Source organism: Vigna unguiculata, chromosome 10, assembly GCF_004118075.2.
Source record: "Vigna unguiculata cultivar IT97K-499-35 chromosome 10, ASM411807v1, whole genome shotgun sequence".
NCBI classification, from domain to species: Eukaryota; Viridiplantae; Streptophyta; class Magnoliopsida; order Fabales; family Fabaceae; genus Vigna; species Vigna unguiculata.
Genome location: NC_040288.1, coordinates 10369537 through 10441625, shown reverse-complemented (window position 1 = coordinate 10441625; position 72089 = coordinate 10369537). Strand labels below are relative to the sequence as shown.

At 39.5% G+C, this 72089-nt stretch overlaps 2 protein-coding genes across 2 annotated transcripts; one reads left to right on the top strand and one right to left on the bottom strand.

Annotated features, from left to right (window-relative positions):
* Positions 1–5311: 5311 nt before the first annotated feature.
* Positions 5312–7707, top strand: LOC114165712 (cytochrome P450 81E8-like). Its single transcript, XM_028050284.1, has 3 exons — positions 5312–5876; positions 6137–6503; positions 6883–7707. The coding sequence occupies exons 1-3, from the start codon at positions 5362–5364 to the stop codon at positions 7474–7476; spliced, it is 1476 nt and encodes a 491-aa protein (XP_027906085.1). The 5' UTR covers positions 5312–5361; the 3' UTR covers positions 7477–7707.
* Positions 7708–30073: 22366 nt separating this feature from the next.
* Positions 30074–39709, bottom strand: LOC114165216. Its single transcript, XM_028049875.1, has 5 exons — positions 39496–39709; positions 38170–39426; positions 35885–38037; positions 35383–35698; positions 30074–30618 (listed from the first exon to the last, which is right to left on the bottom strand). The coding sequence occupies exons 1-5, from the start codon at positions 39707–39709 to the stop codon at positions 30074–30076; spliced, it is 4485 nt and encodes a 1494-aa protein (XP_027905676.1).
* Between the last annotated feature and the right edge of the window lie 32380 nt (positions 39710–72089).

Genomic DNA, 72089 nt, shown 5'->3' with positions numbered 1-72089 from the left:
AATGTCTATCGTTTTTTCATATTTTTGAACTCATGGTAATTGAATCATAATTAAATTTTTCAGTTAACTTTTTTCGATGTAAATAACCAAATTATCTACAAAATATTCATCTTTCATTTTATTAACGTGCATTTGATTCAAAAGGTCTTCACAAACTTTCATTTCACTGTTGTGCAATGAGCAACCATATTATCATGTTTTCATCTTCATCTGCACTTTCTCTATCAATTTTAAAAAATAAATTTATTCTTTTATTTTTCATTAATATACCTATTTAAGAAATAAGTTTAAGAATAAAAAATAATTTATCATAATCTAATAAAAAATTAAGAGACATAATTACTCAAAAATTATGATAATCAAGTTACAATTAAAAATTGACTATGAAAAATCACATAATATATTGCTTCTTCTCCTATATTAATAAAAAATGAGATAAAAAATAGTGTTAAATGTTAAACAAATATTTCACTAGAGACAAGAGAAAATTACCATTTTTATTTATTTAAGAATGGAATAGAAGATATAAAAAAATATGACAGAAATAACGAGTTTCTATCTAACTTTTTTAAGTAACAAAAGAAAATAAATAAGCATGAAAGATTAATAAAACATAAAAAACTCAAAAGACAATGGGAGAGAAAATAAAAAAAAAATCTTAATAATTTTTTTCTTTATATATTTTATTATTTATTGTTGTACATTATAAAATAAATAAAAATACTTAATTTAATTTTTATTAATTTTTAATATAATATTAAATTAATTTAAAAAGATACATACAATTTAAAAAAATTTAAAAATTTATACAATTTTAAAAATTTTAAAATATAAATAATACAAAAAGTTTTAAAAAATTGAGAAAGGGTCGTGGTCCCCGTTTTAACATCCGTCTCTCAATTAACATATTTGTTGGATTGGATACGTAAAGTATTAAATGTGCTTACAAATATTTAACATTTAAAAGATCAAATTGAATTTGAACTCTTCTTTTATGATAGATTTGTTCTCTCTCTACTCTATATATCACCGATGTATATTCGTTTAATATTGTTTGAAGGGTTAACGTAGTATACAAATTAATTGAAAAATTAATTAAATAATGAATTTATAATGATACATTAGGTATATCTTGACATTTTAATTTATTTATAATTTTCAGTGACTTTTTACTATTGTGATTCTTAAGGATATATTTATATCAACTTAAGATTGATTAGTCTTTTTAGAATATCATTAACTGTAGTAATATATGTATAATTGATACTCTTCCTTATAGTTGGTGGGTTGGTTGATAAGTTAATAAGATTAACAGATTTCTTTATTTCAATATTTAACGAGCTTATTTAATGTGATTTTTTAAATTTATTTTCTATTTTCTTTTAAAAAAATTAATGTCCATTTTTTTCTAAATTAATATTGATAAATCTTAAGAAATAACATGTCAAATACATTAGAAAAATCCAAATTTAGTACTACATATTCATTTTCTAAATAACATCAACATCAATTTAATACATAGAACATATTAATCACAAAATAAACCACATTAACTTTTTTAAAATAAAATAAATATTGAATTGAAAATAAAAATAAAAATTACATTAAATAAATGTCACCCATATTAAAAATGTCATACGAATTTTATAATAAAAAGATATAAAATACTCTGCTCAAATGATACAGAGTGTCTAGAAGTAGATCCTCACATTTACCACGTGAAGGAGAGCCCCTGTCTTTGCGGAGCTGCGGGCCCTATGATTTATACCTCCACGTAAATGGTATTGTACCCTAATAAATATTCATCTTTCTTTCTTTAATTGATATTTTAATAAATATTTATAATATTTTTATTTTAATATTATATGTATTATTAAGATTAAATATAAATTAATATAATTATTTTAATTTAATTATATTAATTTTTTTATATATTAAATATAGAATTATATTTAACTTATTTACATCATATATTTTAATTTAAATATAAATTTAAAATGTTATTTAAAAAATTAATATTATTAAGATAAAAGAAACTATATTTATTATTTTTAAGTTTGGAAACCACAATTTATATAATTTCAGAGATAAATAAATAATATTATTATTATTATTTATTATAAGAATGACATACCTTATTTTATTTCTAAAGATGACATATTGAGATATTCTGACGAGATATTTAATTTCTTAATTAATTACTAATTTTTACTAAAAGTAATTAAGTAATTAGCTTATGCAAAATCAAATTATTAATAAAAGGTTACGTAATTATTTAAAAATATAATGATATTTTAATCTATTTTTGTTACTTATTTTTAATTTATTACTTCGATTACTTTTATATTATTACATCATACTATTAACAAAAATTAAAATAAATAATTAAAAATAATTAAAATTATAAATTAAAAGTTGATAAAAAAATTGTCATAATATTATTGTCGATTTAAAATTGTACTGTCCATAGATGAAATTTTAGTGAATTGACAGATTTCAACTTTAGAGATATATGGATACGGTGTTTATATATGAATTAAAATTTATATTTAACTAAGAAACCTTATTACAGAAAAAGCTAAACTTTAAATAGCTTGTAACATTAAATTTTTATATGTAATTTTTCTAAAACAAAAGTTGTTTAAGAATTGATGAACCCAAAATTCATATCTATACAAGATTGATCACATATAACAAATGTATAATACAATACAAATTAAATTAAATATAAGGCATTGATAGGTGACATTAGATTTACATGTGGTATTGTACTGACTTGTGACGTTGTTAGTATTACATGACAAGATACTATCTTGACACATGAATATTTTTTAAATTAAATAAAAAATAAAAAAGAATTGCAAACTGATATGTAATCTACATTGTTCACCTTCTATTAATTATTTAAATAATGTTAGCAAAAATAATAAAATTGAACAAAATTGACAAAAATTGATATCAAAATAAAATATTAGGACTCAATCAGAAAACTCAACGAAAATAAAAATCAAATTAATATTTAAGTATTTTATATAATGTAAATAAAACAATTGGTTCTCTTAAAAGAGAAACTTTTGAAGAATATAATACATATAAATAGATATATTAGGTTGTTTCAAAACATTTAATTATTTATAAAATATATCTACGATATATAAAATAATGTTAATTAATTCTATTACTTTTATATCTTTTAAAAAGAAAATCAAAATCAAAATTATTAAAATCCATTCTATCCGTTCACATTCTAAATAATTTCATTCATGTTAGATATTATTTCATTATATGAAAATTTTATTAAAATAAAAATATAAAAAGATATATAAATCCATACTAAAATTACATTCCATAATCTACGTCATGTTAATTAACAATAATTATTTTTTACCTAATTATACTATAAAAACAAATATTATCGTAAATTGCACTAATAATTGCCCAACCACATGAAGTCGACATATGGAGCTGGTAGTTGCACCTTTATGCATGACCCCTGGCCGTGATAGCTACTCTTTCTATTCTAACCTAAAAACCAATAATAATAATAATACATATTGCTGTTTTTCTTGTCCAACACTTACCAAAAATAATACATATTGCTGTTTTTCTTGTCCAACTAGCTATTTGAACAAAACAATATCGACAATAGTAATAACAAAGCTACTTTTATTATCCAACAGTTTATTGCACCCAAATAATAATAATAATAATAATAATAATAATAATAATAATAATAATAATAATAAATAATCATTGCTCGTTTATTTTTAACACTCTTGTTTTGAAAGTGTGCCTTAATCCATAAAAAAAAAAATATTATAGTCATAGTATTATGTAAGCTAAAATGGGATCCGTTGCTACTCTTAATTGGAATAACATTTATTTGGACCAATAGTTGCAAATTATTGTATTTATTATTTGCTTTAAAGTTTGAACATGTATTTAAATTAATTTAGTTTTTACTTTTAAGTAGTATGACCAGTAGGTGTACATAAATAAGTTCTGAATTAAGGTATAAGGAAAATATATATATAGAAAAAAATTTCATCTTTTAGGAAAAAAGAGTTTTTAATTGGAATTTCATTTTCATAGTATTAATTTTTTAACATCAAATTTATGAAATAATGTCTATATCTAAAATATTATTCGAAGTTCGAAATTATGTCATAATTTTTTTAAAATGTTTCGGAGAATGGAAAGAAGATTATATATTTAAATTATTTTTCTTAGATGAAAAACAACCCAACTCCAAATTTCACATTGAGATTGATTTTTTTTAGTTTTAAAATATAGAGTGAAATATAATTTTAGTTCTTGACGAAAAATTAAAATTAATCTTTGTCTCAAACCTTGATATGATTTGGTCTCCGAACATTAAAAATAAGGGTATAATCCTTCAAACCTAATTGAATTATAACTTTTTGATATATTAAATGATATTTCAAGTTGACGTTTGAGTTATTTACACAATTTAACACGTAAATAAAATTTAATTACGTTGTGGTTTCAAATAACTACATCTATTTATTTTAAAAGGTTGAGACTAATTGTTAGGAATCCAAGCGTGAGTCTAAGTCCACGTTGACTAGAAATGAGAAAATAGAGCACTATATAAAGATAAAGACTCATAAACTCATTGCCTTAAAGTTTTGGATTGAAAGTGGTGTCAATGCCTTATATAGTTGGACTCAGGTCTCATTGGTGTTTGTATCTCTCCAGTAATACCCCCTCCTTGTAAACCTAACAAACATAGAAATGAGAAAGTAGAGTTCTGGATTAAGAGTGGTGTCAGTGCCTTATATCAAAGTTTGGGACATGTCTAAGTTAGGAACTACAAACATATTAACCATAGACTATAAAATATAAAGTTAAAATTTATTATTGTAATACTATTTTTTAGTAATTTAAAGTTAGAATATAATATTATTATTGAATTCCTATTAGTTTTTTGTATTTTTTTTGTCACTGTTGATTATATTGCTATGTTTTATTTTATTTACTTTATATTTGTTCGAAGAATGTATTATTAATATACAAATTTATATTTTATATTATAAATATGAATACACATTTCCATTATTATTTTAAAATTGTATATGATATTCTAAATTTTAAAATTCAGGGTCTTAATATTGATTAATAATGTGAGAGCATAAAATAAAATCAATTAATTAAAATCGTATTTACGAAAAAGCCCTAATTCAATTTGGAGTTGTTTTTGCCAGCTACTTTGAACAACCATCAGCTCCGCCATTTTTTCTTGACTTATTTTTTTGTCCATCTTACGATTATAAATTGACATGCATGGGAATGAGAAATGACAACCAAGAATCAATCAGTAGCAGAAGGAAAGCTTGAAGCATGGCTATGTTGTATTTGGCTTTGCTCATTCTGCTCTTTCTGTTTTCCCTGAAGCTCTTGTTCCAAACAAGAAGATTCAGAAACCTTCCTCCAGGACCAATGTCTTACCCTATAATCGGAAACCTCTTACAACTGAAACAGCCTTACCACCGCACATTCGCTCAAATGTCACAAAAATACGGCCAAGTCTTCTCTCTCTGGTTCGGTTCCCGACTCGTTGTCGTCGTTTGTTCACAATCCGCGGTGCAAGAATGCTTCACCAAAAACGACATCGTCTTGGCCAACCGACCTCACTTTCTCTTTGGCAAATACATCAGCTACGATAACAGCACCATCCTTCACTCTTCCTACGGCGACCACTGGCGCCACCTCCGTCGCATCTTGTCGCTCGAGGTTGTCTCAAACAACCGTTTGACCTCCTTCTACGAAGTCCGAAGAGACGAGATCATGAGGCTGGTGCAAAAGCTCGCTAACCTCTCACGCAACCAATTTACCAAAGTGGATCTTAAAAACATGTGAGTTTTTGTCATTTCAAAACATACGTCCATATCATGTTTCTAAACTATTAAAGGGTGCTCCATAAAAACACAATCAAAGACTAAGCCTAAAAATGGACTAAATAAGAGATAATTATTTACGTCTCCTCAAGGTTGGGAAGTAACAAATAAAATATGCTCTATCTTTTATAATTAGCAAAACTAGTTTATTCAATTACACATTTCTCTTACTTCTATTATTATATTAACATTTATCTAATTAACATTTCTAAATTAAGGTTTATGGAAACGTCATTTAACACTATGACGAGAATCGTAGCCGGTAAAAGACTCTTTGGTGACGACTGTGATGTGAACGATGTGGAGAAAGCAAAAGAATTCAAAATTATCATTAAAGAGTTGGTGATACTAGCAGGAATTAATAATCGTGGAGACTTCTTGCCTTTCGTGAGATGGTTTGATTTTGATAATTTGGAGAAGAAGCTAAAAGGATTTGGTAAAAGAACAGACGCATTCTTACAAGAACTCATCGAAGAGCGTCGTAATGGAAATAGCAATGGAAATACTATGATAGATCATCTCCTTGCTCAACAACGATCACAACCTGAGCAATACACCGATCAAATCATCAAAGGACTTTCTCTGGTAATTAACTTTTCTTTAAACATGGATTTTCTCATTTTTATGTCTAGATCACTATATTTTTGAAAGTGATAAAAATTATCATGATAGTCATAGTTATCCAAATAATTAATAGAAATATGTAAGTTGGAATATATATGTCAATCTTCATAACTTAATCTAAAGTGTAATTTAAATTATAGCTTTAAAACTAATATGAATATTAAAACAACAATAAGTATATTTATTTACGTAACAAATTTTTGTCCATTTTGTTTAGATTCAAAACAAAAAGAATAACATTTTTGGGAGAGTCATTATCTAGTAATTAATTGCAAAGAAACTAAGAAGGATTTTTTCGCTTTCTGTCATGTATTGACACTTCTTTTTATGGATTTTATAGAGCTTGCTACTTGCCGGAACAGATACATCAGCTCTGACTTTGGAATGGACAATGGCTAATTTATTGAACCATCCAGAAGTTATAAAGAAAGCAACAAATGAAATAAACACTCATGTAGGATCAAATCGTCTCGTAGAGGAATCTGACATGTCAAAACTTCCTTATATTCAATCCATAGTTTACGAGACACTTCGATTGCATCCTGCTGCTCCAATTTGGTCACCACATTTGTCTTCAGAAGATTGCACCGTAGGAAAATATAATCTCCCGAAAGACACAATTGTGTTGGTGAATGCTTGGGCTGCTCATATGGATCCAAAAATGTGGAGTGAGCCAACACAATTTAAGCCTGAAAGGTTTGAAAATGAGAGTGAAGTAAACAGATTACTTTCATTCGGGTTAGGAAGGAGGGCTTGTCCTGGATCAAACTTGGCGCAACGTACCGTTAGCTTATCCATAGCCTTATTACTTCAATGTTTTGAGTGGAAACGAATTGGTAAGGAAGAAATTGATATGTCTGAAGGAAATGGAATTACCATATCAAGAACAAATTCATTGGAAGCTATGTGCCAACTCCGATCATCAATGGTGTAGAATATCTACCGATGGTATTATTTAAGGAGTAATCATAATTGATTGTGGTATTATTTAAGGAATAAACATAATGTATTGTGTGGAGCATAGATATATTATGCTGTTATTTAAAGAAGAAATAATGTAATGCATGGAGAGTGAATGTATCTTAAATTAAGATTATGTGGTGATTATGAATGGGTTGATAATAAATATGCTTTTGCATTTAATGTGATAAGTTATAAGTTCTTATTTTATTTATATTATTTGATGTCATAGTTATTTTTATAAATATGTGATTATAACGTGGTGTATTGATACTTCTTTTTATGGATTTTGCAAATTAAAAATATATTATTCATATAATAAAAATATTATAACGTAGTTCAATAATATCACCGCACTTTGATCCAAATAATCCATGTGGCAATGAATCAAGTTATTCAATTCGCAATTCCAAAATATTTTTCAGGTTCATACAGGGGTGCATCCCGTAACCAACATCATTCATTCAATACCAATTGCAAACTTGGTTCATAACATACAATCACATCATAAAGCAAAAAAACATTGTGTACTGTACCTAACCAAACACGATCAATTAAATAGTACACATGTCAAAACTACATACTACTTAATATTCGGATGCCATCAACATAAGCCATCTAGACAAATAGTCGGTCTAGGCCGACTACCTGTCGACAAGGTTGGTCAACATCGATACCCCCTACTCCTCTAAGACCTGTTTTAGGGCCAGACCCACTCGTGGCCCAAACAGGGCCCAAGCTAGAGCCCAAGTCAAGGCCCGGCCCATGAAATGGTCAAACGTCATTAATGCTCTATAAATACGCGTGGACCCCATCATTTAAAGGTACGCATTCATTAATTGCTGATTTGACTTCTTGAGAGCTTTGACTCACTTGAGCTTCGGAGATTCTTCTGCAGGTAACCCCTCCTGGGTTCAAGCCGACATGTACCAACTGGGAAGAGGCCAACTGAGGAGATAGCGGACTACATGGTAAGGTGACTCTTGTGTCTGACTTTATGTTTGTTCTCTGCAGGAACAATTGGCGCCCACCGTGGGGCACGAGACGAACACCCTTTGTACCCGCTTTTCTCTGAAGATGGTTTCTACCCGTAGCAAGGCTGGAGTTAGCAAGCAAGTAGACGCTGGTCCCTCTGGACCCTCTGGCGTCACCCCTGACTTGGCCGCCATCCTAGACGGCCAGATGAAGATGCAACAGGAAATCGCAGACCTGAAGAAGCGCAACGCTGAAGAGATGGAAGCGCTCAAACAAGAAAACTCTCGCCTCAGGAGGAAAATTGAGGCAGATGCAGATCTCAAGGGAAAAGCCAAAGAAACATCTGAAGCCGTGAAGTCTCCGGCTTTTCAACCTACAGAAGAAGAGAGTGAATACAACCCCACCCCCCACACCTTCACCTCCACCCAACAAACCCCTCTCACGACCACACACCCTCAACACCTCCCACCCAGTCACCCAGGGCTTACAGCCCCCTCAACAACCCACATTCCTCAGAACCTACCCACTACCCTCCACACCGCATACGTCCCACCCTACAACCCCCCATATTTTCCAGCAACCCACATCCCTCCTCATAACGTGACCTCCACCTTCCCTACCATGATCAACCACCCACCACCTCACCTTCCCCATCCACACCAGCCCAGACGCCGCCACCCGTTCACAGACTTCATCTCCAACACCCCTCTCCCAACCCAGTGGGAACCATTCAACCTTGATCGCTACACTGGCGAAACGGACCCCGATGAACACCTCAAAGTTTACATCACACACGTCGCCCTATACACGTCCCAGGACGCAGTCTTCTGCAAAGCTTTTCCCACAACACTCAAAGGTCCAGCCTTAGAGTGGTTCACCACCCTTCCACCCTACTCCATTGATAATTTCGACACCCTTTCCCACATGTTCTCCACACATTTCGCCGGCAGCCGGCCTCACCAAACTACCACCATGTCCCTACTGGGCATCAGACAAGAACCCAACGAACCACTTAGAACATTCATCGATCGCTTCAGCAAAGCAGCCCTCCGCACACCACACCTTAACCAGGAGATGATACTCCAATGCATGACCCTCACCCTGCAACCCGGACCTTTCGCTAACAACGTCTACCTCCACCCGCCCACCACCATGCACGAACTCAAGCTGCGTGCTGCCGACTATGTGCGCATGGAAGAAATGCAAACTCTTCACACCCAATTCTGCAACGACTATGCCGCCAACACCTCCCAAACCAATCCCAACCCCGCACCCAATCCCAACTCCGCACCCAATCCCACCCCGCGGCCTCACCCGCGCCCCGATGCCCGTCCACGTGAACACCGCCAACCACGTTTCACTAGGTACGCCCCACTAACAGTAGCCCGCTCCCGCATACTTGATGAAGCCCTCCAGGCTGATCTCCTCCCCCCACCACGCAAAACAACTACCCCTCCTAACGCTGATATGACCAAATATTGTCGATACCACCGCAATCATGGTCATACTACAGAAGAGTGCAGAGCGCTACAGGATAAGATTGAAGAACTGGTACGCGCCGGCCACTTTCGTCGCTTCATCCGCAGAGATGACCACACCTCCTCCCGAACCCACCACCCCCCACGCCACGACCACAGACGACAACCAAACACCACCAACCACAATGACCAAACCACTCAACCCAATGACCAACACTCACAACCAGCCCACACCAACATCACTCCTGCCGACCCCCCCTTGCGAGGTACTATTAACACCATCTCTGGTGGCTTCGCAAGCGGAGGCTCCACCTCATCAGCCAGAAAGAGACACCTTCGCCAAATACAATCCATTAACCACATCACCCAATCCCATCACAGACGCCGTATGCCCCCTATCGTGTTCACCGACGACGACTTTCACGGCCTCGACCACCAACAAGATGACCCCATGGTCATTACAGTCGAAATCGAGAACTACGCCGTTAAAAAAGTACTGGTAGACCAAGGCAGCTCAGTCGACATCCTCTACTGGGCCACTTACCAAAAATTACAACTCCCGGACACCGCTATGATCCCATACGACGAACCCATATACGGTTTTTCCGGTGAACAAGTCTCAACCCGTGGCTACATAGACCTCCATACCGTCTTTCGGGAGGGAACCCAAACAAAAACAATCCCAATCCGCTTCCTGATAGTTGACGCACCCACATCTTATAATATACTCTTGGGTCGTCCTTCCCTCAACACCCTCGGAGCAGTCGTCTCCACCCCGCATTTAGCCATGAAATTCCCAGCACCATCCGGTGATATCCTAACCATCCACTGCGACCAACGTTTGGCGCGCGAATGCTATATGGCAAGCTTAAGACCCCAGCTCCCAATCCAACAGACAAACCACATCGAACGCCCATCTAACTCACGCATAGCCTTATCCGGTGAAGACCTTGATCCCAGAATAGGCCGAGATGCCCGCCTCGAACCAGTCGAGGACACAACCCCCCTAGAACTCCCAAACGGCCAGTCCATCAAATTGGGCACTGGTTTAAGTCTTGATGAGCGTGCCCCAATTACACCCATCCTTATAAACAACTCGGATCTCTTCGCTTGGTCAGCCGCCGACCTCCCAGGGGTAGACCCTAGTGTCGCCTCCCACAAGCTCTCGGTATATAAAGAAGCCCGCTATGTATCTCAGAAAAAACGCAAGCTTGGTGAAGAACGCAGGCAAGCAGCCAAAACAGAAGCTGAGAAGTTGTTGAGCGCGGGATTCATAGAAGAAGCGCACTATACCACCTGGCTCTCTAATGTTGTCTTGGTGAAGAAGGCCAACGGTAAATGGCGAATGTGCGTGGACTACACAGATCTAAACAAGGCATGCCCTCGCGACGCCTACCCCCTACCCAACATCGATCGCCTTGTAGACGGCGCAGCAGGAAATAAAGTACTTAGCTTTCTGGACGCATACTCAGGTTACAACCAGATACCCATGGCCACAACTGATATGCACAAGACCGCCTTCATCACAGACGACGCCAATTACTTCTATAGAGTCATGCCCTTTGGCCTCAAGAACGCTGGGGCAACCTACCAGCGTCTAATGGACAAAGTCTTCAGCCACCTCACAGGACAATGTGTCGAGGTCTACGTCGATGACATGGTTGTCAAATCCCCAAGCCATCATCAACACGCCATAGACCTGGAGGCGGTTTTCTCCGCATTACGCCGTTACAACCTCCGCCTAAACCTTGAGAAATGCGTATTCGGGGTGGACCGGGGTAAATTCCTCGGATTCATGTTAACTCAACGCGGCATAGAGGTTAACCCCGAAAAGTGCAAGGCCATCATCGAGATGCGCAGCCCTACCACCATCAAAGAAGTGCAACGACTAATCGGCCGCCTCACAGCTATATCCCGCTTCCTACCTAAACTAGCAGAGCAAACCCAGCCCATCATCCAGCTCCTAAAGAAATCCGCCCGGTTCACGTGGACAGAAGATTGTGAACAAATTTTCCTTAAGCTCAAATCATCCCTAACCTCACCCCCCATCCTCCGCAAACCTGACACTAGCCAACCCCTGCTAGTATACATCACGGCCACCGATCACACCGTCAGTGCTGCCCTCGTCCAAGAAGCAGAAGGCACCCAACACCCCGTTTACTTTGTAAGCAGAACGCTCCAAGACCCTGAAACCAGATACCAAATGGTAGAAAAACTAGCCCTATCCCTGGTTCACGCCGCACGTCGCTTGCGTCCATATTTCCAAAACCACACCATAATCGTCAAGACCGATTACCCAATTCAGAAAATATTGCAAAAGCCGGACTTGGCCGGGCGCATGTCGTCATGGGCCGTGGAGCTTTCCGAATTCAACATCCGTTATGAACCACACGGCCCCATCAAAGCCCAATGTCTTTTGGACTTCGTCAACGACCTACAACAGACACCCATCGAGGACCAGTGGACGCTTCATGTAGATGGTTCCTCGAATCCAAGGGGTGCAGGTGCTGGCATCGTACTAGAAGGCCCCAACGATATCCTCATTGAGAAATCCCTTCACTTCGCTTTCAAAACGTCGAATAATCAAGCCGAGTACGAAGCTATACTGGCTGGTCTCTCCCTAGCCCGTGAAGTAGGCGTCAAGCAGTTGATATGTAAAACCGACTCCAAACTTACAGTAGGTCATTTGAACGACGAATTCCAGATTAAAGACCCCATCCTCCAACAATACTACCACTTGGTCCGCGCAATCATCCATTCCGCCTTCGACTCAGTTCGCATCGAACACATACCCAGAACCGATAACATTAGAGCCGATATCCTTTCCAAATTAGCAAGCACCAAGCTCAAAAACCGCAACCGATCCTTGCTACAACAAACACTATCCACACCCTCTGTCACACACACTTGCCAAACGTTAACCCATACCCCATCTGACAATATCATCCCTAACCAAAACCCAAACTGGACCACCCCCTACATTCAATACCTCAAAACTGGCAACCCCCCGCCCGACGCGGACAAGTCCTGGATGGCCAAAGCCGCCAGGTATACTATGATAGGCGACGATCTCTACAAACGCGGATACGGCCAGCCCTTGCTCAAATGTGTCATGCCAGAACAAGCCCACTACATTATCAAAGAACTACACGAAGGAATCTGCGGATATCATTCAGGCGCCCGCACCATGGCCACGAGGGTCCTCAGAGCCGGATACTTCTGGCCCACTATAGAAGCGGACTGCCAAGATTACGTCAAAAAGTGCAAGCAATGCCAGAAGCATGGCAACCTTATACACCAAAAGCAGGAACAACTACATCACATATTATCCCCCTGGCCTTTCGCCAAGTGGGGAATGGACATCCTAGGCCCATTCACGCCTGGCAAAGGACAGGTTAAGTTCCTAATCGTAGCCGTCGACTACTTCACCAAGTGGATTGAAGCCAAACCATTAACCACTATCACAGCCCAGCAAGTCCAGCAGTTCGTGTGGAAGGACATCATATGCAGATATGGTATACCACATACCATCATAACAGATAACGGCCGACAATTCATTGACAAAGAGCTAGCAAAATTCTATACCGGCTTGGGCATCAAACATATCACCAGTTCAGTAGAACACCCGCAAACTAATGGGCAGGCAGAGGCGGCAAACAAGGTCATCCTCGTGGAACTACGTAAAAGATTGGATACCGCGAAGGGCCGGTGGCCGGAAGAGTTAATTGAAGTACTTTGGGCCTATAGATGCACCCCGCAATCGTCAACCAACGAATCCCCCTTCAGCCTAGTCTACGGCGCAGACGCCATGATACCGGTAGAAATTGACGAACCATCCCTGCGCCGAGAACTATACGACCCAGCTAACAACCAGCAAAACATGGCTTTGCACCTCGACCTCCTCCCCGAACTCAGAGAAAAAGCTCAAATACGCAACCTCGCCGCCAAACAACGAGCTGCCAGGAAATATAACGCAAACCTGCAACCGCGTTCATTTGTCATAGGAGACTTAGTATGGAGAATGGCCAGCAGTGCTAGAAAGAAGGATGGCAAGTTCTCCGCCAATTGGGACGGCCCGTACCGCATACGAGAAGACACAGGTGGTGGGGCTTATCGACTCGAGCAACTATCTGGGGAAGAAATCCCCAACACATGGAATGTCTCCCACCTCAAGTTTTATTTCAGTTGAACATGTATCATAAGCAAACCCATGCTTGTAACCACGGGTGTACTCTTTTTCCTCACTTGGTCTTTTTTCCCTAAGGAGGGTTTTGGCCAAGGAGGTTTTAACGAGGCACCCCCATTTGAATAAATAAAATGAGTGGTTCCCTACTTTATGACTCTACACTACTTTACTTGTGTTTGATTCGTTTAAGTTCCCCACCCTTACCACAAGTAAGCGGCCTGGGTCGAACACCCTTTACTTATGTTTGATTCGTTTAGGTTCCCCACCCTTACCACAAGTAAGCGGCCTGGGTCGAACACCCTTTACTTGTGTTTGATTCGTTTAAGTTCCCCACCCTTACCACAAGTAAGCGGCCTGGGTCGAACACCCTTTACTTATGTTTGATTCGTTTAAGTTCCCCACCCTTACCACAAGTAAGCGGCCTGGGTCGAACACCCTTTACTTGTGTTTGATTCGTTTAAGTTCCCCACCCTTACCACAAGTAAGCGGCCTGGGTCGAACACCCTTTACTTATGTTTGATTCGTTTAGGTTCCCCACCCTTACCACAAGTAAGCGGCCTGGGTCGAACACCCTTTACTTGTGTTTAAATAGCAAACGCTAAACCACACATACAACACGACATATCTCATATTCCTATCACATGCTATCATCAACAACCACAAAACATATACATATCCACAAGATGCATCATATTAAGAACAAATCAAAATATTGTACGAGTTATTACAAACTTAGGATTCATTGACAAATAAAATCATACGAACACTACATCCTAAGCTTTTTGGGTGCCATCGCCCTCCACGGTCACATCCGCTTCCTTGTCTGCTTCGAGCGCCTCACCCCCAACCCCCTCCTCACCCTCTTCATCATCCCCCACTAGCTTCCCACCAACTACATCTTTGTCCACATCAAACCTTGCATCCAATGCATCCACATCCTTATAAAAGAAGGCCGCCTGCCGCAACCCTTTCTCAAACCCGTTTATATGTTCCTGAATTACGCTGTTCTTCAGGTCGTCCAACTCACCGACAGCTCCGTCATATTTATCCTTCAGCTCCTCATAGTCCTCCTCCATCTCCCCTATCCGCTTATTTAACTTTTTTTCAGAGTCTAGACAACGAACCTTCCATGATACCAGCCTTTTTCTCTCAGCTTCCCATCCTTCTTTCTCCTTCTCCAATGCCGCCTTCTCCTCCGCCAACTTATCTAATTTACCCTGAAGCTCCCCCACCTCCTTCACTTCCCTTCTGTAAAGGGATCCCACACGTCTACCCATCACCAGGGCCTTACTCCCAAATTCAACCATGGTCCTCACCATATGATCAACTTCCATATTGTCAATAGAGTTCACAACAGTATCGGGCAAGTTTATCGAGATATCCTTCCTCACGGATATCTCGGGCAACTCAATCAGCCCAGCCTCCGGCATCTTCTCGCCGCTGCCCGACCCCGCTCCATCACCTGACCCAAGAATAACTGCCCTTGCTCTCTTCACATCCTTACCCTTCCCGGGTCGAGCCGGGAGCTCAGCCCTCCTCTTCGTGCCGCCATGCACGTGTACTTCTACCACAGACTCCTGCAAGTTAGGAACATCAGTCTTCCCAGCCTCTTTGGCCTTGGCGGCCATTTCCTTCCTCAGCGCTTGGAAGAGTGCCAAGTTCTTCTTCCCGGATTGTGCCATATGCCCTGCAATAACATATCACATTTCGAATCAAAACAACTTAGCTTCAATAACACAGATTAAGTAACAAACAGATACCTTCAATATCTATAATCGGATGCACCGAATTATAAACTCTAACTAAGCCCTTAGTGGGCAACTTATCCACAAATCTTAATAACACTCCGACCACCTCCCTGTCTCCCGACGACAACTCCTCCATCCCCATATCCTTGTACCGCGAAGGGCTATTGGTCCAACTAAAAGGGAATTTCGTACTCCCATCCGCATTCAAAAAATACTTCTCGCCTCCCTCCTTCACCACAACCTTGAAGTATCCATCCTTAAAATGCTTGAAAGATTGGGAGAAGGCGTCCAATCTGCTAATACTCGGACGGCTGATCAATGATAGCCATGTAGTCGGCCTCCGGGGTCTGGTATCATAAAAATATAGGAACGCGTATGGGGAAGGCTCTAAGTACAGCGACTTGCATAAGATGCGAAAAGCCTGTAAGTACGCCCAACTGTTAGGGTGCAACTGAGTAGGCGCCACGTTCAGAGCCCGCAGCACACCCATAGTAAAGTCATCTAGTGGTAGCCGTATGTGAAGTTGAGAAAAGTGGCACATGTACATGTAGAAGAACTTCTCAGCAGCCCCTTCTTGCCCGTGACATACCCGATCTACGGCGCTCACTCTTTCTAATGAGACGATATCTCCACTAACCCCTTTAGAGATAACGGGCGTACAATTCAGCCAGGAATTCAGCAGACGAGACCACCTGAACAGAGATGACTGCTCACGAACATCAGAGGCCACCCACGCATAACCCCCCTAGCCGGCCAGTTGCTTTCCTCCAGTTCTTCAGGGGGGTCTTCTCGGATCTCCCTCACTACCTCCATTGGCACCCCGCTTGTGCCAAGTCCAGCATTCTCACCCTCTCCACGGGACCGATCACCTCTACTCCTATCTGACTCTGTACTTTGACTACTACTAGATGTAGATAACGATGAACTATCGCTACTAGACATACCTGTTTGATTTTTTACGGAAAGATGTCGGCGGAAATTGGGAACTAGTCGGACAAAAGAATGCGCACAAGATCTCTGTTTTCAAAACTCACAAATGAACCAAGTAAACCATCAGCTGCATTCAAACCCATATTTATACTCCACGATCCCAAACGACTCAAGCTCTTCCCGCCAAAATAAACACCCAGGCCAAGCGACACCATCATTGTGAAATATATGACACAAAAAACGGCGGCGCCAAAAGCAAAACGATGTGACCACCTGACGCCTTTTCACCTACCTTCTGACACTTCCAAGCCTTAACACTGTTCACCACACTTAAAGGCTGGGGGACTGGTGTATCACACCTAGCCGGTTTTGCTAGTTTACCTGCACATGTCATCCTTGACCGACAACCCATATCGGACAAGGCTGGGGGACTGGTGTACTGTACCTAACCAAACTCGATCAATTAAATAGTACACATGTCAAAACTACATACTACTTAATATTCGGATGCCATCAACATAAGCCATCTAGACAAATAGTCGGTCTAGGCCGACTACCTGTCGACAAGGTTGGTCAACATCGATACCCCCCTACTCCTCTAAGACCTGTTTTAGGGCCAGACCCACTCGTGGCCCAAACAGGGCCCAAGCTAGAGCCCAAGTCAAGGCCCGGCCCATGAAATGGTCAAACGTCATTAATGCTCTATAAATACGCGTGGACCCCATCATTTAAAGGTACGCATTCATTAATTGCTGATTTGACTTCTTGAGAGCTTTGACTCACTTGAGCTTCGGAGATTCTTCTGCAGGTAACCCCTCCTGGGTTCAAGCCGACATGTACCAACTGGGAAGAGGCCAACTGAGGAGATAGCGGACTACATGGTAAGGTGACTCTTGTGTCTGACTTTATGTTTGTTCTCTGCAGGAACACATTGCATCAGAAAAAAATGGAAAATTTTTTCCAAATGGCAAATTCAACGTAACAGGATTTAAGTTTATTATGTTATTCAATTTTCAAATATACATAAAGGCATTGGCTTTCAAAGACACGTCCTGATTATACATTCACCCAACGCGAGATCATTTTTAATTCATAACAAAACATTCAATACCAATTAATATTAAAGCACAATGGGATGCAATTTTGCAATGGCAGCTGAATTATACGCAAATTCATAAGGGTAATGGTTTGAACATAAAAATAAACCATTCCATTAATAATTAGGGTTCCTAAAAGAAAATTTGGGATAAACTTAACTTCTGATTTAAAATTTTAGAAAATTCCTAAATTTATAATTAGGATTTATCTTATTAGGGAAATATCATAAAGGAATAATCATCATATAATAAGAGAATCAGAAATTCTACCATGTAAAATAATTGAAGATTTTTAAGATTTAAGATTCACACATGATAAAGCATACAAAGCACTAACATTGATTCACAAGAAATCTTTTGAGCACGCGTTCTTCAATTTGTTTGTTCTCCAATCACCATTTCCCATCTATGTCTTTGTTTTTATTTCGGTACACCCAATAAGTCCTATATCGCTTAGGAGTCGAGGCAGTGGCGGAACTTGACCAAAAATTTTAAGGGGGCCAAATTATATTTGTTATATATAAATTATTATTTTTAATTAAAAAAAGTAATTTCTTACATCATTTTTTATTCAAAATATTCATTAACTTTTCAATCTTGTTGTAGTGCAATTTGATTTTGAAAATAATAAAGAAATGATGGTGAAAATTGAGATAGAAATAAAATGAGAGAAAGAGATGGAAACATGGAAGAAAAAAACCAAATAAAAAAGTATAAAAATTATAATAGAGAAAAAAAATATGATTTTTAAATTTAAAAAAAAATCCAAACTAAATTAGTATAAATAAGATAATAATATACAAATAAAGTAATAATATATAAATAAAATAACAATATATAAGTATATTTTTTTAAAATATATAAAATAAAGTAAAATAAAAATCAATTAATGTAAATAAAATAATAATATATAAATATTATTTTTTAAATAACTAAAAAAAGCAAAAATAGAAATGGTTGGGGGAGCCCTGGCTCCCCTATGTCACAACCTTGTTCCGCCTCTGAGTCGAGGTCAAGCGAAATTTAAATACTCATACCACCCTCTGAAGTGCCTTTTAAGGACAAAACCGCGACGAAGCTCAAATGCTCCAAAGTGAACAATACCTCCGGAACGCGGTGGTTGTTCCTAAAGATGACTGCCGGACCAACTTGGATCGGAATCGGAACATTTTTTTTTCTCCTCTCACACTCATACGTCTTTGTTCTTGATAGGTTAATGTGAAAGAATCTTATAACCAAAGACATAACTCAATCTTTTTTATAAACCAACGTTCATCAAATTAGTTTTTATTGTATCTTTATTTTATTATTAGTTCTCATGATAATCAAGTTTTCATATTTTATTAAATCACAATTGTGCTTATCGTAATATTTCAAATTAATTAGATAGTAGAATTAATTCATAAAATAATTCTAAAAGTTCTTACCAAAAATAATTTCGTATGAATGATAAATTTTTCAAATCTCGATACTTAATACTTTTTAGTTTATCGGATATTCTTGTATTTATTTGTTGGTATCGTTCCAAAGAATTAACTTCTAATATATTATCTATAATATGAAAAAAATTCCAAAATTTTAGGGAAGGTCATGTCTCTACGAGTCTACACGATGCTCCGTCACTGATTCATAGCTAAAACCATATTTGCATTCTGAAAAAATATTCTCGCTCTATTTCCAATTGAAAATAAATTTCATGACTATTACAAATTATTAATTAACAATTTTATAAAATATTATATTGAAAACCATACTCAAATAATTATAAAGTAGGTGGAAGACGGGTCGTTCTCACGCATTTAGAACCTGACATCTCCACCTTCTATTCATAAAAAAAAAAAAAAAACTCCTTCTTTACGTATAACTTTTTTGTTTCAGTCCCAACCTCAAAACACTGAAGTCACTTCGTACCCCAACCAGAATTTCATTATAATCATAGTTAAGAAAGTTCGAACACAATTCAATCCCAAATTGCTTTGGGATTTTTATCTTTGCCTTTTCTTGTTGTAAAATATAAAATTTAAAACTAAAATTAATTTCTTTATAAACTAAAATTTTATTTATATTTAATTTAATTTAAAAAACGCTCCACCATTTTTTTTAAATTTACTTTTAACTGCTACCTAGAAGTGACAAAATTAATTAGTGTATTTTATTTTAATTGAGTAACTTCTTAATCACTAAAAATAGTAATTCAGCTCATACAAATTGAGTTAAAAGTGAATTAGTTAAATTCAACCTATTTTTTATGAGTTATAAATTTTATAACTTGATTTCAGCTAATGATCGGTGGATTAAGTAGATTGATTTACTTAAGCTGAAGATTGTTTTATTTGTTTTATATTTTCGATTTATTTTATAAATTTATTATTGTTGTTTAGTTGAAGTGAATTTATTTGACTTATTCATTCATAGCTATACAATTAAAGAATTTATCTATCTTATAAAACATTGTTATAAATATGACAATAAAAATAAAGTATCATCTATATAATTAGAAAAACAAATAAATTAAACACATAAATTATTAAAAAGATATTGAACTAACATTATATTATTTAAAAATGTCAAAGTGCGAACTTTCAAAGTTAAAAATAGTAAATAATAATAATAGAAGTTATAGAAAAGAAAAATAAAATAAAACATTATTGCTGGGTAGATTGAAAATCAACTCACTTTAATCTTTTAAACTCTTTATTAGTTGGTTCAGATTTAACTTGACTCATTTTAAAAAGGAATTTCAAACCAATTTAGTTCAAACATATATATATATATATATATATATATATATATATATATATATATATATATATATATAAACATGCTTTATTGCTTCGCTGGTCTTTGTCGCATGAGTGTTTCTGGTTTCCAGATCATTCGTCTTTTTTGCATATATCCTTTTAGAGTACATGTAATGCAATATATCATTTTTGAAATTTTAAATCAATTTTTTGTCCCATTGTGAACAACAAAAAATCTTACCTAATTTTTGCTAAGCAGTATACCTTATACAGGTTTTAAATAAACACCAATACAGTAAGGACTTTTAACACCGGTTGTTTTAGATATTCTTTCCCGATTTTAGAATCGAGGCATATTGGGATGAGGCCAAAAGATAATTTGATCTTTATTGTATTTTCTTCGGGATCTAAAAAATTATTTTTCTTACGATTTTGAGGGTTCTTTTACATTCACCAGTGCAGGAAGGGCCTTTGGCAGCGGTTGTTTTTAATATTCTGCACCGGTTTGAGAACCGAAGCATATCGGGGCGAGGCCAAAAGGTCATAGCTTTTGGCCTCGGTTAAGAACCGAAGCCATAGAGGGCGCTTTTGCCTCGGTTTCCACTGTACCCGAGGCCATATGGGCCTTTTTTTTTTTTTTTAAAATTCGATAACCCTTTTTGGCCTCGGTTTTTGCTGCACCCGAGGCCATATGGTGTTTTTTTTTTTTTTTTTAAATTCGAAACCCTTTTGGCCTCGGTTTTGGCTGCACCCGAGGCCATATGGGCTGTTTTTGGCCTCGGTTTTTGTTGCACCCGAGGCCATATGGTGTTTTTTTTTTTTTTTTTTTAAATTCGAAACCCTTTTGGCCTCGGTTTTGGCTGCACCCGAAGCCAAAAGCACACTTTTTGCTTCGTTTCTGGTATGAACCGAGGCCTAATGCTCTGTTTTTTTTTTTAAATGCAGTTTCTGTTTTGGTGTTATTCCCACATTTAAACCTGCAAATTTTGTTCAGCACCCAGCACAGACCAGAATAGACCAGAACAAAATATTTTAAAACACATCCACAATTCAAATTCATTCAAAAGACAATTACAAATCATTTACAATCAAGATACATGTTCTAATCAATAGTATTGTACATTTCAATTATATATTTGGCACATGCTATCCTACCAAACTTGATGGACTTTGCGGGAATTGCTGCAGGACTCTTGAATGTCTACAAAATAATAGATTAAGTTAAGTTAGTATATAAAAAGGAAATATTGCAAAGTATTCATTTTAATTCAAATATATATTACCGTTTCCCAATTTGTTGTAATACGAGCACGCACAGTGGTTGTCATCCATTGCATTATATAGTAACCGCACTCATATGAGCCGGTTTGTCTATTACACTACATTATATTAACAACGTTACAATTAATTAATGAAGAAAATCAAGCAAACAATCATGAAGATATGGATAGAAATATCAAACCTGGAGAGAACACCATACAAGACCTTTCGCCTTAGCTGTTGATCTCCCTAACAACATGTTATGTGCAGCAATTGAACTATGATATAGGGAATAAGTTAGGACACTAAACTCTGAATATTTGAAGAGTATCCTTGAGGTACCTTGACACTCTTTAAACATAAGCAAAAACTTATCTTCTCTTGTCTGGACATAGTGTAACATGCAGGGGGCAAATAAGTGCGCCTACCAACCTCCCTTGGTGCCAAGTCTTCTCGGATCTTCATTTCAACCAAATCCAAACGAGCATTTACTCCATCTTTTGTCTTTCCCTGAATGTTGAGTAGTGTACCAATCAAGCTATCACACACATTCTTCTCTACATGCATGACATCTATGCAATGCCTAACTTCTAACTTCGACCAATATGGAAGGTCAAAGAATATTGATTTTTTCTTCCAAGGGCTCGATGCAGATGACTTCTTGGACGTTTTACCAAATACATGATGTACTTTATTAACTTTTTCATGAATTTCAATGCCAGTTAATGGAGTTGGTGCTTTGTCATTCTCTTGATGTCCATTGAATGCTTTCTTTAACCTTCGATAAGGATGATTAGCTTGTAAAAACCTCCGATGGCGCAGATACACGGTCTTCCTTCCATTTTTCAATTGATGAGATGCAGTGTTTTCTTCACATATAGGACATGCTTTATGACCCTTGACACTGTACCCTGACAAATTACCATAAGCTGGAAAGTCATTAATGGTGCAAAATAACATTGCATGCATCATGAAAGTTTCAGAAGCAACAGCATCAAATACTTCAACACCATCAACCCACAACACCTTCAAGTCTTCAACTAGAGGATTGAGATATATATCTATGTCATTTCCAGGCTGCTTTGGACCAGATATCATCATAGACAACATCATGTATTTTCTCTTCATGCAGAGTCCAGGAGATAAGTTGTAAATGAATAATATAACAGGCCAACAACTGTGATTTGTACTTAAATTACCAAATGGATTCATTCCATCGGTAGCTAAGCCAAAACGAATATTTCTACATTCTTCACCGAACTTGGGAAATTCCTGATCAATATTTTTCCATTGCATTGAATCAGCTGGATGACGAAGGAGTCCGTCACATCTTCTCTCAGTTGCATGCCATCTAAGGTTTTTAGCGTCTTTAGGATTTGCAAACAAACGCTTAAGTCTAGGCACGATTGGAAGGTACCAGACTACTTTCAAAGCAGATCCTTCCTTCTCTATTTGACCATTATCTTCACTGTTTCTTTTCTGCTTGTACCGTGATGACCCACACTTTGGACATTTTTTCAAATCTTCAAATTCTTTTCTGTATAATATGCAATCATTAGGACATGCGTGTATCCTTTTATACTCCATACCCATCGGACAAAGAATTTTCTTGGCATCATAGTTTCGAGTGGGTAGAGTATTTCCTTCGGGAAGAATTTCATTCAAGAGCACGAGCAATTCTGTGAAGCTTTTATCTGTCCAACCATTGGTCGCTTTCAAATTCATAAGTCTTAAAACCGCTGATAATCGCGTGAACTTAGTTGAACCAACATACAACGGAGTTTCCGCATCAGCAGACATCGTCTCATACACATGCGCTTGTGCAAAAGCTTCTGCGCCAACATCTCGTATCATGTCCTCTATATTGTCTTCTTCTACTCGCTCTTCACATCGCTCTTCACATCGCTCTTCCCGTCGCTCTTCTCGTCGCTCTTTCATGGAGGAATTGGCAAGATATTCAGATCGAGAAATAGTTGGAATGTGTATTAATTCGCCGTGCCATGTCCATATTGTATAACTTTTAAGGAAACCATCACAAATAAGATGTTCCCTAACTTGAGTTGCATTCAATTTTCTTCCATTCAAACAGTTGACACACGGACATCTGAACTTCACTTCATCATCACTTCTCCCCTCATAACGTTGCGCAAATTTTATAAATTCTTCTACTCCATTCTCATACTCAGCGCTAATACGTGGTAAACTAATCCAATCTCGATCCATACTGAAATTGCGTGAACAATTTCAGTAATCTTTGAATCAATGCTCACGTCGTAATCAAGGTGTGACCCTATCCCATTTAAGAAGATTCACTTTCCTTATTTTATTGGTACATATTACTTTTAAAATACATATCTTAAATTTCACGAAATTTTGCCAACATTTCGCATTGGCCTTCAGGATACACGAAATGAAAGTGATTATAAACCACAATCAAATATGCACCCGAAGATCAATACAAAACACAATTGACAAATATTCATGAATTTTAAGATATGTATTTTAAATATATATGCACTAATAAATTACTAGAAAGTGATTAATCTTCTTAAACTGTCCAATCGGACAATTCAAGATTCAATACATTTAAATTATTAGTATTGTATCCCCTTATATCTAATTTTAAAAAAAGGTAATTTTTTCAAAATGAAAACTCGGGGACAATACATAATTTACGTATTGAATCTCAAACGGGAAACTAAGGCTAACTCACATATAAGAAAAAACAAACAACATGTTTTAACAAATAATTAATAAAATATATAAAGCAAACAACAGATTGGCATAATAGGAAAATATTAGAATTAGGAACCTGGGAGCGCGTAAAAAGAGCAGATGACACTGGAAGATGATGCAATTCAACGCGTTCGAAAGCTACAAGAGATAACAAAAAACACAAGAGAAAGTCATAAGTAACAAATAAAAGCAAAAACAACAATTTCCTTAACATCATATATTACCTTAACATCATATATTACCTATTTACAATTCTCTTAAATTAAATTCAGACTTAATGCTCTATGTCTGAAGACACAATGCTCTTAAATTGAGACTCAATCTATTCACAAAATTAATCAAAACACTCCAAACAATTTCTATCTCAATCCAAATTAACACTCACAATAACTAAAATTTAAAATTAACATACACAAAAACAGAAAATCAAACATACACAAAAACAGAAAATCAAACAAAAACGCGTTGAAAATTTACCTTAAAAAAAACCGCGGCGCGACAATTGCGGCAAAAGAACCAAAATGTTCGCGTGGTGGTGGAGGGACGCCGGAACACTTGCAGAGAGACAGAGAGAGGGACCACTGTCGCAGCAGCGTGGCCGGAGGCGAGACGACACGGCGGCAGGGGGCTGGAGACAGCGGCGGAACTCGCGGAGAGAGCGCGAGACAGCGGCGACTGGCGTGGATTTCTCGCCAGAAGTCGCGGAGAGAGAACGCGACGTGCTCGCGTGGTTTTCTCGACGGGGTGGCAGTGGTGGAGGAGCGAAATGGAGGAGGAGCAGCGCGAGATGGTGGCCGGCCGGAAATGCAGAGAGAAATGGAGAGAAATTACAGAGAGAGCTGCGCGCGCGAGGAAGAAAGGGGCTGCTGTTTTGAGCCCTAATTAAACCTTTTGGCCTCGGTTCAATTTAGAACCGAAGCATATAAGTCAAAAACTACTTTTGGCACCGGTTATTGGCTCAACCGAGGCCTATCAGTCAAAACGAGAATGGCATTTTTGAAATTCTGGGCATCCTTTTTGGCTTCGGGCCTTCTTAACCGAGGCCTAATAGGGCTTTTGGCTTCGGGTTTTTTACAACCGAGGCCTATAACAGGTTTTGGCAGCGGGTGGTGGGTGAACTGAGGCATAAAAGTTGCCTATAATTGCAAAATTGCCACCGCGCCATTATAGGCTTCGGTTCCTGGCCAACCGAGGCCTATAAGGCGAGGTAGAAATCCAATTCTGCACTAGTGATTGTCTCGTTTAAGAATTTTTTTTATGTTACTGTTTAGTGTCTCATCCAAAGATTTTATATATATTAATGTTTAAGTAATTTGGTGTCTCATTTGAGGGTTTTTTTTGATACAATCTAGATAATTTGGTATTTTGTTTGAGGATTTTTTTTATGTATTTGATGTTTCATATAAGGGCTTTACTTATGTTATTGTTTAAGTAATTCGTTGTCTTGTTTGAGAGTTTTCGTTTATGTTACCATCTAAATAACTCGGTGCCTAACTTGAGGGTTTTTCTTATGTCACTTTCTAAGTAATTCAGTGTCTCATTTGAGAGCTTTCGTTTATGTTACCATCTAGATAACTCTAGTGCCTCGTTTGAGGGATTTTCTTATGTTACTATCTAAGTAACTTGGTGCTTCGTCTAAGGGTTTGCTTATGTTACTGCTTAAGTAACTCGATGACTCGTTTAAGGGCTTTGCTTATGGTATCGTCAAGAGAACTCAGTATTGTTAGTTTTGAAATGGTTGAAATGCCAAGAAGGGGGTGGGGGTGGGGGGGGGGGGTTGAATTGGCTAGTTAAAAATATAGGCTATCTTTGAAAGCTAAAAACCACCTTTGATTGAATCAAAATAGATCACCAAGTTAGGATGCAAAAGGTGCTGGATAGTATACTTTCAGTCGATCAAAAATAGAGTTAACAAATTGATTTTACTAAACAGATTCTGTTATGGTATAATGAATTGAAATAGAAAAACAGTTGACTGAAATACTGGGAAAATACATAAATGTAGATTTTAGTTTTAAACCAGGAACAATGCACAAGAATGATCAAGACAGGTTCTAAATGATTATGTAAACATGCTCAATGCTGCAGATGTCATGAAAACATGCAGGAACATGAAAAAGATGATTAAAGCACAAGTTCTTTAAACTTTAAAATAAATATGCAAGAGAGAAAGGTTAAAGAAGAGAGGAGACCACATGATTTTTATATTGGTTCACTCAAACCTGAGCTACATCTAGTTTGTCAAGAAAACCTGAACTTGACTTTGCACTATTTCAAAAGATTTACAAAGTATCCACCCTTACACTTTCAAAATATGCAAAAACCACACAAAAGACTCTTGAATCGCATAAGAATCACACCAGCACATTAAGAACCCTCTTGCAGACCTAGAAAACCACCAAGCACACACACAAAGCTTGAGAAAGATCAAACCTTAGTGGTAGCATAACCCAGCCTACCACAAACCACTTTCTCCAAGCTTCAAACCAAGCCAAAAGCTCCAAGAATTTCGTGCTATATGATCACAAAGGAGAGAGTTTTCCACAAGTTTCCAGAACAATTTTGCGCTAAAAAATGATCAACAGACCCCTCTTTCGAAAATCACAGCTTTTATAGTCAAACTGTTACGAAATTCAACAGGTTGATTTCACTTGACTTAAGTGAAATCAGTCGATTAAAAAATAAATCAATTGATTGAATTTGTTGTAGTTTAAGACTACTGCAGCTAACCTTTTAACCTGTTGAAAAACCATTCAACAAACTGAAAGAGACATTTTAACTTGTTGAAAAACCATTCAACAGATTAAAAGACACACCTAAGACCAAATACATCTAATTAATGCTACAAGGTCTACAATATTAATTACAAACTTCAAATACACTTTCTTAATGATGTAACTATATGGAGAACACACGTTCCAACTTTGATCAACATGTACACCATCAAATCTCCTTTCCTTTATCAATGTAGGCTTCATTCCAATGATAATGACTTCAAGATAGTTCAAAAGGGCTTCATTAAATCTTCATCCAATCTTCAAGAAGCATACCACCTTGGCTTCACATGTCAACAAGTGTCTTGTTTGAGGGCTTTCATTTATCTTAGCATCTAGGTAACTTAGTGCCTCATTTGAGGTATTTTCTGATGTTGCCATCTAGATAACTTAGTGCATCGTTTGAGGTCTTTTATATATGTTTCCAGCTAAGTAAATTGGTGCCTTGTCTGAGGGATTTTCTTATGCCACTATTTAAGTAATTCAATGCCTCCTTTGAAGGCTTTGCTTATGTTACTGTCTAAGTAACTCGGTGCCTCGTTTGAGGGCTTATGGTGCCACATTTATGGGCTTTATGTTACCGTCTAGGTAACTCGGATGTTGCCTTTACATGCTTAACTTGTGCCACCTCTTAATGTTTTCTTTTGAGAGTTTGGTGTTGGTCAAGTAAATGTTAGTTTTGAAATGGTGATTTTAGCCAAGAAGGGGTGGAGGTGGGGGCGGGGGGGGGGGGGGGGGGGGGGTTAATTGGCTTTATAAAACTTTTTCAAAACCTTAAACCTTTTTTCAATTGAATCTAATAGACTGGAAAGTTTGGATGTAAATGTTGGAGACCAGTATACTTTCATTCGATTAACATATAAAACAACAAACTAATTTGTTCTTGAAGCTATAAAACAGTCGATTAAAAAGACAAATTAGTCGGCTAAAATACTGGAGATTTATGCTGAATGCAGAATTCACAAATTCAACTCAAACAACAATCTTTTACATATAAGACTTGTTCCAGTCAATGTTTTTAACAAGTATATAACCTCAGATTACACAAGAATGCATTAAATCACACCAAAGATCAAATTGCTTGGTTTTATTGAGTTTTTAAAGAGCTTCAAAGCGAGTGAGATGAGGGAAAGAGAAATGCACAACTATTTTTATACTGGTTCACCCAATCACAGAGCTACATTCAGTTTACTAGGACAACCTAAGCCTAGTTTCCACTATATTCAAAAGTTTTACAAATCACACACCAAGATTACACTTTTGAACAACAAAACTCACAAGATTTTTGACTCACACAAAAATCTAGACACATACCCTGCAAGAATCACACTTACAGACCTGAAATCACATCATGCAAACAAACCTGATGGTGGTTATCCCTAGCCAACCATACATGTGTTCTTCAAGCTACTCACAGCCAAAATGCCTCAAAGATCAACGAAGATCTTCAAAACACGAGTTTCAGTTGTGTATTGCAGAGAGAAGAATAACAAAGTTTCATGCACAAAAACTCAGATTCGCACCTCTGCTCGCGAAAACACAACTTATATAGTCTGATTTAAGTGAAAACAATCGATTGAATTTTTCGTACAATCAGTTAATTTCACTTAACTTAAGTGAAATCAGTCGATTGAAAAATAATTCAACCGACTGAATGCATTCGTACCAGAAACTATATACAACAAGTCTTTTAACCTGTTAAAACTCATTTTAACAGATTAAGAGAGACACACTAAGGCATACAAGACATCTAACCTATGTCATATAGCCTACTAACAAGATATAACACTAACACATTACATTTAACATGTTATTTTCATATTTAATACAGTAAAACATAATCTTCAAATGGATCTTCATCAATCTTCTTTAAACACCTATGATCTTCATGCACATGACTTTATCAATTCTTTGCTTCAAGCTTGCTTGTGCCAACAATCTCCCCCTGAATTGATGAAGCCAACACCCTCGAGTTGAATTGAAGAGCTAAGATCCATAGAGAAACCTGAAAAAGTTTTTGCATACAAGATACCAATATTCCAAACATACAACCAAGCAAAAGCACAGAAGTATACATACATATCATATATTCATATGCTCCCCCTATCACTAATAATATGATTTAACCTCAGGTTTTAGATTAAGTTTGTAGTATTATATGATTCTAGTAGATTTATTTTAGGTTTTCCAATTTTAACACAATTTTACTCATTTATCTCATTTTAACTCATTTTCTCCCCCTTTGGATTCATCAAATGAAAGTAAATGCATAAATCATTTTAGAAAGATGAAATTTTCATTAAAGCATTAACATAGGGGTGTATCAGGGCACCTGATACGTATACAAGCACACCAGAACAGAAACAACAATAATAAATACATCATGAAGCTGAGAACTAATATAATCAGTCCATTGAAATGAGAAAATAGCCGATTAAAAAACTGGAACAGATAGACAAACACACAAAATGCAGCACAAAAATGCAATGCATGAGTGAACCATCCCTTTCACTCATTCCTAGGGTTGTCTCTGTTGTAGACATTGGAGAGGAGGTCATGAACATTGTGGAGTTGGTCATCCAAGTCTTGGAACCTTGTTGTGCAGTATACATGATGTGCATTTTGTGCCATGTTGAGATCTTGAAGCTAGTTGAGAACCATTCTCTCAAATTGGGAGTATGCAGGTCCAATATTCTCAGGAGGGTTATAAACCTCAATTGCTATAGGCTGTAGTTCATCTTCCCCTTGGTTTCCTCCACTAGTTCCCACTTCATGGTCATTGGCTCCAACCTCAATATTAGCACCTTGATCTCCTTCAACCAGCCAAGTATTGCCTATCTTGGTGAATCCCATCTTGTGCATATTTAGTGTTGAAACATGATTTAGAAGTCCAGTAGACTCCTCAAGCTCTCCTTCCACATCCACACCAAAATGCTCAATGAACTTGGAGATAAGCACCACATATGGAAGCTTGAAATCCGTGAGCCTCTTTGCCTTCATCATGTGGTCACGAATAGTGTATGTCCAGTCCACCATCATACCATTTTGATTGCAGTACATCACCACAAGATCACCTTCATTCAAGGTTGAATGATTGCTCCCCCAGGCATGATGATCTTGGTTACCACCATGGCTAACAACCTTTCCTCTACACAAAGCCTTCCCACATGTGAAATTTCTAGTTTGCTCACCTTGATTTCGCACACATTAGTTGAAGTATTGCACCTTGTTGAATTCATCCACTGTGTAACATCTCGCCCTGATATTACGGATTTCAAATAATAAAATAAAAATGAAATAATAATACTCCATTTATTATAAATCATTTTCCCAAAACTGTGGGAATTTAAAACTTTATTACACCAATAAAATCAACTTAAATCCAATTTTTATAAACACAATACATTATCAAAATCAGTCTCATTATAACGTCAAGTTCTATAATTCTAATGATTACAAGAAATCCTTAAAACTCAAAAAAAGATGAAACGATGCCACAAAGTTTCCCAACTAGCCCACGCTCCGGATCTACGCTCCACCAGAACCACCTGCAACGTCATCTGCTCCCATGTACCGTGTACATGATCATCGCCAAACACACGCAGATAGGGTGAGCTAAAGGAATATAAACATATGCAACAATTTATATAACAAAACACACACATTAAAGGAACTCCATCCTTTGGTCTCATCACACATGACCACCACCATGTAATCCATGTTCTATGTCTTTGGTTGATAATCTCAAGCTATCGTTGTTGTCTAACCTACAAGCCAACACTTGTAGAACACATGCGAGAACACTCGCTATTCCGAGCCACAACTCAAAGAATGCTCGTATTACTCCATCCTGAGCCACAACTCTAGGAATACTCCAACATCTGACCCTTGAGATATCGTCCAAAGCCTCGTAGACCATGCACATCCAAAGCAAGCAGAACACAATGTCTGCTTCATCAAAAATCACCTGGCATAGCGCGAAAGCTTCTAGACTGCCTGGCGGGGGACACGTGCCGCTAGGCGCCAAGCGCCTTTGATGCTATTGTTTCTACAAGTATCGCCTGGCGGGAAAATCCTTATCGCCCCGCTACACGCTTCAATTCATTACTAGTTTTGTAGCTATCGCTTGGCGGTCAAACACCGTCACTAGGCGCTACACCAGTACTTGCACAGTACTAGTTTTTAAGCACCCAGAACAAAGTAAAATCAATCCATTCACATTTCATATATATATATATATATGTATATATATATATATATATATGTATATATATATATATATATATATGTATATGTATATATATATATGTATATATGTATATATATATATATATATGTATATATATATATGTATATATATATATACATATATATATATATACATATACATATATACATATATATATATACATATACATATATATATATATACATATATATATATATATATATACATATATATATATATATATATATAAATGTATATATATATATATATATATATATATATATATATATATGTATATATATATATATATATACATATATATATATATATATACATATATATATATATGTATATATATATATATATATATTCCCCCTTTAAGTCCATGCTAGCATTCAATTCTAACTTATAAATAACACATGCTCAAACAAAATATAAGCAACAACACTCTAACAATTTAAGCACATGATCCTATGCACCAATACAAACTAATATTGACACACATGCCTTTACAAATAACCAATTCTCCACATGTGACTAACCCAAAGGAACATTAAATTGATAGAGACTTACCACATAACCCAATCATGCTTCATTGGAAGTTACTTGAAATTATCAAGAGCTTATTCATGTATTTTAAAGACTCCAAAATCAACAATATTGAGTAATGTATATCTATAGCTACTGACCTCCAAATCAAATCTCCAGCTTTCAAAGTGAAGAACCACATGTTATGGACCACTTGTCAAAATTTCACCTAAATCGAACGGTTAACGAACCGGGAAATACAGTTTTATGAAAACTGCACAAACCAGAAACTCATAACCAATTCATAAAATGTTACAAGTTCCCAAAATTTGCATTTAAAACATAAATTACAATTTAGTAAAACCCTAGCACTACTCCCATGCTAGCCCTCACTCCGCCATCTGAGCGTCCTCAGCACCACCTGTATCAACATCTGCTCCCGTGTAACGAATTACACGATCATCGCCACACACAAACAGAAAGGGTGAGCTGAGAAAATAAAATAACAAGCATGCATACACAAGATAGATCATTTACCCATCTTATTCATTATCTACAAATCTTGGCCAAGACCCTAACCCCAAGACTTAACAGTCTTCAAGTCATACAATTGGTTAGCCTTGGACTCGGGAATCTGATGCTCACACGAACCTGCCCGCTCGTGGTCCTGCCTCTACGAACCTTCCCGCTCGTAATCCTGCTCTACGGACCTACCCGCCCGTAGTCCAACACATGTGATCCACCAGCCCCCGTACCTCCCCGCACGTGGCATCTCTCAACGTGAGCACGGAACATACGAACCTCCCCGCTCGTATCCCCACGTGAGAGTAACTTGATATGAACCTCCCCGCTCATATCATCACATGTCACACCATCCATGAACCTACCCGCTCATGGCACAGCATCTCCCGATCCAAGCAAAGCATCATTGTCAGTCAAAAACAACACACCAAGTAAAGAACAACAGTGTTTCCGCCTGGCCCGGCCCACACGCCACCAGGCGAAACTGTTCCAGACCGCCTGGCGGTATTCACCTCCCGCCAGGCTCCAGCGTCCTCCCAGACCCCACTGTTTTCTCGTCACCGCCTGGCGGAGCACACCGTGCCGCCAGGCGCCAAGCGATACAGGGACCCCTGACGCTAGTCTCATCGCCTGACGCACCTACCCGTGCCGCCAGGCGCCGTATCAGTAGCAGAACCCCTCTGGTTTTTTTTCTACTATGGTTAGTCTCACAACTATCCGAAGTATCAAGCACCTAATCTTTACCATGGCCAAACCTGCAATTCAAGTTTTCACAGTGACTGGACATTAACATATTAAAGCAACTTCTTTCATATCTACGAACACAGTCCAAAGCTCAACACCTTCTTTCACACTACCATGTACCCTACCCTGAAATAGCCAAAGCTTTACTCTCAGCATCATTAGAATACTTCCCCCATAATTCCTCATGCATAATCATTCCCTATCACATTTTTCTCTAGTGCCTATAACTCTAATTGCATGAGATTTATAACCTGACCAATGGTCATCCCCTAGTACATATATCCTCAATTGTTACCTAAACATCAATAAGTCATATTCAGTATCTATCCGATTACACATAAACGAACACTATGCTTCCAAAACAGAATCTCTTAACTAAAATTTTCCCTTTTCCCTTTCTTCCTTAGATAATCCATCTAACATCATAAGCTACCATCCTCACGATTATTCATCATGGTATTTCGTCCCTTTCCACATTACCAAATTATCGTAAACCTCACACACTCCAAATTCCCTTCAGTTTCTATTTCCAAAATCCCGCAAAACAGCCCCTGCCCGCGCTATCGCCTGGCGGCGCCTTGTTGGCCGCCAGGCGGATCATCAGTACCTGCATAAACTAGGCTTATTCATACCTACGACAGAGTCCATCCTCTTTCTAGTACTCATTCCCATTACTTATATTTTCCAAACTATAACAACACATATATAATTGACTAATTTCCTGCCCTTAACTCAATCCATATAGGCCGCTCGATCTTTAACCTCGGGAATAACCTAATTCAATTCATGCACGAGTATACCTAGGACTTTACCATTCCCCAAATTTCAACTGATTTCAAATCAACAAGGTATCCAATGAAAGCTATATGAATCAATTTCAGAACCCATAATGGTTCTCATACATACAGTATCACAAATCACGAAGATAGAACGCGAACAGTGTCGCGTCGCCTGGCAGAAATTCATCGCCGCCAGGCGGATCATGCCAAAACAAGAACAACACAACAAACCTGATGAGCCGCCTGGCGGTACGGGATGAACCGCCAGGCAGTTTCTGGAAAAATCCAGAAACCTCAATACAACAGTGCAGAATTGACGCAGTGATCATACAATGAGCAAAGACATCGCGCAGTTATTCAATTACAATTAAAAGGACAAGAAAAACAACTCCCCTAACCTGGAATTTGCTTCAATTTGCGAATCAATGTGTGCGTACTCCAATCGAAATCTCCTTGCCCTTGCTCACACTCCCACGTTAGTTCCTCTCCTTACTTTCCCTCTGTTTTCAATCCTAAACCCACCAAAACTTCTGTCCAAAGTTCTCCCACGTACCACCGCACCTCTCTTTTCACTAATTCCCTCTCTCTCTTGGCTTATGGGTAACCTATTCACTCATTTACTTTCCCCAAAACGAAAATTATTTAAAAAGGGTCTAATAACCATTGGGTGGATCATCCAATCTGATTTTTCAGTCCCTTAAACGAATAGGTTAAGCTGCCCCTTTCAAATTCCATGCAAAAATAAAATTTGGCAAAAAGAAATTATTTAGTCCTCACAAAGGTTTGAACCCACTCTCATGCACATACCAAACCAAGGCCACACCACTCAACCAACACATGTTTCATGATCAATCCCACAATTTTAAGGATCTATCATCATTCATACGCATTCAATATATAAACACACAAAAATGCATAATTTAAATAACACCCAAGTGGCACACATAGGACTTGAACCCAAGTCCTCACACACAATAAGGTACTCTCAACCACTTGAGCTAGTACTTTTCCACGTCATAGTTCTCCACATTTATTACTTTGAATATTCTCATTACCCGTCCTAATTAAATAATTAATTAAATAACTATTTAATTTTCCCGGGTCTTACGTTACACCCACCTTTTAATATTTTCGTCCTCGAAAATAAGACTTACCAGGAAATAGGTGCGGATAGGTTTGCTTCATGCGATCCTCCATCTCCCAGGTCATCTCCTGGGTAGTCTCATCCCACAGCACTTTCACAGTCTTAATTTCCTTCCCCCGCAGCTGCTTCACCTGTGAATCCAGAATTCGCACTGGCCCAGTGCTCACCGTCAAATCCTCCCGAATCTGAATATCATCGGACTCCAGTACGTGTGACGGGTCTGCAACATATTTCCTCAACTGGGAAACGTGGAACACGTTATGCAGATTCGTCAGATGTGGTGGTAAGGCGATCTCATACGCTGCAACTCCAATTCTCCTCAGAATCTGATAAGGCCCAACAAATCTCGGGGTTAGCTTCCTTGATTTGATGGCCCTTCCAATACCAGCCGTTGGTGTCACCCTAAGGAATACATGATCCCCAGCCTCGAACTCTAGAGGTCGCCTCCTTTTGTCTGCATAGGACTTTTGTCTGCTCTATGTAGCCCTCATTCTCTCCTGGATTGCCCTAACCTTCTCAGAGGTTTGTTGTAAAAACTCAGGACCCAACACCAATGATTCCCCATCCTGGTTCCAACACAGTGGCGTCCTACACCGCCGCCCATACAACGCCTTATATGGAGCCATACCGATGCTGGTGTGATAACTGTTGTTGTATGTGAACTCCACTAAGGGAAGCATCTCACTCCAACTACCCATGTGATCCAATACACAAGCCCTCAACAGATCTTCCAAGGACTGAATGGTACGCTCCGACTGCCCATCAGTCTGAGGGTGGTATGCAGAACTCATCCTCAACTGGGTCCCCAACGCTGCCTGTAATGACTGCCAAAAACGAGAAGTGAATCTCGGATCTCTATCTGACACTATACTGGCCGGCACACCATGCAACCTGACCACTTCTCTCACGTACAACTCAGCCAATCTGTCCATAGACCACTTTTGATTAATAGCAAGGAAGTGAGCACACTTTGTCAATCTGTCCACTATTACCCAGATTGAGTCGTGCCCCTTCACAGACTTCGGCAAGTGTGTGACGAAATCCATAGCTACACTGTCCCATTTCCATTGAGGAATATCCAATGACTCCAGTGTACCCCCCGGTCGCTGATGTTCAATCTTGGCCTTCTGACATACCAAGCACGATGCCACAAAGTCTGCAATGTCAGTCTTCATCCCGTTCCACCAGAAAGACTGTTTCAAGTTGTGATACATCTTAGTCATACCTGGATGTATGCTAAGACGACTTTTATGGCCCTCCTCTAGAATCTGTTTCCTCAACCTCCAATCTCCAGGCACACAGACCCGATCTCTGAACCTCAGGATACCATCTGTCCCAATCCGGTAGTCTTTCCCCTTCTCAGTCCCTATCCAGCTCGCAAATTGCTGTAACTCAGCATCATCCTTCTGTCGATCTCGGATAGCCCCCAATACATCACTAGTCAGTGTAAGCACTCCACATTTGATGCAATCCTCACTCAGCTGCATACCCAGATTCATATCCCGGAGCTTCTCAATTAACTCCAACTCCTTCACCATCATAGCTGAGATGTGCATCCGTTTCCGACTCAAGGCATCCGCAACCACATTAGCTTTACCAGGGTGGTAAAGCAACTCGAAATCGTAATCCTTGAGATATTCCATCCAGCGCCGTTGTCTCATATTTAGCTCCTTCTTATCGAACAGATATTTCAGGCTTTTGTGATCACTAAATACCTGAAATTGGGAGCCATACAAATAGTGTCTCCATGTTTTAAGAGCGAACACTACAGCAGCCAACTCTAGATCGTGGGTAGGGTAGTTTTTCTCGTGCACCTTCAACTGTCTAGAGGCATAAGCTACTGGCCTCTTCTCCTGCATTAGTACACAACCCAAACCCTGGTAGGATGCATCGCAGTATACCTCAAACATCTTGCTGGTATCTGGAATAATCAAAATCGGAGCGGTAGTCAACCTCCTTTTCATCTCTTCAAAGCATTCGTCGCATTTATCAGTCCATGAGAAGGGTTGATCCTTCCTAGTGAGTTGAGTTAATGGACTCACCATCTTAGAAAACCCTTCCACAAACCTCCTGTAATATCCAGCCAATCCCAAGAAACTTCTGACTTCTGTTACAGTTTGAGGTCTCTCCCATTTCAACACCGTCTCAATCTTACTCGGGTCCACTGATATACCACGTGAAGAAATTACGTGTCCCAAAAACTGCACCTCGTCCAACCAAAATTCACATTTGGACAGTTTACCGTACAGCTGATGTTCCCTCAATACCTCCAGCACAATTCTCAGATGATCAGCATGCTCCTCTCTAGTCTGTGAGTAGATGAGAATATCATCTATAAACGCTACCACAAATCTGTCCAGATACGGTCTGAAGATGCGGTTCATATAATCCATGAAGACAGCTGGGGCGTTTGTCACTCCAAAGGGCATCACGACATATTCGTAATGTCCATATCTCGATCTAAAGGCTGTCTTCTGGACATCCTCCGGCTTGACTAAGATCTGATGATAGCCAGACCTCAAATCAATCTTAGAGAATACTCCTGCCCCTCTGAGCTGATCAAGCAAATCATCGATTCTAGGCAGTGGGTACTTGTTCTTTATCGTCAATTTGTTCAACTGCCGATAATCGACACATAGTCGCGAACTACCGTCTTTCTTCTTCACTAATAACACCGGTGCTCCCCACGGTGAAGCGCTGGGTCAGATGAATTTCTTCTCTAGTAGGTCTTCTATCTGATTCTTCAATTCTGCTAATTCAGCCGGTGCCATTCTGTATGGCGCTGCCGACACTGGACCCGCTCCAGGGATTAGATCAATTGAGAAATCTATATCCCGGCTGGGTGGTAACTCGGGTATCTCGTCTGGAAATACATCAGCATATTCATCCACCACCGGTATCTTACTGATCTGCTCTTCTGCACTCATTTTCTTCTCTTGGGCCACTATCACAAAACACGTCGACCCTCTCTTCATCTCTTTCACTGCCTCTCCAGACGTTACCAACTCTATCCCTTCTGCTTCTGGGAACACAATTCTGCGCCGTCCACAATCAAGCACCACATGGTTGATAGACAGCCAGTCCATTCCCAGTATGACCTCCAATCCCTCCAAAGGAAAACAGACTAGATTCACCTTGAAGCGTCTGCCCTCCACCTCCATCAAGCATCCAACACAGGCTACGTTTGTTGAAACCTGTCCAGATGCGGGTGTCGAGACTATCAACTCGCATCCGAGGTCACGAGTGGACAACCCCAATTTCTTCACACAATCATGGGATATGAAGGAGTGCGAAGCTCCTGAATCAAATAACACTAACACACTGTTACCATAAAGTAAACAATGGTCCAGAATCAGATTACCTGACCGGGTGGCCTCTGTGCTGGTCATGGCAAAAACCCGGCCTGCGGCTCTCGGCCTGTCGGAAGAGGATGGCTGAGGTCGTGATGCTGGTGCAGTCTTCCTATTAGGACACCTATCGGCAAAGTGTCTTGGCTGATCACAGGCATAGCACTTACGAGTGCCCATGCCACTGCCTCCGCTGCGGGCGGGTATAGTACAATTTCGCTGCAGATGTTCACCCCCACAGTTATAGCACCTCGGTTTCCATGAAGACGCAACTGGTCTGCTATAGGGCTTCTTCTGAAGTCTGCCCTCAGCACTATTCCTCGGTGTACGGTTAACTAGGCTGGGTCCCCTCTCCAGCTGCTCCACACTCTTGGCCTGCTCCACCAAGATAGGAAACTCTCGCACCCTCAGTGGCACTATGAAACGCCTCAGTTCATGCTTGAGGCCGCCCTCAAACTTCCTACAGCGCCATTCCTCCGTCACCGTCTGGGAGTAGAATCTCGAGAGGTACTCAAACCTCTCCACATAGTCTTGCACGGATAGACTCCCTTGCTGTAGAGTGAGAAATTCTGCCTCGCGCTCATGTTTAGCGCTATCTGGGAAATATTTCTCCAGGAACCTCGTCCTGAAGTTAGCCCAAGTCACATCTTCAGCTCTATTTATCATCTGTTGCTGCATACTCATCCACCAATACTCGGCTTCAGTCACTAACAGGAAAGTGGCAAAATTCAGCTTCTACGCCTCTGTGCACTCTATCACTCTGAATATTTTCTCACATTCCCGCAGCCATGCGTCAGCCTCATCTGGGGTGGCTTTCCCAGTGAATTTAGCCGGCTTGTGACGCATAAAGTCTTCCATCGTCACTGGCCTGACGGGTGGAATCATAGCCCGCGGTGGTGCTGCCACAGGCTGCATAGCATCCACCATCCTGTGGATTGCGTTAGCAATCTCATCAGCGCCAGCGGTATTTCTACGTCTCCTGTTTGCCATTGCCTGTGCACGCCACATATTCAACTGTTAAAATCAAACAGCTAAAGATTAAATTATATTCTATCATGTTTAATATCTAGCACACATCAATCAATTTCACACAACAAACGTCAGCTCACTCCCCAGTTTGCCCCAAACGCATCAAAACATTTGCTCTGATACCAAATGTAACATCCCCAGGGATTATTACTTAAAAAAAATAAATATTTAAATAAATAGTTGCATTGATAATCATCTCGATAAAAATCCCAACGCGGGAAAATTTCAATTTATCAAGATAGCGCGCCAAAACTCATAACCAATTCATAAAATGTTACAAGTTCCCAAAATTTGCATTTAAAACATAAATTACAATTTAGTAAAACCCTAGCACTACTCCCATGCTAGCCCTCACTCCGCCATCTGAGCGTCCTCAGCACCACCTGTATCAACATCTGCTCCCGTGTAACGAATTACACGATCATCGCCACACACAAACAGAAAGGGTGAGCTGAGAAAATAAAATAACAAGCATGCATACACAAGATAGATCATTTACCCATCTTATTCATTATCTACAAATCTTGGCCAAGACCCTAACCCCAAGACTTAACAGTCTTCAAGTCATACAATTGGTTAGCCTTGGACTCGGGAATCTGATGCTCACACGAACCTGCCCGCTCGTGGTCCTGCCTCTACGAACCTCCCCGCTCGTAATCCTGCTCTACGGACCTACCCGCCCGTAGTCCAACACATGTGATCCACCAGCCCCCGTACCTCCCCGCACGTGGCATCTCTCAACGTGAGCACGGAACATACGAACCTCCCTGCTCGTATCCCCACGTGAGAGTAACTTGATATGAACCTCCACGCTCATATCATCACATGTCACACCATCCATGAACCTACCCGCTCATGGCACAGCATCTCCCGATCCAAGCAAAGCATCATTGTCAGTCAAAAACAACACACCAAGTAAAGAACAACAGTGTTTCCGCCTGGCCCGGCCCACACGCCACCAGGCGAAACTGTTCCAGACCGCCTGGCGGTATTCACCTCCCGCCAGGCTCCAGCGTCCTCCCAGACCCCACTGTTTTCTCGTCACCGCCTGGCAGAGCACACCGTGCCGCCAGGCGCCAAGCGATACAGGGACCCCTGACGCTAGTCTCATCGCCTGACGCACCTACCCGTGCCGCCAGGCGCCGTATCAGTAGCAGAACCCCTCTGGTTTTTTTTCTACTATGGTTAGTCTCACAACTATCCGAAGTATCAAGCACCTAATCTTTACCATGGCCAAACCTGCAATTCAAGTTTTCACAGTGACTGGACATTAACATATTAAAGCAACTTCTTTCATATCTACGAACACAGTCCAAAGCTCAACACCTTCTTTCACACTACCATGTACCCTACCCTGAAATAGCCAAAGCTTTACTCTCAGCATCATTAGAATACTTCCCCCATAATTCCTCATGCATAATCATTCCCTATCACATTTTTCTCTAGTGCCTATAACTCTAATTGCATGAGATTTATAACCTGACCAATGGTCATCCCCTAGTACATATATCCTCAATTGTTACCTAAACATCAATAAGTCATATTCAGTATCTATCCGATTACACATAAACGAACACTATGCTTCCAAAACAGAATCTCTTAACTAAAATTTTCCCTTTTCCCTTTCTTCCTTAGATAATCCATCTAACATCATAAGCTACCATCCTCACGATTATTCATCATGGTATTTCGTCCCTTTCCACATTACCAAATTATCGTAAACCTCACACACTCCAAATTCCCTTCAGTTTCTATTTCCAAAATCCCGCAAAACAGCCCCTGCCCGCGCTATCGCCTGGCGGCGCCTTGTTGGCCGCCAGGCGGATCATCAGTACCTGCATAAACTAGGCTTATTCATACCTACGACAGAGTCCATCCTCTTTCCAGTACTCATTCCCATTACTTATATTTTCCAAACTATAACAACACATATATAATTGACTAATTTCCTGCCCTTAACTCAATCCATATAGGCCGCTCGATCTTTAACCTCGGGAATAACCTAATTCAATTCATGCACGAGTATACCTAGGACTTTACCATTCCCCAAATTTCAACTGATTTCAAATCAACAAGGTATCCAATGAAAGCTATATGAATCAATTTCAGAACCCATAATGGTTCTCATACATACAGTATCACAAATCACGAAGATAGAACGCGAACAGTGTCGCGCCGCCTGGCAGAAATTCATCGCCGCCAGGCGGATCATGCCAAAACAAGAACAACACAACAAACCTGATGAGCCGCCTGGCGGTACGGGATGAACCGCCAGGCGGTTTCTGGAAAAATCCAGAAACCTCAATACAACAGTGCAGAATTGACGCAGTGATCATACAATGAGCAAAGACATCGCGTAGTTATTCAATTACAATTAAAAGGACAAGAAAAACAACTCCCCTAACCTGGAATTTGCTTCAATTTGCGAATCAATGTGTGCGTACTCCAATCGAAATCTCCTTGCCCTTGCTCACACTCCCACGTTAGTTCCTCTCCTTACTTTCCCTCTGTTTTCAATCCTAAACCCACCAAAACTTCTGTCCAAAGTTCTCCCACGTACCACCGCACCTCTCTTTTCACTAATTCCCTCTCTCTCTTGGCTTATGGGTAACCTATTCACTCATTTACTTTCCCCAAAACGAAAATTATTTAAAAAGGGTCTAATAACCATTGGGTGGATCATCCAATCTGATTTTTCAGTCCCTTAAACGAATAGGTTAAGCTGCCCCTTTCAAATTCCATGCAAAAATAAAATTTGGCAAAAAGAAATTATTTAGTCCTCACAAAGGTTTGAACCCACTCTCATGCACATACCAAACCAAGGCCACACCACTCAACCAACACATGTTTCATGATCAATCCCACAATTTTAAGGATCTATCATCATTCATACGCATTCAATATATAAACACACAAAAATGCATAATTTAAATAACACCCAAGTGGCACACATAGGACTTGAACCCAAGTCCTCACACACAAGAAGGTACTCTCAACCTCTTGAGCTAGTACTTTTCCACGTCATAGTTCTCCACATTTATTACTTTGAATATTCTCATTACCCGTCCTAATTAAATAATTAATTAAATAACTATTTAATTTTCCCGGGTCTTACATCTAAACTCTGTCTTCATGGCCTTCAAACCACACTTCAAGCCTTCCTTGATTCATGGCATTGGGAGAGGATGGAGTAGGTGGGGTAGAGCTTTCATCATATGAGAAGGCTGTTCGTGATGTTCTAGGCATGGTGAATTGTAGGTTTGGCTTTTACTAGCAAATGAGAATGCCAATGCATTATGCTTATTGTAACATCCCGTTAAGATATTACGAATTTTAAATAAAAAGTAAAGAAATATTACATCAGCTTCATATATTAAAGCATCATTTCCCAAAAACGCGAGAAATTTAAAATTTAAAACCAAATAAAAGTATGTCAATTACATAAAAAACTTGTTTTTATAACAAGTCCATAATCAAAACGAAAGTTTATAATCTAAAAATCCATAATCAGATAACTTTATAAAATTCTTCCAACTAGCCCACGCTCCGAGCCTATGCCTCACCAGAACCACCTGTAATATCATCTGCTCCTGTGTACCGCGTACACGATCATCGCCAAACACAAGTAGATAGGGTGAGCTAATATAATAATCACATATAAATGTATATATCATTCACATACTTATAAAAAAAACATAAAAAGAATTCTCTCCCTTCATCCCACCATGCCACAACCATGTTGATATCAACTCACATTAAAAGAGACTCATCCTTTCCTTCCACATGGCCATAACCATGTGATGTCAATTTACATCAAAGGAAACTCATTCCTTTCCTTCCACATGGCCACAACCATGTTAACAGTGTTCTACATCTTCTAGTGAGTACCTCAAGGCGTCTTGCTGCCACACCTATCAGCCACAACCGATAGAGCACGTGCGGGAAACCATGCTACCGATCACACACCGTAATGCCATGTGGAGTTCCCAATACGAACATAGTCCGTAACGTCCCAAGACTACCAAACTCGTCAACTAATCATTGAGGAGGCAATCCATCTGGACCCATCCGTACTGGCCACAACCAGCACACTCACACTGGCGTCTTGCTGCCACACCTATCAGCCCAACCGATAGAGCACGTGCGGGAAACCATGCTACCGATCACACACCGTAATGCCATGTGGAGTTCCCAATACGAATATAGTCCGTAACGTCCCAAGACTACCAAACTCGTCAACTAATCATTGAGGAGGGCAATCCATCTGGACCCATCCGTACTAGCCACAACCAGCACACTCACACTGGCAACACTCGCCAACCCGAGCCACAACTCAAGAGTTCCTCGTGTTCATCCGCTATCCCGAGCCACAACTCAAGGGATGTCATTCCAGGCCACAACCTAGAGAATGCCACGTGCTTAACCTCTATCCCGAGCCACAACTCAAAGGATACGTTCTGACCCACAACTCAAGGAACACCAGCAAGCCCACCTTTGAGATATCTTAGAAGTCTTGTAGACCCCGCATCACTATCAAACCCAACTCAATCTGGTACAACATTATCAATTGGCTTGAAAAGGCATCATTATACTCTTCTTTGCTTAGGCTAAAAGCCTTCCTTTAAACACCACAACCTCTCTCGCTTAAGTTAGATCCATTCTCCTGAGCGAGCACATTGCACAACAGCAGTCCACGAACTCTCACTTAAGCGAGCTCCTTCTTGCTTGGGCGAGACCATCCTTCGCCCAGGGCTGATGTACCTCACCTAGGCGGCGAGTTAAACAACACCCCCAACATACCACAACTTCTTGCTTATGCGAGAAGGCTCGCCTGGGCGAGAGACTCTGTCGCTCAAAACAGAACTTCACGACTGAACGAGACGCTTAGGGGAAAATAAGGAACCCCCACGATTTCTTGCTTAGGCGAGGTACACTCGCCTAAGCGAGATGGCCTGTCGCCCAAAACCAAAACTTCCCACCCGAGTGAGATGCTCGAATAGACACAAATGTAAGTCTTTGTTAATCTCGCCTAGGTTAGCTTGGCTTGCTTGAGCGAGAGTTGCAGACTTTTGAACTGTGACGCAACCAGATACCAACAAAAGATGCACAATTTGCATACCAATTCATACCAGTCATTTGGGAACCATGCACAAACAAATGAACACAATGTATACCACACATAGTCTCCAAAAGAATATGAGTTAGAGCCACAATTAACATATTCAGTGCATGAACCCCTCACATTCATATAATTAGGTAATAATTTGGATTAATAACACCAAGACACCCAACCCACAATTTAACATCATATCTGGCACGAATTTCATGTCCTAAATTCATCAAAAATCATGTGCATATACAACAATACGAAAATCTGGGTTCAGCTCCCCTAACCTGGAATTTCCTTGCTTAACTTTGAAATTGAAAGGTTCCTTTGATCATTAAATCTTACCTTATCACCACTTCAATTAGCCTCTTCTAATTCACTCTCAACTCACTATTTTACCTTGAATTTATGTACCTCACGGAGCTTTCTGAAAACCAGCCTCCCAAAACCCTTCTTTTCTCTCCAAATTTACCTTTTATAGGTCCTCCTTAATGTGGGTAATGCAAAAAAAAAAAAACGAATCTTGTTTAATGGTGATTTTAATTGTTGCTATTCAAGGCCATTATTTAGTGGTTTTTCAGCCCCCCTTTTGGCTGCCCTTCTGCTAGGGTTTTCTCTACCCTTCATATTCATGCCACAACTAATTTTTAACAAAAAGGAGGTTAAATTTGGGTTCACCAAGGTTCAAACCCATACCACGCTCATCATCAAATCATTGCACAACCACTCAAGCAATTCATATTTAGTGAAAATTCCTATCAATATAGGGTTACATTATCCCTCCACATAATCAATCATATTTTTAAAAATAATAATAAAACCACAACACATAATTGGCATACATAGGACTTGAACCCAAGTTCTCTCACATAATAAAATACTCTTAACCACTTGAGCTAGTATTATTTCACGTCACATCAATCAATAGTTAATGCCATAAATGCTCCCACTACCCGCATTTATTAATTAATTATGTAATTAATTAATTAATTTTCATGGATCTTACAATTATACAAATATTTATAGAATCAACATGTTGATTTTCAAAATTAGTCAATTAAATTGTGCAGATATTTTGTTGTCAATGCAGTACAGGAAATCATAGCAATTAAATGTGAGAGAATATGTATCAAAGAAGCAGTGATGTGTTTCCCATGTGTTTTATGAACAATCCACTCACAAACAGTTCACATCTAATGCATACACATTGAAAATCATGTAATTAAAGCACTTTATGGTCAATGCAATCTGAAAAGTTGATTTTAGATGATGTAATAGCTGTTACATGCTGCTACTACAATCCAAAAACAGTCATGTGATGCATACTTTGACTAGTTAATCAGTTAAAAACAATTCAAGCAAATCCACATCAACATAAGTGATTTTAACATATGAAAATACATAGTCAGTTGACTAAAACTGTACCAGAAAACTGATTTTTGGTGCAGTGACAGTTTTAAGTGAAATCTATGTGTCAAATTTGCAGTTTTAGCTGACTAAAAATTTCAGATTACACGAAATTCATACTAGACCAATTTAAATTAAATATATATGCTGTTTTGTGAGATTTAACAGATTGAAACAGTTCCAGAACACAAATTATGCAAATTTTGACAGTTTAAGTGAAATCTTTGTGTCGAATTTGCAAATTTAGCTGACTAAAATTCTGGCGGTTTTCAAATTATGCAGATTTTACCACTTTAAATGCAGCACACACATGATCTAATAAGATTAACAAGCCAAACATATATCAACATACATTCTTCATGTCAAGAATACCTAATTCAGTTCTAAGCTTATTGAATCTATCACGTGCATGTGGTTTTATGAATAAATCCGCCAATCGATTTTCGATTTTCACAAACATGATTTCAATATCACCTTTTTGAATATGATCTCTTATGAAATGATGCCTTATTTCAATGTGTTTAGGTTTAGAATGCTGAATTGGATTCTTAGTTAGGTTGATTACACTTGTATTGTCACAATAAAGAGGTACCTTCTCTAACTTTACACCATAATCTATAAGTTGAGGCTTCAACCATATGCTTTGAGCACATGCATGTTAAGCTACTATGTACTCAGCCACAGCTGTAGAGAGTGCCACACAAGCTTGCTTCTTGCTAGTCCATGAGATTAGGCTTGATCCAAGTATATGGCATGTACCACTTGTGCTTTTCCTATCCAATTTGCACCCTACATAGTCTGAATTTGAAAAAATACTAAGAACAATGTTAGATTCATTAGGATACCATAATCCAACATTAGTAGTCCCTTTCAGATACTTGAGAATCCTTTTTGCAGCTTTGAAGTGTGATTCCTTTGGATTGGATTGAAATCTTGCACACAAGCAAACACCAAATTGTATATATGGCCTATTAGTAGTTAGATATTGCAAGGAACCAATTAACCCTCTATATTTGGTTGAATCAACTTGTTGTATAGCTTCATCTACATCCATAAGGAAGTTTGTAGCAATTGGAGTGGCAGCCTCTTTGCAATCCTCCATTTTGAACTTTTTTAGTGGGTCAAAACAATATTTTGATTGGCTTAAAAATGTCCCATGCTTGAGTTACTTCACTTGCAGCCCTAGGAAGTAGGTTAGCTCACCCATCATAGACATCTTAAATTCTCCCTGCATAGTTGCAACAAACTCTTCACACATGGAGTTATTATTTGATCCAAAGATTATATCATCTACATATACTTGAACAAGTATTACATCACTTGCATGCTTTCTAATGAAAAGTGTTTTATCAACAACACCTCTAGCATATCCTTTAGATAAAAGAAAGTTGCTTAACCTCTCATACCATTGTCGTGGTGCTTATTTCAAACCATATAAAGCCTTTTTCAATTTTTAAACATGATTAGGATAAAGGTGATCTTCAAAGCCAGGGGGTTGTGATACATACACTTTTTCATTTAAGAAACCATTCAAGAATGCACTTTGTTAGGAATCCAAGTATGAGTCTAAGTCCCACATTGGCTAGAAATGAGAAAGTAGAGCACTATATAAGAAGAAAGACCTATAAACCCATTGTCTTAAGGTTTTTGGGTTGAGAGTGGTGTCAATTTCTTATGTGGTTGGGCTCAGGTCTCATTGGTGTTGTATCTCCCTAGTGATACCCCCTCCTTAAAAACCTAACACACTTTTCACATTCATTTGAGAAAGTTTGAAATTACACATGCATGCATATGATAATAATAACCTCACAGCTTCTAGCCTAGTTATAGGTGCATATGTTTCATCAAAATCAATACCCTCCTTTTGATTATAACCTTTAACAACTAGCCTAGCCTTATTCCTAACAATGTTACCATTTTCATCCATTTTATTCCTAAACACCCATTTTGTACCAATCACATTCATTGCATCAGTTTTAGGAACAAGAGACCACACATCACTCCTAGTGAATTGATTAAGTTCATCTTGCATAGCAACAACCCAATGACTATCACATAATGCATCATTCACATTCTTAGGTTCAATTTGAGAAACAAATGCAAGCTTGTGTCTAGTGGATACTCCCTGTTCTATGTCACCAATTATGTTGTCCTTTGATAATCTCCTGGGTTCATTAAATCTTCATCCACTCTACAAGAAGCATACTACCTTGGCTTCACATGTCAACAAGTGTCTTGTTTGAGGGCTTTCATTTATCTTACCATCTAGATAACTCGGTGCCTCATTTGAGGTCTCTTCTTATGTTGCCATCTAGATAACTTAGTGTGTCGTTTGAGGTCTTTTATTTATGTTACCAACTAAGTAACTTGGTGTCTTGTCTAAGGGATTTTCTTATGCCACTATCTAAGTAATTTAGTGCCTCGATTGAAGGCTTTGCTTATGTTACTGTCTAAGTAACTTGGTGCCTCGTTTGAGGGCTTATGGTGCCACATTTATGGGCTTTATGTTATCGTCTAGGTAACTCAGATGTTGCCTTTACAGGCTTAACTTGTGCTGCCTCCTCTTTTCAATTGAATCTAATAGACTAGAAAGTTTGGATGTAAATGTTGCAGACCAGTACACTTTCAGTCGATTAAAATATAAAATAGCAGACTAATTTATTCTTTAGTGGAAAATGAAGACTTTGCAGTGAGGAAAACCTTGGTGGACCCGAGCAGTTCAGTGGATATCCTATACTGGGGCACGTTCCGAAAATTAAGAATTCCAAAAGAAGAAATCCAACAATACTCAGAGCTGATCGTGGGGTTTTTAGGGGAGCGATTGAATACGAAGGGCTACATTGATTTCCTCACCAAATTCAGAACAAGGAGAATGACGCGAACGGTAAAGATTCGATACCTTATTGTTTATGCTTATACCTCTTATAATATTTTGCTAGGGAGACCTTTGTTGAACATGCTCGGTGCAGTGGTATCCATATATCACCTGGCTATGAAGTTTCCATCAACTTTAGGGACATATTCACTGTACATGTATACCAGCCAATTGCGCGCAGATGCTATGCAGACAGCCTATGAGAAAGACTCAGGTCGCCTCCCGACGCACAATGAATAATGTCGAGAAAGTTGCAGGAGAAGAAGGAGTAGACTTGGATCCTCGAGTGAGCAACAAGGTGAGAGTAGAGCCAATTGAGAGCATAAAAAGATTCCATTTTGGTGATGAGCATCGATACACCCATGTCAACAAGACGCTTGTTGTAAGACCCTTGAAAATTAATTAATTAAATAAATAATTAATTAATAAATACGGTAGTAGAGCCTTTATGGTATTAAATAATGATTGATGTGACGTGGAAAAGTACTAGCTCAAATGGTTGAGAGTACTTTATTGTGTGAGAGGACTTGGGTTCAAGTCCTATGTATGCCAATTGTTGGATAGGCAGAGAAGTATGAAAATCAGTGTGAATTGAGAGTGTGAGTGGAGCATTGAGGCTGAATTGAGAGAAGCCAAGGAAGGTCATTGGTGAAGTAAGGGAGAACCAAGGGCTACTCAATTTGTAAGTAAAGGAAACCAGGTTAGGGGAGTTTTATTTGTTAATGTATATGTGCGTGAATATATGTATGATTGGTTGAATATCTGGATGCCTGCTTTAGATTTCAAATTGTGCAATTTCACGTTTCTGGAAATTTTCCAGAAATCACCTGGCGGACGATGAACTGCCGCCAGACTACACATCCTTTTTTGCTTGTTTTCTGGGTTCCTGAGAGGAATCGCCTGGCAGCTTTGCACCGCAAGACGACGCTTGACAAACTTACCCAGTTGCTCAATTTTGCTTGAGCTGCTTGGCGGAGATGAACACCCGCCAAGCGACGCGATCCAATTCTGGTTCAGTTTTGGTATTTTGAGTGTTCTAGTTGGACTCTAAACGGAAGGGAAGGCGTTCTTAACCTTTAATGGCATATTGGACTATAGAAATTGGGAATTTTACCGATAATTGAATATAAATTGAGAGAGAGAGAGAGAGCTATCATGAACATTTTTAGAATTGGAAGAATTGGGGATTTTGTAAAACTGGGCGTATTAGTTGGCAATCATACTAAAATTGTTGTTGGAATTAGTCAAGGTGATTAATGGGGTCACTGTTATCGGGTCTTTGGAGAGAAATGACTAAGATATATAGAGAAAAATATCGGAGAGGTGTGAGAGGTTCCTCGTAGGTGCGGATATTCTGGCAAAACTGGCTAGAAACACATGCACCGCTTGGCCGGCTTGGCGGCACGGGGCTTGCTGCCAGGCGCCAACGCAAAGTCAGTAATTCTGCGTGACTGCGGGTTGTAGTGTTAGTTTTGGGTTTTGTTATAGGCTTATTTAGAATTGGAAGGCTGGATTTTATGTTGTTTTAGAGTAATTGGAGATAGAGTCCTAGAGCAAGAATTAAAGTGGTCCAATTAGCTTAAAATTGATGTATTAGCTGTTCTAAGACTTGTATATATATATATAAATCGTGGCATAGTATGAATGGTGGATTTGGGAAAGTTGGGTGCGAGGGGACCATAAACTTGACCATTTGTGATTTGGGTCTAGATTAAGAGTGAAGTGTTGGAACCATGTAGATAGTAGTACATGGAAAGTGAAACCAAAGCTAATATTGGAATGGGTGTGAATGGTGACCTATATAAGAATAGTTGTCTTGGAATGAGTTGGGAAGGGCTGTAATGACTAGAGCCAAGATTAAGGAATAAGCACTGTGAGTGCATTGTGGTATGGTAGTGATGATTAAGGTTAACCTTCAGGAGCCAATTTTGTACACTTGTGTGGTTGAACTCAGACGGAAGTAGGAAACTGGATAGTAAGTTAGCCACTGGAAAAGCGATTCAACTAGATTAGTGAAAGGCATCGAGAACCTTGATGCCTGGATTGAGGAATCAAAGTTGTGCAAGAGTACACATAAACCAAAATTGTGTAGGTACTGATACAGCGCTTGGTTATGGGTTTAGACCGCCAAACGATAACAACAGCGTTAGTGGGTTACTTGAGTATGTGCGCCTGGCGGTGTGGGCTGTTCCACTAGGCGATATCTACAAGGTTGATAAATCAGAGGCGCTATGCGCCTGACGGTACGTGTCCCCCGCCAAGCGGTCTGGAAGCGACTACGCCTGGCGGTATGTGTCCCCTGCTAAGCGATTTTGCTACTGCAGCCTTGGGTTGCTGATTTTGTATACGTGATCTACAAGGCTTTTAGGATACTTTAAAAATCGACCTGATGGTGTTCCTTGAGTTGAGCTCGGAACATATCCCTTGAGTTAAGCTCAGGATAGGGGTTAAACACGTGACATTCCTCGAGTTGAGCTCAGAATGGCATGCCTCGAGTTGAGCTCGAGATGCCGGATGAACACGAGGAACCCTTGAGTTGAGCTCGGGTTGGCGAGTGTTGGTGGTGTGAGTGCGCTGGTTGTGGCTAGTACGGATGGGTCTAGAAAGATTGCCCTCCTCAGTAGTAGTTGACGAGTTTGGTAGTCTTGAGACGTTACGACTATGTTCATATATGGGAACTCCACCTGGCGTTACGATGTATGATTCGTAACATGGTTTCTCGCACGTGCTCTATCAGTTGTGGACGATAGGTGTGACAACATGGCATCTTGAAGTAGTCACAAGAAGATGTAGACCACAAATAACATGGTCGTCACCATATGTTATGGGATCAAATGAGGGAATTCCTCTGGTGTGATTATATATATATATATATATATATATATATATATATATATATAAGTGTGTTTTATATATGTATGTATATTTATATGTTTATTCTGTTAAGCTCACCCTATTTGCTTGTGGTTGGCGATGATCGTGTACACGGTACACGTGAGCAGATGATGTTGTTGTAGGTGGTTCTGGTGAGGTTTAACTACGGAGCAGGGATAGCTTGGGAGTTTTCATTATTTTATGGTTTTGAAATAAATTTGTAAACTCTTATGAGATAATTTTATATTATTTACAGTTTTATAAACTCTGGATCTTGGAATTATTATTGGAAGTAAAGAAAGTCAAAATTTCTCGCGTTTTTGGGAAATGATGCGTTAATAAATGAGGCTGATGTAATATTTCTTTATTTATTATTTTAAAATCTGTAATATCCTGATGGGATGTTACACTTGTGGACAACCCCGAGATGCATGAGGATTGTAGAGGAACACCGATCTATTTTCCTGGACAATAGTAGACATGCCAGACATTGACCCAAGAGTAGTCAATCACAAACTGTCTATATTTCGAGAAGCTCAGCCCGTCGTTCAGAAAAGAAGAAAGATAGGGGAAGAAAAGAGGGATGTAGCAAAGGTAGAAGTACAAAAGCTAATGTCAGCATGATTCATCAAGGAGGCCACCTATACGACCTGGCTAGTCAACATAGTGCTGGTGAAAAAGACAAATGGCAAGTGGCGGATGTGTATAGACTACACAAACCTTAACAAAGCATGTCCTAGAGACACGTATCCTCTCTCCAATATCGACAGACTAGTAGACGACGCTGCTGGTCACAAGGTACTTAGTTTTCTGGAAGCATACTCCAGGTACAACTAGATCCCAATGTATCCCCTTGACAAGGAGAAAATAACATTCATCACGGAGGAGGCTAATTTCTATTACGAAATCATGCCTTTTGTACTAAAAAATATTAGGGCCACATACCAATAACTAATGGACAAGGTATTTCGTCATCTCATAGGAAGGTGTATGGAGGTCTACGTCGACGACATGGTGGTCATGTCAGAATCACTCGAGCAACATGTAAAGGATTTAGACAAGGTCTTGACAGCCGTACGTAAGTATGACATGAGGCTAAATCCAGAAAAATGTGTTTTCGGGGCTGTAAGCGGGAAGTTTCTAGGTTTCATGTTAACCCACAGGGGAATAAACACCAATCCTGACAAGTGTCAAGCAATTATTGACTTGCGAAGTTCAGCCAATGTCAAGGAGATACAAAGGTTGGTGGGAAGGCTGACTGCATTATCACGTTTCATGCCTAAGTTAGCGGAAAGAATCCAACCATTGCTCAAGCTCATGAAGAAAGCACAAAAGTTCATACGGTATGAAGTTTGTGAATAGTCTTTTTAGGCATTGAAGGAGTACTTGTCTTCTCCCCTAGTATTGCAAAAGCCTAGAAAGGGAAAAACCTTTTTTGGTGTACCTAGCCATCTCTACCAATGCTATCAGTGCAACCATTGTACAAGATCAGGAGGGGGACCAACGACCTGTGTATTTTGTTAGCAAGATCCTACATGATGCAGAGTTATAATACCAGACAGTAGAGAAGGTGGTCCAGGGACTAATAGTAACAACAAGGCGATTGCGACCGTATTTTCAGGGGTACGAAGCAATACTAAAGTCTGATTATCCGATACACAAAGTAGTGAGGCGACCAGATCTCGCGAGCCGAATGGTGGGGTATCCGTAGAATTGTCTGAGTATCATCTTCGATGCGAAGCTCGGGGGCCGATTAAAGCACAGTGCCTCGCAGATTTTGTCAACGAGTTAACTAGAGACCCTGACGTAAGCGAGGAAGGTTGGATCTTATGAGTGGATGGTTCTTCTAACATGAAAGGCATGGGTGTTGGTATTGTGTTACAAGGGCCAAATGACTTACTACTCGAACAGGCCTTACGTTTTGGTTTCAAACCCTCTAATAACCAGGCAGAGTATGAGACGTTGATAGTAGGACTGGCCCTCGCAGCAGACATGGGGGCAGATACAGTGACGTGCAAAATTGATTCCCAACTGGTAGTAAGGCACTTGGACTGCACCTTTTAGGTAAAAGATCCTCCCTTGTTATAGTATTATCACGTAGTGCAGGGCATGTTGAACAAATTCAAGACAGCAAGTGTGAAACATGTAAGCAGGTCTCAGAATTCTAAAGCCAGTCTACTCTCAAAGTTGGCAACTACCAAAATGAAGGGACAACACCATATAGTGATCCATGCCACACTCGATCGTCCCACTATGACCTTGATGGATTGCAACACTATCGAGGTAGTCGCGTCAGAGGATGAGGAATGGATGACTCCCATTGCGTAGTTTATCCAAAACAACGACATGAGTGGGGAGGACGACCCTGTCATGCGTAAGAATGCTTCCCGGTTCATGTTGATTGGAGGAGAATTGTACATACGGGGTTATTCCAACCCTTTATTAAAATACATAACAAAATGTCAAGCTCAATATATTATGGAGGAGTTGCACACGGGAATTTGTGGCTTACATTCGGGATCTCGAGCCATGGCAGCCTAGCTACTACGGGCGGGATACTATTCGCCGACTGTGAAAAAGGACTACGGCACGTACATTAGGAGGTGCGTCCAATGCCAGTAGCATGGTAATATGATACACTTCAAGGCGGAGGAGTTACACTGCATTACCTCCCCTTGCTCGTTCGCCAAGTGGGGCATAGATATCCTAGGGCCCTTCAGCCTAGGGAAGGGTCAGGTAAAATTTTTGCTCGTAGCCATAAACTACTTCACCAAGTGGATTGCGGCAGAACCACTAGCCACTATTGTAAAACTCGGGAAAAATTAGACTACAGGAAAACACATGGAAAAAAATTAATAACTTAATTATGATTGTTGATTTATTTATTTTAATTAGGTTATTAAATTATGAAATATGAAATAATTATTATTTGATTATTGTATTTATTTAATTAATTTAGTGATCTAAGTTGTTGTTTATTTAATTTAATTAGTTATGGTTTGTCGAAAAGAAGCGGTTTTATAGCTATTGTGCACTTTATATTTTGTGGTGGCATGTAGCTAGTTGTTTTAATTATTTTATTATTCAATTAAAGCATGTGGACTTTATGCACTTATAATTTATTGGTGTATTATTTGAATTGAGAATGCTTGTAGTTTGGTAGTTGTTATGCTTGCCCCTGGTGTGAAAGTGTGCGTGTTTGAACCTTCTGCAGCCTATAATGTGAAATTTTTATTTTATTTTTCTCACTTCATTTTTTTTGTTGTTGTGGGCTAACAGAAGTTTTTAAATTTTCTCTTTCCTCATTTTGGTTTCAAGTACGTGATTGCAACATATATTTTGGTTGGTGCCATATATATTTTCACGTTACTGCACCAAGTTTCAGTTTTAATGTTCTTTGTTTTTTTAGAAACTTGAAAACCAGTGAAGATTTTAGTTTGTTTTTATTTTTAGTTTTTTTTAAATCTTAATTGAAAAGATTTAATTTTAAAATATTAATAGAAATATAAGATTTTGAGAAGAGGAGATAAAACACTTTAGGGTTTCTAAAAGGTGGGATGGGAGGTGGATGAGAGGAGAAAATGAGAGTTTAACAGTAGAAAGAGAGGAACCGTGGAAGAGACTACGGGAGAAAGGAGTGGAGGTTGCTAACAATGTAGGGGAAGCTGAGTTTGCTTTCTGTGTTGTTTGAAGTTTTACCTTATTTCTTCTCTTTATTTTGTTGATTGCTGCATGAGGTTTTAATGAATATACATCATATATCCTTCTTCCTTTCCATGGCCTGCATGTGTGATTGTTTTCTCTTCATTCACGTTGCTAGAGCAAGTTTTTTTGCATGAGATTAACTCTTCTACCTCTTCTTTTTGATTTACGTGAATATGGTGCAGAGTTATTAACTTTCCTCTTTTTTTTTTTTTCTTTTTGATATCATGAGTATTGATGTGGGTGCAGTACATGATTTTATATTTCAATAAGGCCAAGGATTGATAGAACACTTGCTTATACGTAAGCTATTCATTTTGGTGCAGCCACCTTTCCTTTTCTTTATCTCGTCTTGAGGCAATACCCTTTTTTCTAAACTGCACACTTTTCATAAAATGAAGATTTCTACTTCGTTAACTGTTGGATCGATCTGAAATTTTATCAGTTGATCCTTAACACGTAGTTCTTAACTCTGATTGGTCAGATCGGCAATCAGAGCTTTGTAGTAACAGCAATTTGTATTGCAAGGTCCTTGTAGTTTGGTTGTTGACAACATTGACCTTTGTTGCTTGTTCGGTGCATAACTTTCTTTATAGTTATTCAATTAAATTAGTTATTGTTGCATTTGATTCTTGATTCAATCTTCTTTAATTTTAATATAAATACAAAATTGTTGGGGTTTTACACAAGCTGCAATTTTATTTCTAAAATCTCAAATCGTTTGCATAATGTGTTGTTAAGTTAGATTGGATAAAAATAATAAAATTAGTTATTTTCCAAGAGAGAGTGATGTAATTAAGGATGTGGAGGCATGAAGGTGTGCAAGGCTGTGAGTCACGGTGGGAGAGTGATAAGAATAAATGGGTTATGTGATAAGTGGTTTAAGGATAATTACTTTAGTGTGATGTTATACTGTGTTTGAATGAATGTCACTCGTTGGGTTCGTTGTATGAATATATTATTTGATAAGTTGATGGGTTTATGTTATGGAACTTTATTTCCCATGCATAATGTGATGGTGTGTATTTTTGTTGGCAATAAGTAATCCTCATGTGTTACATGTTGAGAGTGTTTTGTCTTGCTTGAAAGCTCTTTGTGGAATTTAATTAAGATTTTAGATGAATGTGATGCTATGTTTGGTTTAGTATGGTTGTTTGGATTTGGGGTTTGTGTGTTCCAACCAAGGATGAATGGTGATCATAAAGTGCGGTTTACTTGAATACGATGTTGAGTATTATTGGACAAATTTTATTTATGAATTTGTTTTATGAATATCATTGTTTATGGTTAGCTTACTCTTATTTGTTTGTTTGTGTGTTTGTTGTATGTGCAATGATCGTATAACGTGTGTGTTATACGGGAGCAGATGATGTTGTAGATAATCTTGGCATGGAGTAGATTGACGAGAGGCTGGGATTGATTAAGGAGTTTTTATAATATATTTAGTTGTTTTAAATTAGATACTAAAAAAAATTATGTAAATTTCTTTTATTCGCAAATGTTATTGGAAGTTTTTGACAAGGTGACGTTTGGAATTATGTAATTTAAATTAAATTAAAAGTTTTTTTATTAGTATATTTTCAATGATAATCCTTTTTCGTTGAATGCAAAAATTTTCTAACTATCCATGACATCCCAAAATTGGGGTGTTACATTTTGGTATCAGAGCCGGGTTTTCAAAAAAAAACTTTGGGATTATGGGGAGTGAGCTCGTCTAGTTGATGTTGAGTGACTCTGGACAATGTTGTTAATTATAATTGATCGAGGTATTGTTTGGATGGTTTACTCTGGTTTGACTTGTGTTATTTGTTTGGTGATATTTACAGGGTATGTAAAGTATGCTTTGTGATGTTTGTATGATGAATGCTGGTGGTGAAATGTTAGGTTTGGTAAATGTTATGTTGATGAAGCATGTTATGCTTGATTATGTGTGTGATGTGTAGTATGGATTCTCTCATATATGTAAACCTAGGTTGCACTTTTACCCATAGGACTTTGGTGAGTCGGGTAAAAGGGGGTTTTGTTCTACCGCAAGACTTTGGCCTAAGCTTAGTTACAACGCTCTTACCAGGTTTTAGTGAACAGGTAAGGGTGATGCTCTTGCCGGGTTTTGGTGAGCAAGCGAGGGTTGTTACGTGTGGGTCTTAGGGAAAGCAACGCTCTTACCGGGTTTTGGTGAGCAAGTAGGTGTTGTTCTCTTGTCGGGTTTTGGTGAGCAGACAAAGGTTGTCACTTGTAAGTCTTAGGGAAAAGCAAGAGAAAGGGCTTTCCAAGAGGCGTTGTTGCGCAAGAAAGGTAGAGTGGTTGGTTATGAGAGAATGACATACTGTTAGAGATTACTTGGTGGTAATATGTTGTTGATTGCATGTTTTGGTTTTGGAAACATGTTTCTGGTTGTTATCTTTGATGAGTTATGAATATGTTGGAATTAGGCGAAGTAAGTTTTATGTTTGGGTAATATAATGTTGCATGATATCATAATATGGTTATTTTTCTATATGAGATTATTTGTGTTGAAGCTATGTAAGAAAAAAAATTCATGTTGTTATATAATTATTTGGTTGTTGTTTTATTTTAATAAAGTTTAATAATGGTATGGATTCTGAATATTTTTTTTTTTGAATTATAATTTTATTTAAAAATATTGTCAAAATGCATAAGGTATAAAGCTATGTGTGGAAAGAAAAGAAAGGTTGTATGCTAGATTATATTTATTTTCATGAATAATATTTTATTTATGTTAATTTATGGTGAATTTTGTTTTCTTAAGTAAGAATTGTTTTTAAGAACTATGAGGTTTTTATTTTATATTTGTAGTGAATTTTTATGTGTACAAATTGATTTTGGTATGGGACATTTATTTCATCATGTGAGAATGTAAAATTTTAAGTATGAAAGATGTTTTATTTTTTGAATAGACAATTTTCTAGGACGAAAATTTTTTAAGTTGGGGAGGATGTAAGACACGGGAAAAATTAGACTAGAGGAAAACACATGGGAAAAAATTAATGACTTGATTAAGATTGTTGATTTATTTAATTTAATTAGGTTATTAAATTATGAAATATGAAATAATTATTATTTGATTATTGAATTTATTTAATTAATTTAGTGATCTAAGTTGTTGTTTATTTAATTTAATTAATTATGGTTTGTCGAAAAGAAGCGGTTTTATAGCTATTGTGCACTATATATTTTGTGGTGGCATGTAGCTAGTTGTTTTAATTATTTTATTATTCAATTAAAGCATGTGGACTTTATGCGTTTATAATTTATTGGTGTATTATATGAATTGAGAATGCTTGTAGTTTGGTGGTTGTTGTGCTTGCCCCTGGTGTGAAAGTGTGCGTGTTTGAACCTTCTGCAGCCTATAATGTGCAATGTTTATTTTATTTTTCTCGCTTCTTCTTTTTTTGTTGTGGGCCAACGAATGTTTTTAAATTTTCTCTCTCCTCATTTTGGTTTCAAGTATGTGATTGCAGCTTATATTTTGGTTGCTGCCAAATATATATTTTCACGTTACTGCACCAGGTTTCAGTTTTAATGTTCTTTGTTTTTTTAGAAACTTGAAAACCAGTTAAGATTTTAGTTTTTTTAAAATCTTAATTGAAAAGATTTAATTTTAAAATATTAATAGAAAAGATAAGATTTTGTAAAGTGAAGATAAAACACTTTAGGGATTCTAAAAGCTGGGAGAGGAGGTGGATGAGAGGAGAAAACAAGAGTTTAATAGTTGAAAGAGAGGAACTGTGGAAGAGACTGGGAGAAAGGAGTGGAGGTTGCTAACAAGGTAGGGGAAGCTGAGTTTGGTTTTTGTGTTGTTTGAAGCTTTACCTTATTTCTTCTCTTTATTTTATTGATTGGTGCATGAGGTTTTAATGAATATACATGATATATCCTTCTTCGTTTCCATGGCCTGCATGTGTGATTGTTTTCTCTTCATTCACGCGGCTGGAGCAAGTTTTTTTGCATGAGATTAACTCTTCTACCTCTTCTTTTTGATTTACATGAATGTGGTGCAGAGTTATTAGCTTTCCTCTTCTTTTTTTTCTTTTTGACATCATGAGTATTGATGTGGGTGCAGTACATGATTTTATATTTTCATGAGGCCAAGGATTGATAGAACACTTACTTGTACGTGAGCTATTTATTTTGGTGCAGCCACATTTCCTTTTCTTTACCTTGTTTTGAGGCGCTACCCATTTTTCTACATTGCGCACTTTTCGTAAAATGAAGGTTCTTATTTCGTTAACCGTTGTATCGATCTGAAATTTTAACAGGTGATCCTTAACACGTAGTTCTTGACTTTGACTGGTCAGATCTTGAATCAGAGCTTTGTAGTGAAAGCAGTTTGTATTGCAAGGTCCTTGTAGTTTGGTTGTTGACAACATTGACCTTTGTTACTTGTTCGGTGCATAACTTTCTCTATAGTTATTCAATTAAGTTGGTTATTGTTGCATTTGATTCTTGATCCAATCATCTTTAATTTGAATATAAATACAAAATTTTTGGAGTTTTACACAAGCTGTAGTTTTATTTCTAAAATATCAAATTGTTTACATAATGTGTTGTTAAGTTGGATTGGATAAAAATGATAAGAATTAGTTATTTTTCAAGAGAGAGAGATGTAAGTGAGGATGTGATGAAGGATTGACCCCAACCAAGGATGGAGACACATGCTTAAGAAGACTAAGCATGTTTAGAAAGGAAGTTCACTAATCCTTCATCCCTTTCATTTGTGTTTGTTATTTTTGATTCCCTAAGTTGACTTAGTTGAATCAACTTTAATTGACTTGTTGACCTTTGACTAGGTTTGACTTGTTGACTATAGTTGACTTGACTTAAGCCAACATGCTAATCTATGTTTATGTTCTTTGTAGGTTAATTAAGAGTAAGAAAGCAATGCTAGGTGGTGCATGGTGATTGGGGAGCATAAATGATGTGGATGAGAGAGTAAAGCAAAGGCATAAAGCATAAAGTAAAAGGCATAAAACAAGTGTACCTATGTACCTTTGGTCTCCTTTGTTTTTAGCACACTTTGGCCACTTTTTAGAGACATATGAGACACATTCTTTGTCTCCTTTTGTGCTAGAACGAAATTAGCCTTGCACACACCATAGTTGGCTCTTTTGTCTCTCATTTTTGTAACCTTATTTGACCTAGTTTCTAGAAGCTAGGGTTAGGTTTTTGTATAAACATCCTTAGGTATCTTTTATTTGCTTAGAGGCCCCTAAACTTTTCTATATAAGGGGTGCTCCTAGACATGTAAAAGGGTTGAACATTTTGAAGTAAAAACACTCTTGTGTCTCAACCATTTGTGAGAGTTTTCTCCCTTGGGAGTGAATACTTTTAAGCCTTATCTTGCATAGCAAGTGGCGGCACACATCCACTCATCTTCAAGGTTGCCATGGCTTCTAGCCTAGCCTTGTAGTGGCGTGCTTCTCACATTTTTACCATTTCTTTCCTATCCATTTTATGTTTTCTTCTTTCTTTAATTATTCTTGGTTTTCTATGGTTTATGTGTCTTCCATTTCCCTTTTGTTTTGAATCAATCCATCATCTTCTTCTCTTGAGCTTTTTGAAAGGAACCTTCACATCTAGATAGCATGCTATCTTAATGTCCAGTGGGGATTTCACTTAGCTTTCTTAATCAACTCACACCATATTCAATAATATTAAAAAGGAACAAGATAATCCTTCATCAGGATGTGGAGGCATGAAGGTGTGTCAGGCTATGAGTCACGGTGGGAGAGTGATGTGAATAAATGGGTTATGTGATTGGTGGTTTTTTTCTTGGTTTATAAGGGTTGCATGGTTATGTAGTTTAAGTGGTGGTTTGAGTATAATTACTTGAGTGTGATGTTATACTATGTTTGAATGAATGTCACTTCGTTGGGTTCATTGTATGAATGTATTATTTGATAAGTTGATTTGTTTATGTTATGGAACTTTATTTCCCATGCATAATGTGATGATGTGTATTTTTGTTGGCAATAAGTAATCCTCATGTGTTAGATGTTGAAAGTGTTTTGCCTTGCTTGAAAGCTCTTGGTGGAATTTAATGAAGATTTTAGATTAATGTGATGCTATGTTTGGTTTAGTATGATCGTTTGGATTTGAGGTTTGTGTGTTCCAACCAAGGATGGATGGTGATCGTAAAGTGTCGTGTTACTTGAATGCGACGTTGAGTATTATATGATAGATTTTATTTATGAATTTGTTTTATGAATATCATTGTTTATGGTTAGCTTACTCCTATTTGTTTGTTTGTGTGTTTGTTGTATGTGCGATGATCATATAACGTGTGTGTTATACGGGAGCAGATGATATTGCAGATAATCTTGGCATGGAGTAGATTGACGAGAGGCTGGGATTGACTCAGGAGTTTTTATAATATATTTAGTTGTTTTACATTAGATACTAAAAAAAATTATGTAATTTTTTTTATCCACAAATGTTATTGGAAGTTTTTAACAAAGTGACGTTTGGAATTATGTAATTTAAATTAAATTAAAAGTTTTTTTATTAGTATATTTTTAATAATAATCCTTTTTCGCTAAATGCAAAAATTTTCTAACTATCCGTGACATCCCAAAATTGGGGTGTTACAACTATCACGACCCAGCAAGTACAAAAGTTCATTTGGAAGAATATAGTGTGCATGTTTGGTGTCCCGAGCATCATCATAACAGATAATGATAGACAATTTATCGACAAGAAGCTAGCCGAGTTCTATAAGGGAGTCCATATTCAGCATATTACCAGCTCGGTCGAACACCCGCAAACGAATAGGCAAGTCGAAGCGGCAAACAAAATCATATTACGGGAGCTTAAGAAAAGGCTGGGAGACGTCGAAGGCAGGTGGGCTGACGAATTATTAGAGGTTCTATGGGCATATCGCTGCACCCCGCAGTCTACAACGCAAGAGACACCTTACAACCTAGCCTATGGAGTAGACGCGATGATCCATGTCGAGATTGGGGAACCCACTTTGTGAAGACGCTTGTTCAATACACACCTCAATGAAAAAAGTATGCTGACAAGCCTAGACTTAATCCAGAAACTTCGAGATCAAGTACGCGTTCGTGAGGAGGCATCCAAGTTGAAAGCCTAGCACCTCTACAATACCAAAGTCAAACCTAGATCCTTTCACCAGGGAGATCTAGTATGGCGCATGGCGAGTGCTGCCCGAAAGCATGAAGGGAAATTCTAACCCAATTGGGAAGGGTCATTTCGAGTTAAAGAAGCTGGAAAAGGCATATAAAGATTGTGTAAGACCCACTAAATTTACATAATTAAATAATAATTATTTAATAAATGTAGGTAGGGGAAGCCTTTATGGCATTAAATGCTAACCTTCATGATGTGGAAAAGTACTAGCTCAAGTGGTTGAGAGTACTTGGTTGTGAGAGGACTTGGGTTCAAGTCTTATGTATGCCAATTTTGTGTTATTTAATTTTTAATTTTTATATGAGGTGTTTGGGCGTGATAAGTAAGTATATAATGTTAGACGTATAAATATTATCATGAAACATCAATTGGTTGATTTGGTTGTGCATTTACCTTGTGATTGAATGGTTGTGGGTTCAAACCTTGGCTTGAACAAAACAACTTTATTTTTGTTAAAACCTACTTTGGCATAGATGTGAAGAGGCACAGAAACCCTAGGAGGCCCCTAAGAAGGGGCTGGAAAAATAACTCCTTGAATGCCTGATTAAATCCATCTTAAAGGCAATTTGCGCTGGGAAATTAAGAGGGGGGTGAATTGGTTTTTAAATAATAAAATTAATACTTTAAAATTTTTCCAAAATTTATCAATTAGATTAATAAATAATTTCTTTAAAACACAATAATAGATGAAATAAAGAGATAGAGAAGAAGATTTGAACACAAGTATTTATACTGGTTCGGATCAAAAGACCCTACGTCCAGTTGTTAATCTATTAAAAACGAGATTAACTAAATCACTAACAAGTAACAAATTTACAATCAGATATTAAGAGTGTAAGGAAAGAAAACACCTCTCTTGAATCACACAAGAGATGAACACCTCTCTGAATCACACAGAGAACCTTGACCTTAGCTTTCCTAGCAACAGCAGCAGCACTCAATCTCCTAGAACACCTCTCAGGAAAAGTTATCGCTCTACTCACACTAGGTTTTTCAAAGCTTCTATTGAGAACACTCAGAGAACTCTTTTGCAGTCACAACACTAGTACTCTAGCTTCTCAAAAAGGTAAATGAGAAGTAACTCTGAGGTTCCTTAAATAGGGGTTCCAGAAATTAGGTCAAAAAAACTGAACAGTCGCGCCCAACTGACCAAGATAATCGATTATCACTAGTGATAATCGATTATTCCAGTGTGGTTTATGAAAAACAAATTTTTGAGCAGATAATCGATTATCAGAGGTAATAATCGATTATTCCAGTGTTTTCTAAAAAATGGTTCAGCTCAGGATAATCGATTATTCTAAGTGATAATCGATTATCACTTTGATTTTTCGAGAAACACCAGGTTTTTCTTGTATAATACTGATTCTAACTAATCTAATTACATTTTACAAGATAACTTTAAACACTACAACACATGGTCTTCATATTGGCTTCCAGATGGCTTTCATGGCTTCTTTTATCATCATCAAAATCTTGCTTCAGCATTTAGGCTTGTATTGTTTTTGCCAACAGTTAATTGTAGTGGATTGGAGTTAGTTTAAGGGCCTCACGGTGCCAACATCAAGAAGGGAGTTTGGCTTTTGTCTTGGACAAGTAATATCCAAGTTAGGGGAGTTCTTATTGCTTGTTTAAATTCTGCTATTGTATGAATATGTGTTTTGGATCATGCTTGAACTGTAGAACCTTTTTTCCCTCTTCGTTTTTCTTTGTGTTTCTGGATTTTTCCAGAAATCGTCTGGCGGCAGCTCATGCACCGCCAGGCGACACATGTGTTCAGGCCCTAATTTCTAGGTTTTCCCTTGAATTGCCTGGCGACTAAGACTGGCCCGCCAGGCGACACATTTGGTGTTGACATGTTCAGGGTTCATGGTGATTTTGTGGTAGTTACGATGTTGAAAGTAATTTCGTATGTATGCATATATGTGTTGAATGTGAAAAATTGGCTGGGGAGTTGAATGGTATGTGAATTTGGTATGGATTGAGATTTCATGTGCAGTTAGGGTTTTATGGGATTTTGAGATGATGAACTATTGTGTTAGGTTGATTTGATGAACTGCTTGCATGAAAATGTTATGGAAATAAAATGGCATAGACTCTTGGGTTGTAACCTGTACCGTACCTAGCTAAACTCAACCAAGTAAACAGTGTGCATATCGAAACCACCTAGTACCCGGACATCACCAACATAAGCCATATAAGCAAGTAGCCGGTAGAGACCGACTACTTGCCTAGATGGACTTAAGCCAACATCGTTGTCCCCGCATTCAATAGGTCTTAAGGGCTTGGGTTGGGCCCAGACCCATTCGTGGCCCAAACTAAAGCCCAAGTCAAGACCCAGCCCAGGAAATGGTCAAACGTCATTAATGTCCTATAAATACACGTGGACCCCATCATTTAAAGGTACACATTCATTAATCATTGATTTGACTCTCTGAGAGCTTTGACTTACTTGAGCTTCGGAGATTCTTCTGCAGGTAACCCCTCCTGGGTCCAAGCTGACATGTATCGACTGGGAAGAGGCCAACTGAAGAGATAGCGGACTACATGGTAAGGTGACGCTTGTGTCTAACCTCTTGTTTGTTCTCTGCAGGAATAATTGGCGCCCACCGTGGGGCACGAGACGAGCACCTTTAGTACCCGTTTTTCTCCGAAGATGGTTTCTACCCGTAGCAAAGCTGGAGCTAACAAACAAATGGACGCTGGTCCCTCTGGACCTTCCGGCATCGCCCCTGACTTGGCCGCCATCCTAGACGGCCAGGTAAAGATGCAACAAGAACTCGCAGACCTGAAGAAGCGCAGCGTTGAGGAAATGGAAGCGCTAAAACAAGAGAACTCCCGCCTCAAGAAAAGGATCGAGGCAGACGCCAACCTAAAGGGAAAAGCCAAAGAAACCTCTGAAGCTGTGAAGTCTCCAGCCTTCCAGCCTACAGAGGAAGAAAGTGAATACAATCCCACCCCCCACACCTTCACCACCACCCAACAGACACCCCCTTACCTCCACACATCCCCATCACCTTCCATCTGGTCACCCAGGGCTCACAGCACCCTCAACCACCCACGCTCCCCACAACATACCCCCCGCTCTCCACACCACATACATTCCACCCTACAACCCACAGTATCTTCCCACAACCCACATCCCTCCTCATAACATCACCTTCACCTTTCCTGCTATGATCAACCACCCACCCCCACCCCACATCCCCCCCCCCTCACCAGCCTAGACGCCGCCACCCATTCACAGACTTTATCGCTAACACCCCTCTCCCGGCCCAGTGGGAACCCTTCAACCTCGACCGCTACACTGGCGAAACCGACCCCGACGAACACCTGAAAGTCTACATCACCCACGTTGCCCTATACACATCCCAAGACGCAGTCTTCTGCAAAGCTTTCCCCACCACCCTCAAAGGCCCCGCCCTAGAATGGTTTACCACCCTCCCACCCTACTCAATTGATAGCTTCGACACCCTCTCACACATGTTTTCCACACATTTCGCTGGAAGTCGCCCACATCAAACCACCACCATATCCCTACTGGGTATTAGACAGGAACCCAATGAACCACTCAGAACATTCATCGATCGCTTCAGTAAAGCCACACTTCGTACACCACACCTCAACCAGGAAATGATACTTCAATGTATGACCCACACCCTACAACCCGGCCCCTTCGCCAACAATGTCTACCTCCACCCACCCACCTCCATGCACGAACTCAAGCTGCGCGCAGCTGACTACGTTCGCATGGAAGAAATGCAAACTCTTCACACCAAATTCTGTAACGACTACGCCGCCAACACCTCCAACCCCACCTCCAATCCCACCCCACAGCCCCACCCGCGCCCTGACACCCGCCCACGCGAACCCCGCCAACCTCGCTTCACCAGATATGCTCCACTCACGGTAGCCTGCTCCCGCATCCTAGACGAGGCCCTCCAAGCTGACCTCCTCCCCCCACCACGAAAGACAACCACCCCTCCTAACGCCGACATGACCAAGTATTGTCGATACCATCGCAACCACGGTCATACTACAGAAGAATGCAAAGCGTTCCAGGATAAAATCGAAGAACTGGTACGCGCCGGCCACTTTCGCCGCTTCATCCGTAGAGATGACCACTCCTCCTCCTCCCGATCCCGCCACCCTCCACGACATGACCACAGACGATAACCAAGCAACGCCCACCAAAATAGCCACCCCACCCAACCTAACAACCAACAACCAGAGCCCGTCCACACCAACATTACCCCTGCCGACCCCCCCTTACGAGGCACCATTAACACCATCTCTGCTGGCTTCGCCAGTGGAGGCTCCACCTCGTCCGCCAGAAAGAAACACCTCCGCCATATACAATCCATCAACCATATCACTCAATCCCATCATAGACGACGTATGCCCCCCATTGTATTCACAGACGATGACTTCCACGGCCTCGACCACCAGCAGGATGACCCCATGGTCATCACCGTTGAAATCGAAAATTATGCCGTTAAGAAAGTCCTTGTGGATCAAGGCAGCTCAGTTGACATCCTCTACTGGGCCACCTACCAAAAGTTACAACTCCCTGACACCGCCATGATACCATACGATGAGCCCATATACGACTTTTTCGGCGAACAAGTATCCATCCGAGGCTACATAGACCTCCATACCATTTTTAGGGAAGGAACCCAAACCAAAACCATCCCAATCCGCTTCCTTATAGTCGATGCGCCCACATCCTACAACATACTCCTGGGCCGTCCTTCCCTCAATACCCTTGGTGCAGTTGTATCTACCCCTCACTTGGCCATGAAGTTCCCAGCACCATCCGGCGATATCCTGACAATCCACTGTGACCAACGCCTGGCACGCGAGTGCTACATGGCAAGCTTAAGACCGCAACTCCCAATCCAACAAACAAACCACATCGAACGACCACCTAATTTCCGCATAGCCCTATCCAGCGAGGACCTTGACCCCAGAATAGGCCGGGATGCCCGCCTCGAACAAGTCGAGGACACTACTCCCTTGGAACTCCCCAATGGCCATTCCATCAACTTGGGCACCGGTTTGAACTCTGATGAGCGTGTCACAATCACACCCATCCTCACCAATAACACGGATCTTTTCGCCTGGTCAGCCGCCGACCTCCCTGGAGTAGACCCCAAGGTGGCATCCCACAAGCTCTCGATATACAAAGAAGCCCGCTTCGTATCCTAGAAAAAACGCAAACTTGGGGAAGAACGCAGACAAGCAGCCAAGGTAGAGGCCGAGAAGTTACTGAACGCAGGGTTTATAGAAGAAGCACAATACACCACCTGGCTTTCTAACGTTGTCTTGGTAAAGAAAGCCAATGGCAAATGGCGGATGTGCGTGGACTACACAGACCTGAATAAGGCATGCCCTCGCGACGCCTACCCCTTACCCAACATCGACCAACTCGTAGACGGCGCGGCAGGAAACAAAGTGCTTAGCTTTCTAGATGCATATTCAGGTTATAACCAAATACCCATGGCCACAACAGATATGCACAAGACCGCCTTCATCACCGACGACGCCAACTACTTCTATAGAGTCATGCCCTTTGGCCTTAAAAACGCTGGGGCAACTTACCAGCGGCTAATGGACAAAGTTTTCAGCCATCTGACAGGACACTGTGTCGAAGTCTACGTCGATGACATGGTCGTCAAGTCCCCAAGCCATCATCAACACGCCAAAGATTTAGAAGCAGTATTCTCCGCCTCGCGCCAGTACAATCTCTGCCTAAATCTCGATAAATGTGTATTCGGCGTCGACCGGGGTAAATTCCTTGGTTTCATGTTAACCCAGCGCATCATAGAAGTTAACCCCGAAAAATGCAGGGCCATCATCGAAATGCAAAGCCCCACAACTGTCAAGGAAGTCCAACGACTAATTGGCCGCCTCACGGCCATCTCTCGCTTCCTACCAAAACTAGCAGAACAAACTCAACCCATAATCCAGCTCCTAAAGAAATCCGCCCGGTTCACGTGGACTGATGATTGTGAACTGATCTTCCTGAAACTCAAAACATCCCTAACCTCACCCCCCATCCTCCGCAAACCCGACATCAGCCAACCCCTGCTAGTATACATCACGGCCACCGATCACACCGTCAGCGCCGCCCTGGTTCAAGAAGCAGAAGACACGCAACATCCCGTTTATTTCGTAAGCAGGACACTACAAGACCCTGAAACCAGATACCAAATGGTAGAAAAACTAGCCTTATCCTTGGTCCACGCCGCACGCCGCTTACGCCCGTATTTTCAAAACCACACCGTAACCGTCAAGACCGATTACCCAATCCAAAAAATACTACAAAAGCCGGATTTAGCCGGACGTATGTCATCATGGGCCGTGGAGCTCTCCGAATTCAACATTCGCTATGAACCCCACGGCCCCATCAAAGCCCAGTGTCTCTTAGACTTCGTGAATGACCTACAACAAGCACCTGTTGAGGACCAATGGACGCTTCATGTAGATGGCTCCTTGAACCCAAGGGGTGCCGGCGCCGGCATCGTGTTATAGAAGGCCCCAACGACATCCTCATTGAGAAGTCTCTTCACTTCACTTTCAAAACGTCGAATAACCAAGCCGAATACGAAGCTATCCTCGCCGGCCTCTCCCTAGCCCGGGAAGTCGGCGTCAAAAAGCTAACATGCAAAACCGACTCTAAACTCACCGTAGGTCATCTGAACGACGAGTTCCAAATCAAAGACCTCATCCTTCAACAATATTATCATCTAGTCCGCGCAATTATTCAATCCGCCTTTGATTAGGTCCGTGTCGAACATATCCCCAGAACCGACAATGTCAGAGCTGACATCCTTTCCAAATTAGCCAGTACCAAACTCAAAAACCGCAACCGATCCCTGCTACAGCAAACACTATCCACACCTTCCGTCACACACACTTGCCAAACGTTAACCCACACCCCATTAAACAGCATCACCCCCCCTCACAACCCAAACTGGACCACCCCTTACATTCAGTACCTCAAAACCGGCAACCCCCCCCCCCCGACGCGGACAAAACTTGGCTGGCCAAGGCCGCCAGGTACACCATGGTAGGCGAAGACCTCTACAAACACGGATACGGCCAACCCCTACTTAAGTGTGTCACGCCAGAGCAAGCCCAGTATATCATTAAGGAACTACACGAAGGAATTTGTGGTTATCATTCAGGCGCACGCACCATGGCCACAAGAGTTCTCAAAGCCGGATACTTCTAGCCCACGATAGAGGCAGACTGCCAGGACCACGTCAGGAAATGCAAACCATGCCAGAAGCACGGTAACCTTATACATTAGAACCAAGAACAACTACACCACATACTGTTCCCCTGGCCATTCGCTAAGTGGGGAATGGACATCCTAGGACCATTCACACCCGACAAGGGACAAGTCAAGTTCCTAATCGTAGCCGTTGACTACTTTACCAAATGGATCGAAGCCAAGCCATTGACCACCATCACGGCCCAACAAGTCCAGCAGTTTGTGTGGAAGGACGTTATATGCAGATATGGTGTACCACATACCATCATAACAGACAACGGCAGACAATTTATCGACAAGGAGTTAGCAAAATTCTACACCGGCTTAGACATCAAACACATCACAAGTTCTGTGGAACATCCACAGACCAATGGGCAAGCAGAAGCGGCAAACAAAGTTATCCTCGTAGAACTACGTAAAAGGTTGGATACCGCTAGGGGCCGATGGCCCGAAGAGTTAATCGAAGTACTATGGGCCTACAGATGCACCCCTCAATCATCAACAAACGAATCCCCATTCAGCCTAGTGTACGGCGCAGACGCCATGATACCAGTAGAAATCGGCGAACCATCCCTGCGCCGAGAATTGTACGACCCAACTCATAACCACCAAAACATGGCCTTACATCTCGACCTCCTTCCCGAACTCAGAGAAAAAACCCAAATACGCAATCTAGCCGCCAAACAACGAGCTGCCAGGAAATATAACGCAAACCTGCACCCACGATCGTTTGTCGTCGGAGACCTAGTATGGAGAATGGCCAGGAGCGCTAGAAAGAAGGATGGCAAGTTCTCCGCCAATTGGGACGGCCCATACCGCATACGAGAAGACACAGGAGGTGGGGCTTATCGCCTAGAACAATTATCTGGGGAAGAGATTCCCAACACATGGAATGTATCCCACCTCAAGTTTTACTTCAGCTGAACATGTATCATAGTCGAATCAATACTTGTAACCATGGGTGTACTCTTTTTCCTCACTTGGTCTTTTTTCCCTAAGGAGGGTTTTGGCCAAGGAGGTTTTAACGAGGCACCCCTATTTGAATAAATAAAAAGAATGGTTCCCTACTTTATGACTCTATCCCTCTAACGTGGTTCTTTTGTTTTAAGTTCCCCACCCTTACCCCAAGTAAGCGGCCTGGGTCGAACACCCTCTAACGTGGTTCTTTCGTTTTAAGTTCCCCACCCTTACCCCAAGTAAGCGGCCTGGGTCGAACACCCTCTAACGTGGTTCTTTTGTTTTAAGTTCCCCACCCTTACCCCAAGTAAGCGGCCTGGGTCGAACACCCTCTAACGTGGTTCTTTCGTTTTAAGTTCCCCACCCTTACCCCAAGTAAGCGGCCTGGGTCGAACACCCTCTAACGTGGTTCTTTTGTTTTAAGTTCCCCACCCTTACCCCAAGTAAGCGGCCTGGGTCGAACACCCTCTAACGTGGTTCTTTTGTTTTAAGTTCCCCACCCTTACCCCAAGTAAGCGGCCTAGGTCGAACACCCTCTAACGTGGTTCTTTTGTTTTATGTTCCCCACCCTTACCACAAGTAAGCGGCCTGGGTCGAACACCCTCTAACGTGGTTCTTTCGTTTTAAGTTCCCCACCCTTACCCCAAGTAAGCGGCCTGGGTCGAACACCCTCTAACGTGGTTCTTTTGTTTTAAGTTCCCGACCCTTACCCCAAGTAAGCGGCCTGGGTCGAACACCCTCTAACGTGGTTCTTTCGTTTTAAGTTCCCCACCCTTACCCCAAGTAAGCGGCCTGGGTCGAACACCCTCTAACGTGGTTCTTTTGTTTTAAGTTCCCCACCCTTACCCCAAGTAAGCGGCCTGGGTCGAACACCCTCTAACGTGGTTCTTTCGTTTTAAGTTCCCATAAAATGGTCGAAAATCCAACACCCCTTCACAATTACCCATACCGCTAACGCAACACAATCATA

What these genes read in the sequence shown, in the direction of transcription:
- LOC114165712 (XM_028050284.1), top strand. Translation starts at nt 5,362, where the DNA reads ATGGCTATGTTGTATTTGGCTTTGCTCATTCTGCTCTTTCTGTTTTCC. An exon ending in AAAGTGGATCTTAAAAACAT is followed by an intron (nt 5,877 to 6,136) that starts GTGAGTTTTTGT and finishes TTCTAAATTAAG; the next exon opens with GTTTATGGAAACGTCATTTA. An exon ending in TCATCAAAGGACTTTCTCTG is followed by an intron (nt 6,504 to 6,882) that starts GTAATTAACTTT and finishes TGGATTTTATAG; the next exon opens with AGCTTGCTACTTGCCGGAAC.
- LOC114165216 (XM_028049875.1), bottom strand. Translation starts at nt 39,709, where the DNA reads ATGGCAAACAGGAGACGTAGAAATACCGCTGGCGCTGATGAGATTGCT. An exon ending in TGATCTAATCCCTGGAGCGG is followed by an intron (nt 38,038 to 38,169) that starts GTCCAGTGTCGG and finishes CGGTGTTATTAG; the next exon opens with TGAAGAAGAAAGACGGTAGT. An exon ending in CTATCCGCACCTATTTCCTG is followed by an intron (nt 30,619 to 35,382) that starts GTAAGTCTTATT and finishes TGCGAAATCAAG; the next exon opens with GTGAGCAAACTAGAAATTTC.